Source organism: Salmo salar, chromosome ssa11 (assembly GCF_905237065.1).
Source record: "Salmo salar chromosome ssa11, Ssal_v3.1, whole genome shotgun sequence".
Taxonomy (NCBI): domain Eukaryota; kingdom Metazoa; phylum Chordata; class Actinopteri; order Salmoniformes; family Salmonidae; genus Salmo; species Salmo salar.
The window spans coordinates 61,895,745-61,967,833 of record NC_059452.1 but is presented as its reverse complement, the minus strand read 5'-3'; the positions used below and the strand labels follow the sequence as shown (position 1 = coordinate 61,967,833).

Here is a 72,089-nt window from a genome sequence, read left to right as displayed (position 1 = left end):
CATCGCTATGAACGCTTGGCCGCCACAAGCCAGTGAATTCATTTCATACATTTATTTTATTTCTATTATAATTTTTTTTTATTCCGAACTGGTCCCCCGTGGGAATTGAACCCACAACCCTGGCGTTGCAAACACCATGCTCTACCAACTGAGCCACACAGGACCACTTAAGTAGTACATTCAAGTATTTTTACTTAAATACTTTACACTACTGAGTGTTGGCCTATGTCACAATCGTCATGTACAGCCTATTTGATCTAGGGACAGCCAACACAGCAGTTGTTTGATGCATGGCAATTTAAAGTAGTTCTAATTATGCACTGTTGTTCAGCTCTCTTATGTTTGAATTCGACAAAAGGCAGATTAAGAATCATATGTGCTAGTTTATTTTTGGTTAATAAGCCTTTAAAAATAATGCATAACCAAACAACCACTGAGACTGGTGGTCATTAAGCAGCACTCTCGCAGACAGTCAAAATGTTCTGTAGTTATTACACGCCTCGGCAGGTGTTGTGATGTACGGCCTTGGCACTGGCTTTAGTTGGGCCACAAGAAGGAGCATCTATATAAACAACCACGTTTTAAATTAACACCCCAAAATGTTAATGTAATCTCCTGTCCTAGTTAGGAAATGCACATTTAAATTCCACCTCTGAAGAATGACTAAGGCTAATTATACATATTCATGAATTGGGAGTGGGAATTTCCACGTGGAGCTGATAAACATCAACAAATATGGTCAGAGTAGCTAGCACGCTAACCTTATCTAGCCAGCTAGCTATCTTGCTAACCTTATCTAGCTAGCTAATCTTATCTGTTGTCGTTTTTTTGTTTTTTATTAGACCCTATTCAAAATATCAGCCAGCTGGCTCTATGGCTGATTCTGGAGCTGAAGTATTGATTCAGGGAAGGCTTCGCAACCGATGGAAACCACTGGCCTATGTTTGACTTCGCCATCTATTGTTATCTCCAAAGTTTTGGCATCCTCCAGAAATTGCGGCCACGAATCCGCCATAGAAATGCTTAAAAAGAATAAGATGAAGCTCTGGTAATATGGATAACTGAAAGATGGCTGATGTGGGTCTTTCCATGATACCGGTACGATTTGAGAGTCCCTCTTACCTTTTTAAGTATATTTTAAGTATTGGGTCACCTAAATCTAATTTTAAAAACGGTTTTATATATATTGAAATGTCCTCTGTAATAAAGTGTAAGAATCATTACATTAATTTCATCTTTAATATCAGAAAATATATTTTATCTGACACAAAGCATTTTGTCATGTCATCTGTGGCCTTCACTGAATTTGTATTTAGGATATGACTAATAAAATTAGCTGATAATCGATTGATTTTGGCATTGATGTAAACATGTATTTGTGCTCTTTTGTTCAGAATGTATTTTTTGCAAATAAATACATGATTATTGATTAAAATCATAATATTTAGTTGCGTACCTCAGTCTACCCTCAACCACATTGTGCCAACCAATCTCCCCCCCATAAAAATAGTGAACTTATCCTTATGTGACATCATCAACTGGAAAGTGACATCATACAAGTCTTCTGAACTATATGGTGCAAAGACAAGGAAGTTATCACATTCTTTTATATCTATATTTCATAGATTTTTATTTTTAGGTTGGCTTCGTCGAGCTTAACAACTCAACTCTGTTACATGAAATAAAGATAGAAAACTATTACTTTCTTTCCTATTGCAAAGATATATGCAATTTCTTAATTTCATGCAGCAGTGGCCATTTTCAGCCAAATAACTCAACCCGGTCTCACACAACCCCGTTACATGGTATGATCATGACAGGGGTGTGAGACTGTAAAAGGGTTGAGTTTGTCACTTTGTTTGTGAAGTTAATAATTAATTTGAATATATTGGATATTGTTTGTCTTCATTCTTATAACCACATGCATAAGTTGACTGTAATGTTGTCCATGTTAAAGATCGGCTTTAGGCAAAAAAGCAAAAATAACAGCTTTAAACTGTATAACTGATCAATGCACCATCATACCAGGTAATTTAATGAAAAAAAATGGATGAATAAGATACTTAGCTACAGAAGTGCCATTTCTTACTGATCTCTACAGCTTCCGTCCAAAACCAAATCCAGTGAAATGACATCAACACATACTGGAGGAGTTACTGGCTAGCTACAGTTGCCAGCTTAGCTAATGAACTAGCTATGTTGGACACGGCACGCATGATCAGAATGACACATCGATGAACCACCAAAGGCACACCCCATTTCGGGTTTGAAAATTGAGAAAGAGGTGGAGTTGGACCGTTTTTTTGTGCTCAAAGTCGACCTTTAAGAATTTATACAGTAGTCTATAGGCCATGTGTATAGGCCTATTAGAGTGAAGTCACTGAAGAGAGCATTCTATTCTTGTCAATCAAATTTCTGCTTAGATCTAAATTAAATTGCCCTGAAAATCTTTATATATGTGGATATGCCATCTGATATATGGTGATGTCAGTTGCATGTGCTCAACACAGAAGTAACTCAACTGCAAGTGCTTCAACTCAGAGCATTTCAGTTTCAACAAGAAGGTGCCAACTGTTGCACCCATAGCCAGCCAGTGGGGCGGATGGTAGCCCTGTGGTTAATTAAGAGTGTTGGGCCAGTAATCGAAAGGCCGCTGGTTCAAATACCCAAGCCGATTAGGTGAAAAATCTGTCGATGTGGCCTTGAGCAAGGCACTTAACCCCAATTGCTCCTGTAAGTCACTCTGGATAAGAGCTTCTGCTAAACAATGTAAATATAAGGAAATCCATTGGTGAAGTCCAGGGCTGCTTGGGCAGTGGTATAGGCTCAGATACAATGAAGACCTACGTGGAGTGTATAAAACTTTTGGAAAACCTCTCTTAGATTACATTAGTTGCACCCCTTTTTGCCCTCAAAACAGCCTCAATTCATCAGGGCATGGACTCTACAAGGTGTCAAAAGTGTTCCACAGGGATGCTGTCCCATGTTGACTCCAACATAGCCGTGGGAGGTAGGGGTGCTAAGGGTGCTGTAGCAACCCCTGAAAAATCAGGAATAAAAAAAACAAATAAGAAAAAAATAAAAGCATTTTTTGTGTCCACACACACAAACAAACACACCCCAAAGCCTCAGCCTGCCAATAGGAAGTGTATCTAGCGGGAACCCAACCTGTTATTTTTCAACAGGCAGGGCCAGGTCTCTGGCCAAGGGCCAAGTCTTTCCATACATCCAGCTGTGAGGAGTGTAGAGGATGGTCGCAATGACAGTTCTGTAGTAACAGTGATTCTGGGAGCTTACATACCCCTGAAAAAGTTCAGGGGGTATTATGATTCTGATGACCTGTTCAATGTTATTGTCTGCTAAGTTTTTGTTTGTTACATTTTTTACTGTAGTTGGGTTAATACAACTCAGTTTAATTCAAATGTATATAAATTGTCCTCATTACATGGTTATATCTATGAAATACAATGTTTATAGAACATCTTGGAGTGAATGAGAATAAACAAAAAACAATTTATAAGGAAGCCGTATTTGTCCCTTCAACAGCGTTACCATCTTCTTCCCCGTTATCCTAGTCTCAACCATGTTACATGGCAATTTTTGTGATAAAATGTTGTACATTTTATGAAATATGAATTTTATGTTTGCTGAACTCAGTCTGAAATATTTAGAGCAATCATGAGAATATTGATTTGTTGAAATTCTGAAGTGAAACCATACTTTTTAACAAAAACAATGAGGCTGCTGAGACACAGTGTCACGCTTGTCGTTGGAAATGAAGGACCAAAACGCAGCAGGTATGTGTATGCTCATCTTGCTTTTTAATAAATACAAAATGAACACCAAAATAACAAAGAACGAACGATCGACAAAAAACAGTCTGGTAAGGCACAAGGCTAAACACAGAATAATCACCCACAAATAACAAACACACCCTAATATATGGGACTCTCAATCAAAGGCAGATAGAGAACACCTGCCTTCAACTGAGAGTCCCAACCCCAATTAACCAAACATAGAAACAGACATACTAGACTAAACATAGAATACATGGAAACCAAACAGTGCCCAAAAACCCCGGAATACTAAATCAAATGCCCCTTCAACAAACACACCACCCCGAACCACATAAAACGAATACCCTCTGCCACGTCCTGACCAAACTACAATACTAATTAACCTTTATACTGGCCAGGACGTGAAACACAGTGCCAATTTCAGGCTTTAATATAGCAAAAGTGTGAGACTTTATATAAATGTTATATTTGCAATTATTGAATTAGTTTGAGGGCCATTAGATTAATAGGGAAATGTTGATTTTATTACAAGTATATTTTATAATCATATTCAGACAAATTCTATGTTGTCTATAACAGGGTTGAAGACAAATGGGAAGACGGGGGAAGCAGGTTTGCAAAATGCTATCATATCATGCAATTATACCAAATATAAAATGGTATAACTCAACCCGGTCTCACACAACCCCGTTACATGGTATGATCATGACAGGGGTGTGAGACTGTAAAAGGGTTGAGTTTGTTGTTGAGTTTGTTGAGGGTTGAGTCCTATATCTCTGACCAAAATACAGACAACCTAAAAAATAAATGAAAATTGACAAATTATCAAATGGATTATGAAAATTTTCTGGTAGAAAAAAACTAAAGTGGAGGTGCAAAAACGTAAGCTTGCACCCCCTATTTTCATTTTCTCAATGGCTCAGGTAGCCAAGTGGACACAAGGCTGTTTAACTTCACAGTTGTTTCTGATTTGTAAACAATGCCATGCTGGTGGGTGGTAACATAAAAATAAAACCCAGACCTGAAATTAAATGTAGACTGAAAATGATTAGTATGTCAAATCATAGTAAAAGACACCTCATTCACACAGATTTGCACACTCCAAATATATCATACTAAAACAAGGATATATTGACTTAAATCATTGTAAAACATCATGGGTAAGCTCTGGCCATCGTCTTGCAGCTCTAAAAACTGGATTTCTACTGGTGTTGGCGTATAAACGCACGACAGGGTTACACATCGGACCTGCTATTCATTCCAGCTGAACACCACATGGTGCTAAAAGGTAGGCCTTTAACCCGTTATAGTGAGGTCCCTTCCCATACCTACCTGCCTACCTTGCCATAGATTCTATGTTTTCATTGTTAAATGATGCTGATATCGCTGTTTTGATTGTTGAGTGAAACTAGAGTTTACCACACGCAGGTAATTGTCTCTTTCCAGATGTTGTTCCTGATGTTGAGTGAGCCACACTGTGCATAACACCACTCACAAGAAAGAGAACAGCAACCTCACTGTTGGCCTCCCAATTAAATTTTCTTCATCACCATCTCACTCACTTCTATTGAAGCAGTTCTCTGTTGGCATGTGAAACAACAAACTCAGTTTTTTTGCACCGGTAAATTAATAATATAGATATAATAACATACAAAATGTGACATTATAGCCTATTCATTGCTATAAGTACCTCAAATAAACATCCCATAAGAAAAACATTGCTTTTGGATAAGACTGTTTGCTAATAACTAAAATGTGAATGTAATAACTGTAACATGCATGTCGGCTAGGGCTAGGCTACTGAAAGGTTTTCCGTCCAGTAGGCCTAATGCCTGAGTCAGAGCAGTCATAAAACAAATTGGCCTTAAGCTTCTATCATAGTCTAAAACGTGTACACATATGCACAGCAGTGTTCTAGAATAATGGACCATTGGCTTTAATACTTTTCGAATTCTTAGCCTGTCAACACATTCAAATGAATAGAGGACATCATTTGAGTCAATTGGAGGTGTACCTGTGGATGTATTTCAAGGACTACCTTCAAACTCAGTGCCTCTTTGCATGACATCATGGGGAAATCAAAAGAAATCAGCCAAGACCTCAGAAAAACAAATGTAGACCTCCACAAGTCTGGTTCATCCTTAGGAGCAATTTCCAAACACCTGAAGGTACCACGTTCATCTGTACAAACAATAGTATGCAAGTATAAACACCATGGGACCACGCAGCCGTCATACCGCTCAGGAAGGAGACGCGTTCTGTCTCCTAGAGACGAACGTACTTTGGTGCAAAAAGTGCAAATGAATCCCAGAACAACAGCAAAGGACCTTGTGAAGATGCTGGGGGAAACAGGTACAAAAGTATCTATATCCACAGTAAAAACGAGTCCTATATCGACATAACCTCAAAGGCTGCTCAGCAAGGAAGAAGCCACTGCTCCAAAATCGCCATAAAAAAGGCAGACTACGGTTTACAACTGCACATGGGGACAAAGATCATACTTTTTGGAGAAATGTCCTCTGGTCTGATGAAACAAAAATATAACTCACCATCCATTATGTTCGGGGGAAAAAGGGGGAGGCTTGCAAGCCGAAGAACACCATCCCAACCGTGAAACACGGGAGTGGCAGCATCATGTTGTGGGGGTGCTTTGCTACAGGAGGGACTGATGCACTTCACAAAATAGATGGCATCATGAGGGAGGAAAATGTTGTGGATATATTGAAGCAACATCTCAAGACATCAGGCAGGAAGTTAAAGCTTGGTCGCAAATGGGTCTTCCAAATGGACAATGACCGCAAGCATACTTCCAAAGTTGTGGCAAAATGGCTTAAGGATAACAAAGTCAAGGTATTGGAGTGGCCATCACAAAGCCCTGACCTCAATCCTATAGAACATTTGTGGGAAGAACTGAAAACGCATGTGCGAGCAAGGAGGCCTACAAACCTGACTCAGTTACACCAGCTCTGTCAGGAGGAATGGGCCAAAACTCACCCAAATTATTGTGGCAAGCTTGTGGAAGGCTACCCGAAACGTTTGACCCAACTATTTAAAGGCAATGCTACCAAATACTAATTGAGTGTATGTAAACTTCTGACCCACTGAGAATGTGATGAAAGAAATAAAAGCTGAAATAAATCATTCTCTACTATTATTCTAACATTTCACATTCTTAAAATAGAGTGGTGATCCTAACTGACCTAAGACAGGGAATTTTTACTAGGATTATATGTCAGGAATTGTGAAAAACTGAGTTTTAATGCATTTGGCTAAGGTGTATGTAAACTTCCGACTTCAACTGTATATCAGGCCAGTGTTTAAATACTAAATTGTAATTATTTCGCCACTATGGCCTATTTATTGCCTTACCTCCCTAATCTTACTTCATTTGCACACACTGTATATAGACCTTTCTATTGTGTTATTGACTGTACGTTTGTTTATTCCATGTGTAACTCTGTGCTGTTTGTGTTGCACTGCTTTGCTTTGCTTTGCTTTATCTTGGCCAGGTCGCAGTTGTAAATGAGAACTTGTTCTCAACTGGCCTACCTGGTTAAATAAAGGTGAAATAAATAAAAAAAACTTCTGTTAGATATTTGGGGGAGGACTCTCTGTTGTTCCATGTAGCTAATCTGTTCTTCAATGCCTTTGTATGGGCTAATAGCGGTAAGGCCAAAAATAATTGTTCATCAAATAATTTTTTTCATATTTTTGGGGATACCTCAAGGGGTCTTTCTAAAATTCGAAATCAAATAGCTAAATAGTCCTTGGTATGATCTTCTTATAACAATTCCATATAGCTTACTAGAACCTCCCCGGCTTAGACAGAGCTTTGACTGTTATGGGTTAAAGAGGGATTTCTCCTCTGCCACGGTACATTGTCATTAGTATATAACAACATTACGTCTGTCATAAACATCAACATTATCCAAACCACAAGCTACAGTAGACCGAGCGTATATTCATGTCACTGGTAGAATTGGGAAGTTTTGACTTCCTGTATACTTGTCTGCTCATAGTGAACCACAAAGTCCAGCATTCATAGTGAATGCAGATACCGCACTGCTAGGTAGATGGGGCGTGCCCACAAATTTGGTTGATGGCATTGTTTACTTCAAAGAACCAACGGACAGTAATCTCAGAACTTCACTAGGTACATTTTTTGGTTAAATGTTTGTTGTTTCACTAATGTTTGTTTTGTCTGGCAGTGCTGATTACAAACAAGCGCAAACATGTGTAATCTTTCCCCAGTTCTACCTACCAGAGACTTACCCCGATGCTGCCAGTGGTTTGCGGCAATCAACAAGTATGCTTACGGTGAACAAAGATTATCAGAGGGATTTTCAGGCTGAATGAATCCATTTAGATGACAGCTGAGAAGTGATGCGATACTATAGTTTTCTCCCTTCACAACAAAACAGAAGATTCTTGATTTGAGGTAATGTAACATTAGCTGGACTAGGTAAATTAGCTAGCTAACGTTTCAGTCCTGTATTGAACTCTGAAAGCCATCAGCGAAATCATATAGCTAGCTATCTTTTGGATACACACTGTCAATCAATTTCACCTATGCCATGGTAGTCACTGCTAGACTGGTTGCTACTTTCAGCAGAGTAAACATGTTTATTTGTTCTATCTTCGACTAAGGTCAGCTCACGTAAGCCAGCTAATGTTAGCAAATAAGAGCAACTCAATCTGGTAGCCATCTATTCCACCTTTGTCTGGAAAACACTCTGTTACTAAAAATCGAATCGTCGATATAGATAACTCACTCTCGGTGTGTTGGTATAATAATGATGAATATGTATAAATTGTCTATGGTTGGTTAGTTGGTTCTCAGCTGGCTAGCAATCTTGCTGCCAATTTAATTACGCTAACTAGCTAACAGCAAGCAGGCAATATGAAATGTCCATGCTAGGTGTGCTAAACTAGTCAGTCTAGAGTTCAATACAATTAGTGGGATGGTTAAACTGTGTATTGTTGTGTGTTTTTGTTTTTGTTGTAGGTGGTACATGATTCCACCAGCATGTATTTCCAACTCCTATCTTTGGCAAAACTATTTACAAGTTGATGGCTAAGATAGCACAACTTACAGTAAGCATGGCATCAACATGTATTGGATAGTGATTGTATGGATCTCTGTTTGTGTTATGAGATTACAGTTGGTTAGATGTAGACTGAGGACCACAGAGTACCTTCCAGACCATGTAATCAATTTAGTCTACCCCTTTTCTCTTTGTAAAACTCAGGCTATCTTGAGTCCAAAGCGGCGGGATTTTGGGAACACGAGCATGAGGGAGGAGACAAACCTTACGGTTATGGAACACAACAAGTTTGTGGGACAAAATGAGCAAGGGCCACTGAAAGGTATAAAATCAAGACTACAACAGTAATGACACAACCACCTCATTCTTCTCTCTGCAGATTCTCAAAACACAATACAAAGAGACATCTACAAACTCCCTTGCTACAATTAACAAGAATGATCTGCCAAAGTCAATGGGCTGGGGGAGGTTTATAGATAGGGGCTTGAGATGAGGTAGGGGGTTTTGGTTGTGCTCAGAGACAGAAAATGTATTGCTGTGTATGAGAACGATCATTGAAAAGGTGCCATTTCTCCTCAGCTCCCATACACAACAATACCTACTGTATAAGAACTGCCCTTTTCACACCTTCTGTAGCCCTCCAGTCCATTCACTTTGTTGACTGATCTTGTCACACCCTAATCTGTTTCACCTGTCTTAGTTTGGCTCCACCCACCACCAGGTATCTCCCCTCATTATCACGTGTATTTATACCTGTGTTCTCTGTGTCTGTTGCCAGTTTGTTTTGTTTGTCAAGCCTACCAGTGTTTTTCCCTTTGCTCCTGTCTTTTCTACAGTTCCTGTTTTCTAGTTTTCCCGGTTTTGACCATTCTGCCTGCTGTCCTGTACTTTGTCCCACCACACTGGATTATTGACCTCTGCCTGACCTGACCCTGAGACTGCCTGCTGTTCTGTACCTTTTGGACTCTGATCTGGATTACTGACCTCTGCCTGCCATGAACCTGTTGTTTTGCCTTCCCCTGTTCTAGTAATAAACTTTTGTTACTTCAACCTAAAATGTGATAGTACGAACTGGCCCTGACTGACCCAGCACTCAGACCAGCTCCACAATGCTGGGTCCCTGCAAGGAGCTACCAGTGGACAACACAAGGAGTTACTGCAATGTCTTATGGAGGGACTCTATACCCTGGCAGAATGACATGACCAGGCCTTCGAGACTTTGCTGGAGCAATACCGCAGATTCCCTACTGGGCAGCGGGTCACAACCATAATCTCCCAGCCTACCCCAGTGTCCTGAGAACCCCGCCTACCTCCTCTGGAGTGCTACGCTGGAGATTACGGAACTTGCTAGGCTTTTCTCTCCTAGTGCTCCCTCATTTTCGAGCTGCAGCCTTCTTCGTTCCCCTCGAACCGCTCGAGTATAGTGTACATCATAACGCTGATGTCCGGGAGGGCACTCGTCTGGGCTATGGCGGTGTGGGAGCAACAGTCTGCCTCAGCCTAGAGGAGTTTGTGGCAGAAGTTCAGAAGGTGTTTGATTCTCCATTGTCCGGGAGCAAGGCTGCTCGTAAGCTGCTCCAGCTACGTCAAGACTCCCGTAGTGTGGCAGACTACACGGTGGATTTTCGCACGTTGGCGGCTGAGAGTGCCTGGAACCCAGAAGTATTGTTCGATGTGTTCCTTCACGGATTATCGGAGGTGGTGAAAAATGAGCTTGCAGCCCGGGAGCTGCCTATGGACCTTGACTCCCTCATAGCCTTGACCATCCGGATTGATGGGCGGCATCGAGAACGTAGGAGAGAGAGAGAGAATCTGTGCCCCATCGCCCTCGTTAACCCTCGATTCCCACCTCGCCTCCGAAGAATCCTGGAGACCCCCGTGAGCTGTAGCATTCCCAGTCGAAACCCGGGGGGGGCAGATAACCGGATGTTTGTGCCTGACGATGTCTGCTCCTCGGTCCTGGAGTGGGAACATTCCTCCAGGCTCCCATCCACCCAGGCTCCCATCGGACCCTGACCTTTTTGCAACAACGTTTTTGGTGGCCTACCATGGCCATGGTCCTAGACGTCTCCGCCTCTGTCACCGTTCTGTGCACAGAACAAGACTCCTCAGCAAGCTCCGGCTGGTCTTCTTCAACCACTGCCTGTCCCTCAGCGTCCCTGGTCTCAGATATCCCTGGACTTTGTCACGGGTCTTCCCCTTTCTGATGGCAACACCGCAATCCTGACAGTAGTGGACCGGTTTTCCAAATTCGCCCACTTCTTTCCTCTCCCCAAGCTACCCTCTACCAAAGAGATGGCCCAGCTCATGGTGCAGCACATCTTCCGGATCCATGGACTGCCGGTGGACATGGTCTCAGACCGGCTCTGGGAGGCATTCTGCACGCTCATTGGGACGTCGGCCAGCCTGTCCTCCGGGTTCCACCCCCAATCCAATGGCCAGTCAGAGCAAGCAAACTAAGACCTGGAAATAACTCTTCGCTGCCTGGTCTCCTACAACCCCACCACCTGGAACCAGCAACAAGTGTGGGTTGAATATGCCCGCAACACCCTTCCTTGCTCTGCCACGGGTCTCTCGCCCTTTGAGAATTCCCTGGGGTATCAGCCCCTGCTCTTCCCTGAGCAAGAGGTCGACATACCTTCGGCCCAGATGTTTGTCCGCCGCTGTCGTCGTACCTGGAAGAGAACCCGGTCAGCCCTTCTCAAGACCACCTCCAAGTATTGATGACAAGCGGACCTCCCCCGGACCCCGGCATCGTCTCGGGTAGAAGGTATGGCTGTCCACCCGATAGCTGCCCTTCCGGGTAGAGTCCCGCAAACTTTCCCTCTGGTTTATCGGCTCTTTCCCCATCGCCAGTGTCATTAGCCCCTATGCTGTTCGTCTTCTGTTGCCCCGTACCCTCCATATACATCTCACTTTTCATGTGTCTAAAATCCAACCGATGTCTCAAAGCCCTTTGTCTCCTTTTGTTACTTTGACACTGTCTGCATCTGGGTCTTCCCTAAAATGTGATAGATCTTTCCTCTCAAAAGCAGCTCATAATGTCCCTCATTGTCCCTAAACAATACACTAGTTTGTCTCTAAACTTTTAGGTCCCAATCGGTGGACATCTTTACACACAAAGGCGTGTTGCCCTACATCTACCCCAAAAACTGTAAAATGGTAACACCACAACCATGTCTTTCCAGGAGATGTGCATTACCAGCAAATATTCTGCAAGAGGTCCAAACAGTTGATGGTTAAGGTCTACACCACTTCAGGCAATCTTATCCAGCTGGCAAATGTGTCTGCCTTTATGGATTGACAGAAAATATTTATATAAGCGGTATAGGGCTCTGTAGCATCAAACAGTCATGCAGATATATCCAAAGGATGTTTAACCTGTTAGGGACAGAAGTTCCGCTAGCGGAACGCTCACCAATATCCAATGGTATAGAGTGGCGCGAATCACAAATACCTCAAAAATGCAAAAACTTCAATTTTTTAAACATATGACTATTTTACACAATTTTAAAGACAAGACTATCCTTTATCTAACCACATTGTCCGATTTCAAAAAGGCTTTACAACGAAAGCAAAACATTAGATTATGTCAGGAGAGTACCCAGCCAGAAATAATCACACACCGATTTTTCAAGCTAGCATGAATGTCACAAAAACCAAAACCACAGCTAAATGCAGCACTAACCTTTGATGATCTTCATCAGATGACACTCCTAGGACATTATGTTATACAATACAAGCATGTTTTGTTCAATCAAGTTCATATTTATATCAAAAACCAGCTTTTTACATTAGCATGTGACGTTCAGAACTAGCATACCCACCGAAACTTCTGGTGAATTTACTAAATTACTCACGATAAACGTTCACAAAAAACATAAGTTATTTTAAGAATTATAGATACAGAACTCCGTTATGCAATCGCGGTGTCCGATTTTAAAATAGCTTTTCGGTGAAAGCACATTTTGCAATATTCTGAGTAAATAGCCCGGCCACCACGGCTAGCTATTTTGACACCCACCAAGTTTGGCACTCACCAAACTCAGATTTACTATAAGAAAAATGTCATTACCTTTGCTGTTCTTCGTCAGAATGCACTCCCAGGACTTCTACTTCAACACCCAATGTTGTTTTGGTTCCAAATAATCCATAGTTATATCCAAATAGCTCTGTTTTGTTCGTGTGTTCAAGACACTATCCGAAGGGTAAAGAAGGGTGATGCGCCCGGCGCGTTTCGTGACAAATGAAATTCAAAATATTCCATTACCGTACTTCGAAGCATGTCAAACGCTGTTTAAAGTCAATTTTTATGGGATTTTTCTCGTAAAATAGCGATAATATTCAGACCTGGAGACGTCCTTTCTGTTCAAAGAATCAAAATCTAAAATGGACTCTTCACGTGCATGCGCGCACCCGTCTCATTGTTCTCAGATCGACCACTATCCAAATGCATTACTGTTTTTCAGCCAGTAACTGCAGAGTCATCATTCAACGTTCTGGCGCCTTCTGAGAGCCTATGGGAGCCTTAGAAAGTGTCACGTTACAGCAGAGATCCTTTGTTTTGGATAGAGATGACAAAGAAGGCCAAGAAATGGTCAGACAGGGTACTTCCTGTACAGAATCTTCTCAGGTTTTGACCTGCCATTTGAGTTCTGTTATACTCACAGACACCATTTAAACAGTTTTAGAAACTTTGGAGTGTTTTCTATCCAAAGCTACTAATTATATGCATATTCTAGTTTCTGGGCAGGAGTAATAACCAGATTAAGTCGGGTATGTTTTTTATCCGGCCGTGAAAATACTGCCCCCTATCCATAACAAGTTAATAATCTTCATCAGAAGGCACTTCCAGGAATCCCAGGTACACAATAAATGTTGTTTTGTTCGATAAAGTTCATAATTTATGTCCAAATAACTCCATGTTGTTTGCGCGTTCAGTAAGCTACTCAAAATGTAGGACGCGCGAGGAAAATGTCACGACAAAAAGTCAAAAAGAAGTTCTATTTACGTTCGTTCAAACATGTCAAACGTTGTATAGCATCAATCTTTAGGGCCATTTTAACTTCAAACTTCAATAATATTCCAACTGGACCATTGCTATGTCTTGAAAAACGTTTTGGAACACAGGTCCCTTCTCACATGAACGCGCGCAATGAACGGATGTGATTTTCTGAGTCACCTACTTCCCAGCCTTCTAGTTCGGTCTGTGTTTACCGAAAAAGCCTCAAACAACTTTCTAAAGACTGTTGACATCTAGTGTCCCTAATGAACCCTAACTCACTGTGTGTCAGAAAGGCAAGGACTTGAACAAACTACAGGAACCAGATTTTCATTTCCTGGTTGTATTTTTCTCAGGTTTTTGCCTGCCATATGAGTTCTGTTATACTCACAGACATCATTCAAACAGTTTTGGAAACTTCAGAGTGTTTTCTATCCAAAGTATTAGGCTGTTTACTCTAGGCATGCTTTTCATCCAAAAGTGAAAATACTGCCCCCTAGCCCAGACAGGTTAAAGTGTTGAATTATTGTTTCTCCTCACTGCTAGCTAGTAAACTTAACTAGCTAGCTTGCTGGATAGCCAATCATTGTTATTTACATCTGTTTGGAATCCTATCTTGTCTTGCTTATATTTTGTGATTTTGAAACGCATCCACAGTCATAATCATAACTATTGTCAACCCTCGTCAATTATGTTATATAGCTAGCTAGTAAAACTATTTACAGTTGCTATTATTGCACATGTTTGCTAAAAAGTTACAAATGGGAGGTCCAGCTCATAGTAACAAGTTAGCAGGCGCCTGGCTAACTAGCTAGCCAATGCTAGTCATATGCAAACTTTTTTATAATTTGTATAGTAACCATATCTACAACTAAAAAGTGAAAAGGTTTACAATCGTGATACAATAGATCTCCGATTGTAAAATCTCTTCTATTTTTGTCATAGACATGGCAACCAGTAACTAGCAACCTACCTAGCTGTCTTAGTTAGCAAACATAAAATGTATTTGATTTCCCACCCACTGTAACACAGTAGTATGTTAGCCAGCAATACACAATATGTGACCCCCAACAGCTGGATTCGGTAATATGAAGAAAAGGTTGAAATGCTGTTTTTTACATTGGACAAAAGTCAAGACAGAGCTAGAAAATGGTCTATCATACACTGCAGTTGAGGAACAACGGGAAAGTAAATCTGCTTTTTAAGTTGATAAACGTAACCACACTTGAGAAACTGGCCCTTGAATGTTTTGGTACACCTACTGGAGAACTCTTCTTTGTCTACACCTATTCAGCATCATTCACACCCTCATAAGCCTTAGCCCTACCCATCAGTTTAAGGATTCACATGCCATGTGCTAAATAACCAAAGATTTCAAGACTAAATGTGGGATAAGTAGTAGCCTACAATAAGGAAAAAACTCCAGGTAAAAATACACTTTATCGAGTCCTTGCACTATATCCTAATCTGATTTTGGTACAGGTCATGTTGATCACATTACCATTTCTGGTAAACACACACTATATAAAATCTATGTTTATTTTTCACATGCACAGGACACAGAAGGTGTAAACGGTACAGTGAAATGGTTACTTGCATAGTAGCAAAAGTTTTCCCAGATACACTTGTATAAATTGACGGGTCATGTGAAATACATTTTATAACCACCCCCCAGCCACATGTAGCTAAGTGGATGGATCACTATTGTCTAGACATGTACACATCTTCATGAAATACAATAGATGGCCGTAATCACCCCTGGTTAACTTGATGGGTCATGTAATCATCTGGTGAAGTGGAGTCTTTTGATTAGACATGTAGCTAGCTAGCTATCTAAACAATGAACTGGCATAATCCCAACTCATACTAATACCAATACAAACATTGTCATAGCTGTAGTATGAAGCTGCAGGTAGATAAAGCTAACAAAACTAGGTTCAATGTTATCTAGGTAACATTAGGCTATAACTAGCAACGCAAATGGATTCTGATTCGAATAATATTTATACATAGATCATACACGTAAAGTTAGTCAGTTAGCCAGCAAGCTGACGCTCGCTAGCTAGCTATCAGTACGCTTTAACTTGCAATGAAAATGACTTTGACAAAATTAGAAACATGTAATATCTGAAACTGTGGCTAGACTCTTACCCATGTACATGGATGAATGCTTCACGGCAGACTGGAACCATTTCAGTTAGTTTTGTTTGTAGCTACAGTACATCTTGTTAGGCCAGCATTGTGTCAAGTCTTTCCGGTTCACACTGACCGTGGCATGTGCAGAATGTATCCCATCACAACTTTGTCCAACTGATCTGTCGATAGCGCCTGCTGAATTCAATGCATCCCCTTACAAAAATGTACCATGGCAGTAAAATGAAAAAAATACCATGGTACTATCATAGGGTGTATCATTTGGCATGCGAATCCCAGACCTCCTGGGCAATTATGTGTGAAAGATCTCACTGACCTAGAAATGCCATGGACATGATGAAAACAAGACCAGATTACCCTAGGGCGAAATTCCCCTTTAAGGATTAATTAATTGCTTTTTCAACATTGCTCAGTGGTGGTGATTGTGGACAATTTAAAACAGCCACAAATAAGCCAAAGTTCCTTAAACAGACATCTAACTCTTTGATTACACCGACAGCGTCATTAGTAAGCCGCATTATCTGGATATGTATGCAACAAATGTTCAACATTCACCTTCTGCTAACATTTCTGTCAAGACATTTACACATACATTTGATAAATCCAATTGATTCACCACACCGAATACACAGCAACTGCCTCTGCAAAGCAATGCTGCAAGGCAAACACAACGTTTCATTGGAAATGAATGTAATTCTGGTGTACCAAAATGCAATGAACACACCGACAGTGTAGTTGTGCAAAATAGTGTACAGCATCATCTGGATATGTATGCAACAACAGTTCAACATTCACCTTCTGCTACCATTTCTGTCAAGCCGTCTACACATACAGTTTGCATATGTTCGATAAATCCAATGTATGCACCACACCGAATGCACTGCAACTGCCTCTGCAAAGCAATGCTGCAAGGCAAACGCAGAGTTTAATTGGAAATGAATGTAATTCTGATGTACCAAAATGTAAAGACACTGTCGGTGTGTTCGAAGCATTCTGTCAAACGCCACACACCCCCTTGATGTACAATGGCTGCTGGGGCTGAACCTCGAACGCGTCATAGGAGGAGTGATTTCAATTTGTGTTCCCTGTTGGCTTTGAACTAAGGAGTAGCTCCGCCTTCATATCACAAAGCAGTGTATAGCCATGAACAAGAATCACATTCTATTAACAGAGCTCGACTGTCTGACATGAGAAATACTTCATTCAACATATTTAGCCTAATGGTTCACATGCCTATTTGAAATCCATGAAGTCGGCCAACACAGTATAAAGTAAGGAAACAGATTTAGCCTAGCCTACTTCTGGACTAGTCTGCATGATCTCCAAACGGAATACTAAACAACTGTTTGAAGTTGTTACATGTTGAGAACGGCAACAGCCGATCATTGCAGCAGTCCACGAATTGGTTGAATTCGCTTACGCCTCGTGTTGTGACACGCGCCACCATCGTGATCATTTCTTCGCCTTGACTTCACATAAACTACCACGACGGAAAGGTGAGCACCGGATGACATTTATCCACTTTTTTTTTTTTTTACACCATAGTCCAATATCGTTCAAAGTTGCAGCCTGTGGTTCAGACGACTGTTAGACATGTACATAGTAATGCATTTAAGGCTATAATTAGAACATGTTGGTCCCCTTTTCTAGCCTGTCTGACATGTTCGGACAGATTCTTGAGCGTAAGTTATTCGTCCATGATTCTACATTTCCCTCTTTCCGGTGGTGAAAGTGGAGAACATGACTCACTTTTACCACTCATCATAACACACATCTCATAACGGTTCGTCCATGCTGTTCTTGGGTGGGTGGGTGTCATTACTGCATCACAGCTGCAAGAGAGCACTTGTACAATGTGAAGTTGTGCTCCGTAATGATAATTAAAAAGGAGATCCTTTTTAATGAAGCAGGGATGGGTGTAGTTATGGCCCTTGAGCGCATTATTAAACGAGAAGGCTATATTGCTAATCTGCCTTGGTGGCAAGCGGGCCTGACCACTGCTCACTGTAGGCCTGCTATTGGTACTATTTATAGTGGCTGTTAATGGTACAGTCATGCTTTTAATTACAAACGACTTCCCCTCGCTTGTGTGAGCGGATTATTTGTTCATTTAAGTTGAAGGGTTGGGTTTTGACAGGTTTTCATTAGTGTAGGTGCACCTAAGGCAGAGGGAGCAATACGTCTCTACAAAGTGACTGGTCAAATGTGAAATTTGAACTCAGCCACTGATATATGGGACTTGTTGATGCACATGAATTGAATTTAAACAAGATAAGGCAAATATGCCTTAGCCTACAAAATGCCTGGTGGTCTTATAAAACAGTTAGTACTCACCATATGTTGAGAAAATAAGGTTATATAGGCCTATACTACCTAGGTAGGTGCTTCTCCAAAGACGCTTTGCAATATAAGAAGATTCAATGTTTGGGAGATGAGCATCAAATTGAACATGGATAACATGACAGCTCCCCACTTCTAAGGAAACCCGTCAATATATACTGAACAAAAATATAAATGCAACGATTTTGCTGAGTTACAGTTCATAAGGAAATCAGTCAATTTAAATAAATTAGGCCCTAATCTATGGATTTCACATGACTGGGTGTAACCGATGTGAAATGGCTAGTTAGTTAGCGGTGGTGCGCGCTAATAGCGTTTCAATCGGTGACGTCACTCGCTCTGAGACCTGAAGTAGGGTTTCCCCTTGCGTTGCAAGGGCCGTGGCTTTTGTGGCGCGATGGGTAACGCGCCACAAAAGGGGTGTCAGTTATTGTGTGCAAGGGTCCCTGGTTCGAGCCCAGGTTGGGGCGAAGAGAGGGACGGAATCTACACTGTTACATGGGCAGGGGCGCAGCCATGCCCCAGCCAATCAGAATGGCTTTATTACAGACAGAAATACTCCTCAGTTTCATCAGCTGTCCTGGTGGCTGGTCTCAGACAATCCCGCAGGTGAAGAAGCTGGATGTTGAGGTCCTGGGCTGGCGTGGTATGTACTGGATGCACTGCCAATTTCTCTAAAATTATATTGGAGGTGTTTTATGGTAGAGAAATTAACATTAAATTATCTGGCAATAGCTCTGGTGGATGTTCCTGCAGTCAGTATGCCAATTGCATGCTCCCTCAACTTAAGACATCATTGTGTTGTGACAAAACTGTACATTTTAGTGACCTTTTATTGTACAAGGTGCACCTGTGTCATGATCATGCTGTTTAATCAGCTTCTTGATATGACACACATGTCAGGTGGATGGGTTTTCTTAGCAAAGGAGAAATTCTCATTAACAGGGATGTAAACATATTTGTTCACAACATTTAGAGAAATAAGCTTTTTGTGCATATGGAACATTGCTGGGATCTTTTATTTCAGCTCATGAAACATGGGACCAACACTTTACACTTTACATGTTGCATTTATATTTTTGTTCAGTATATTTCTCCCCAAGTGAATAATTCAATGAAGAAGAGCCAAATGCAATTGTGTATCGGCAAGTGAACTATTATTTGCTCTGTCAACCTGAAACCAGATGCAATCCTTCAGTCTGTACTCAGACAGCCACGGTATTGTGTTCCTCCTCATTAGCCTCTGTTTTTAATCAGTCTATTACTAGAGCGGAACAGCGCTGTCTCTTCTCCTCACTAACCTTTTGTTTTGCTTGATAATTAATTTATCATGAAACACTGCAACGGAGACCAAGGTTATTACAAATCAGAGCCCACAGACGCTTATTTCTCGATAATGACTCCAGTTTATCAGAGGAAAGAGTGTAAGTAGCCTAGTCAAGGACAGAGTGCCAGGCAGACTCAAACTTTAATCTTAACAAATATAACTCTGTCACCCCCCCCCCCCTAAACTTTGTCCTTTAGTGTGTGCCACTCTTTCCTCTGTCTGGTACGCTTGCGTAGACTTTCCTAAACCCATTTTCTCTTTTTTGTATTTAGAAATCCAAGATGCTCCTTTACCTGGAGAAATGCCCTACCTTGTTTTTAGCGATAGGCTCTGGTTACAGATTGGCATTACGAAGTTCTGCAAAGTTCTGCTGGGAGGTGATAAGAAGGAACACTAAGTCCTTGTGCCCTCCAAACTAGGTGGGTGTCTAGTGTGTTCAGTGGGGAGATGAGCTTGTCTAAGTCCTGTTTAGGCTAATGTACAGTTGAAGTCGGAAGTTTACATTCACCTTAGCCAATTACATTAAAACTCAGTTTTTTCACAATTCCTGACATTTAATCCTAGTCAAAATTCCTGGTATTAGGTCAGTTAGGATCACCACTCTATTTTAATAATGTGAAATGTCAGAATAATAGTAGAGAGAATGATTTCATGTATTTCAGCTTCTATTTCTTTCAAGTTTACATACACTGAATTAGTATTTGGTAGCATTGCCTTTAAATTGTTTATCTTGGGTCAAACGTTTCGGGTAGCCTTCCACAAGCTTCCCACAATAAGTAGGGTGAATTTTGGCCCATTCCACCTGACAGAGCTGGTGTAACTGAGTCAGGAGGTAGGCCTCCTTGCTCGCACACGCTTTTTCAGTTCTGCCCACAAATTTTCTACAGGATTGAGGTCAGGGCTTTGTGATGGCCATTCCAATACCTTGACTTTGTTGTCCTTAAGCCATTTTGCCACAACTTTGGAAGTATGCTTGGGGTAATTGTCCATTTGGAAGACCCATTTGCGACCAAGCTTTAACTTCCTGACTGATGTCTTGAGATGTTGCTTCAATATATCCACATAATTATCCTCCCTTATGAAGCCATCTATTTTGTGAAGTGCTCCAGTCCCTCCTGCAGCAAAGCACGCCCACAACATGATGCTGCCACCCTCGTGCTTCACGGTTGGGATGGTGTTCTTTGGCTTGCAAGCCTCCCCCTTTTTCCTTCAAACAGAACAATGGTCATTATGGCCAAACAGTTCTATTTTTACATAATGGATGGTGAGTTATATTTTTGTTTCATCAGACCAGAGGACATTTCTCCAAAAGTTACAATCTTTGTCCCCATGTGCAGTTGTAAACCATAGTCTTCCTAACTGAGCGGCCTTTCAGGTTATGTCGATATAGGACTTGTTTTACTGTGGATATAGATACTTTTGTACCGGTTTCCTCCAGGATCTTCACAAGGTCCTTTGCTGCTGTTCTGAGATTGATTTGCACCTTTCGATCCAAAGTACGTTCATCTCTAGGAGACAGAACGCGTCTCCTTCCTGAGCGGTTTGATGACTGCGTGGTCCCATGGTGTTTATACTTGCATACCATTGTTTGTACAGATGAACGTGGTACCTTCAAGCTTTTGGAAATTGCTCCTAAGGATGAACCAGACTTGTGGAGGTCAACAATTATTTTTCTGAGGTCTTATAAAGAGGCACTGAGTTTGAAGGTAGGCCTTGCAATACATCCACAGGTACACATCCAATTGACTCAAATGATGTGAATTAGCCTATCAGAAGCTTCTAAAGCTATGACATCATTTTCTGGAAAGCTGTTTAAAGGCACAGTCAACTCAGTGAATGTAAACTTCTGACCCACTGGAATTGTGATACAGTGAAATAATCAGTCTGTAAACAATTGTTGTAAAAATTACTTGTCATGCAAAGTAGATGTCCTAACTGACTTTCCAAAACTATAGTTTGTTAACAAGAGATTTGTGGAGTGGTTGAAAAACGAGTTTAATGACTCCAACCTAAGTGTATGTAAACTTGCGACTTGAACTGTAATTGTTGGGGCTTGCTCTGCATTGAAATATCTCCACCTCTGAAGATGATAACATCCCTCAGGCTCAGTCTCAGATTTTGCCTTGTGCTGCAAAAGATGATTAAATGTTTATTTGCATTCAAGAGATTAGTTTTCTTTTTTGCGAGGTTATTTTGGCTCTTAGTGTACGGTGGACATTTCTGCAGGTGTGTGTCTCAGTTTGTGTGATTGCGTTTGCTGTTCAAATACATTCGCTGTGCTGTCGCAACTTGTTGCAGGTACGGCAAGGAATGCTAAAATGTTTTTATTTGCAGTGCTGCAGACTAACGTTTTCCTGTACTAACCTTTTTCATTTGATGGCACCAGCCCCTTTTCAGGTGTTTGCTCTCAAGCTATTTTCTAGTTAATGAGATGGTTTTTACGAAAGACATTGTCCATCTATCAGAAGACAGTTCTCATTTGCATCGCGAACGGCTACAGTGGTAGACATGAGTGCATCGCACACACACCGATGAGACGGGCTGTCCCGTGTCGCTGCTTCTTCTGAAAGTTGCAGGAAATACGAATCACTGATCTGTGATAATGGCGCCGGAGGGGATGGCCGCTGTTTTACGGTCTCCTAACCAACTGTGCTATTGTGTTTTTTTTCAAATTGTTTGTTACTTATTTTGTACATAATGTTGCTGCTATCGTCTCTTATGACCGAAAAGAGATTCTGGATATCAGAATAGCGATTAATCAGCTCGAACTGGACAAAGATATTTTTTCTTTAATGAGTCTGACGCGAAGGATATACTACTATTCCGAGACCAGGCACAAATCCCAGTCATTCGCATGAAGAAAAGACAGAAATATAGGGGGCTGAGATCGGGGTGCCTTGTGAGAATTTGTCAGCGAGTGGGTAACCCGCCTTTACCATCTGTTCTATTGGCCAAAGGCACAGTCAACTCAGGAACTTGAATATGCACATTATTAGTAGATTTGGATAGAAAACACACTGAAGTTTCTAAAACTGTTTGAATGATGTCATATTATGTCATATAGCAGGCAAAAACCTGAGAAAAATCCAACCAGGAAGTGGGAAATCTGGAGCTTGTAGTCTTTTCAAGTCATTGTCTATCTAACACACAGTGACTTAGGGTTCATTTTGCACTTCCTTAGGCTTCCACTAGATGTCAACAGTCTTTAGAACCTAGTTTCAGGATTTTGCAGTGAACAGAGAGCGAACAAGAAGGCCGGGAAGTTGGTGACTCAGAAAATGACATGAGTTTTGTGGTGCGCATTCACGTGATGAGGTAGCTGTGTTCCAAAACATTTTTCAAGACATTGGAATCGTCCGGTTGGAATATTATTGAAGTTTTATGTTAAAAAGGACCTAAAGATTGATGCTATACAACATTTGACATGTTTCAACAAACGTAAATAGAACTTTTATTTGACTTTTCATTGTGAAATTTTGGGCGCACTTCCTATATTTGGAGTAGCTTACTGAACGCGCAAACAACAAGGAGGTATTTGGACATAAATTATGGACTTTATCGAACAAAACAACATTTATTGTGGACCTGGGATTCCTGGAAGTGCCTTCTGATGAAGATCATCAAAGGTAAGTGAATATTTATAATGCTATTTATGATTTTAGATGACTCCAAAATGGCGGGTATCTGTATTGCCTGGTGTATGTTTCTGAGCGCCGTACTCAGATTATTGCAAAGTGTGCTTTCCCCGTGAAGCTTTTTTGAAATCTGTCACAGCGGTTGCATAAAGGAGATGGTTATCTATAATTCTTTGAATAACAGTTTAATATTTTATCAACGTTTATGATGAGAATTTTTGTAAATTGTTGTGCTGGTTCACCTGCAGTATTGGAGGCAAAATATTTTCTGAACATCACGTGCCAATGTAAAATGCTGTTTTTGGATATAAATATGAACTTTATCGAACAAAACATACATGTATTGTCTAACATTGAGTCTTAGGAGTGTCATCTGATGAAGATCGTCAAAGGTTAGTGCTTAATTTTAGCTGAAGTTCTGGTATTTGTGACCCCTCTCCTGCTTGGAAAATGGCTATGTGGTTTTTCTTGTGTTGTACCTGTCCTAACACAATCTAACTTTATGCTTTCGCCGTAAAGCCTTTTTGAAATCGGACAATGTGGTTACATTAGGGAAAAGTGTACCTTTTTAAAATGGTGTAAAATAGTCGAATGTTTGAGAACTTTGAATTATGACATTTTGTTGTTTTGAATTTGGCGCTCTGATTTTTCACTGGCTGTTGAATAGTGTGAACTGTGGGTGGGACGGTAGTGTCCCACCTACACGAGAGGTTAACCTGTTTACGATAGGGGGCAGTATATTTACGGCCGGATAAAAAACGTACCCGATTTAATCTGGTTATTACTCCTGCCCAGAAACTAGAATATGCATATAATTGTTTGATTTGGATAGATAACACCCTAAAGTTTCTAAAACTGTTTGAATGGTGTCTGTGAGTATAACAGAACTCATATGGCAGGCCAAAACCTGAGAAGATTCTATACAGGAAGTGCCCTCTCTGACCATTTCTTGGCCTTCTACAGCCTCTTTATCGAAAACAGAGGATCTCTGCTGTAACGTGACATTTTCTAAGGCTCCCATAGGCTCTCAGAAGGCGCCAGAACGAGGAATGATGACTCTGCAGTCCCTGGGTGAAAAACAGTAGGGGATTTGGATAGTGGTCGATCTGAGAACAATGAGACTGGGCGCGCGTGCACATGAAGACACCATTTTCTTCTTTCAGTCTTTGAACGAAAACAACGTCTCCCGGTCAGAATATTATCGCTATTTTACGAGAAAAATCGCATAAAAATTAATTTTAAACAGCGTTTGACATGCTTAGAATTACAGTAATGGAATATTTTGAGTGAGTGCCAAACTTGGTGGGTGTCAAAATAGCTAGCCTGTGATGGCCGGCTAAAATAGCTTTCACCGAAAAGCTATTTTAAAATCGGACACCGCGATTGCATAAAGGAGTTCTGTATCTATAATTCTTAAATTAATTTATGTTTTTTGTGAACGTTTATTGTGAGTAATTTAGTAAATTCACCGGAAGTTTTCGGTGGGTATGCTAGTTCTGAACGTCACATGCTAATGTAAAAAGCTGGTTTTTGATATAAATATGAACTTGATTGAACAAAACATGCATGTATTGTATAACATAATGTCCTAGGAGTCTCATCTGATGAAGATCATCAAAGGTTAGTGCTGCATTTAGCTGTGGTTTTGGTTTTTGTGACATTATATGCTAGCTTGAAAAATGGGTGTGGGATTATTTCTGGCTGAGTACTCTACTGACATAATCTAATGTTTTGCTTTCGTTGTAAAGCCTTTTTGAAATCGGACAATGTGGTTAGATAATGGAGAGTCTTGTCTTTTAAAATGGTGTAAAATAGTCATATGTTTGAAAAATTGAAGTTGTTGTATTTTTGAGGAATTTGTAATTCGCGCCACGCCCTATCATTGGATATTGGCGAGGCGTTCCGCTAGCGGAACATCTAGATGCAAGAGGTTAACCCAGAAGACAGCTAAATGCAGCACTAACCTTTGATGATCTTCATCAGATGACACACCTAGGACATTATGTTATACAATACATGCATGTTTTGTTCAATCAAGTTCATATTTATATCAAAAAACAGCTTTTTACATTAGCATGTGATGTTCAGAACTAGCATACCCCCCACAAACTTCCGGGGAATTTGCTAACAATTTACTAAATTACTCACGATAAACGTTCACAAAAAGCATAACAATTATTTTAAGAATTATAGATACAGAACTCCTCTATGCACTCGATGTCCGATTTTAAAATAGCTTTTTGGTGAAAGCACATTTTGCAATATTCTAAGTACATAGCCCAGCCATCACGGACTAGCTATTTAGACACCCGGCAAGTTTAGCACTCACCAATATCAGATTTACTATTACAAAAGTTTGATTACCTTTTGTTGTCTTCGTCAGAATGCACTCCCAGGACTGCTACTTCAATAACAAATGTTGGTTTGGTCCAAAATAATCCATCGTTATATCCGAATAGCGGCGTTTTGTTCGTGCGTCCCAGACACTATCCGAAATGGTAAATCAGGGTCGCGCGCATGGCGCAATTCGTGACAAAAAAAATCTAAATATTCCATTACCGTACTTCGAAGCATGTCAACCGCTGTTTAAAATCAATTTTTATGCCATTTTTCTCGTAAAAAAGCGATAATATTCCGACCGGGAATGTCCATTTAGCTAAACAGAGGAAAGAAAACAAAGCTTTCGGTCGACGCGGGCACGCGCCTGAGTCTCACAGTACTGTAACCAGCCACTACCCAAACGCGCTACTTTGTTTCAGCCAGAGCCTGCAAAGCCATGATTCAGCGGTTTGCCGCCTTCTGAGAGCCTATGGCAGCCGTAGGAAGTGTCACGGGACAGCTAAGATCCTCACTCTTCAATAAACAGAGACAAGAAGAACGACACCTTGTCAGACAGGCCACTTCCTGCATGAAATCTTCTCAGGTTTCTGCCTGCCATATGAGTTCTGTTATACTCACAGACACCATTCAAACAGTTTTAGAAACTTTAGGGTGTTTTCTATCCAAAGCCAATAATTATATGCATATTCCAGTTACTGGGCAGGAGTAGTAACCAGATTAAATCGGGTATGTTTTTTTTATCCAGCCGTGAAAATACTGCCCCCTAGCCATAACAGGTTAACAAGCGCATTTGCGAAAAAAGCACTGTCGTTGCACCATTGTACATAAACATCAATGCCTTTCTTTAAAAGCAATACACAAGTATATATTTTTAAACCTGCATATTTAGTTAATATTGCCTGCTGACATGAAATTGTGTCACATCTCAAGCGTTCATTGCACGCAGTGTCAGGGTATATGCAACAGTTTGGGCCGCCTGGCTCGTGCGAACTAATTTGCCAGAATTTTACATAATTATGACATAACATTGAAGGTTGTGCAATGTAACAGTAATATTTAGACTTAGGGATGCCACCCGTTAGATAAAACACGGAACGGTTCCGTATTTCACTGAAAGAAAAAAACGTTTTGTTTTTGAGATGATAGTTTCCGGATTCGACAATATTAATGACCTAAGGCTCGTAATTATAATAAACACACAGAAATAAGTCTATGATTTGATTGAGCGGTGGTAGGCACCAGCAGGCTCGTAAGCATTCATTCAAACAGAACTTTCGTGCGTTTTGCCAGCAGCTCTTCATTGCGCTGTTTATGACTTCAAGCCTATCAACTCCCAAAATTAGGCTGGTGTAACCGATGTGAAATGGCTAGCTAGTTAGCGGGTGCGCGCTAATAGCGTTTCAAACGTCACTCGCTCTGAGACTTGGAGTAGTTGTTCCCCTTGCTCTGCGTGGGTAATGCTGCTTTGAGGGTGGCTGTTGTCGATGTGTTCCTGGTTTGAGCCCAGGTAGGAGCGAGGAGAGGGACGGAAGCTATACTGTTACACTGGCAATACTAAAGTGCCTATAAGAACATCCAATCGTCAAAGGCATATGAAATACAAATCGTATAGAGAGAAATAGCCCTATAATTCCTATAATAACTACAACCTAAAACATCTTACCTGGGAATATTGAAGACTCATGTTAAAAGGAACCACCAGCTTTCATATGTTCCCATGTTCTGAGCAAGGCACTTAAACGTTAGCTTTCTTACATGGCACATATTGCACTTTTACTTTCTTCTCCAACACTTTGTTTTTGCATTATTTAAACCAAATTGAACATGTTTCATTATTTATTTGAGGCTAAATTGATTGTATTGATGTATTATATTAAGTTAAAATAAGTGTTAATTCAGTATTGTTGTAATTGTCATTATTATAAATAAATAAAAATTGGCCGCTTTAATCGGTATCGGCTTTTTTTGGTCCCCGATAATCGGTATAGGCGTTGAAAAATCATAATCGGTCGACCTCTAACAGAGGGTAGTGCATATGGCCCCAGTACGTCACTGGGGCCAAGCTTCCTGCCATCCAGGACCTATATACTAGGCGGTGTCAGAGGAAGGCTCAAAAAATTGTCAAAGACTCCAGTCACCCAAGTCATAGACTGTTCTCTCTGCTACCGCACTGCAAACGGTACCAGAGTGCCAAGTCTAGGTCTAAATGGCTCCTTAACAGCTTCTACCCACAAGCCATAAGACTGCTGAACAATTAATGAAATGGCCACCCAGACTATTTACACCCCCCACCCTTTTTTTTTTACACTGCTGCTACTCGCTGTTTATTATCTATGTATAGTTACTTTACCCCTACCTACATGTAGAAATTACCTCGACTTACCTATACCCCCGCACATTGACTTGGTACCGGTACCCCCTGTATATAGCACCGTTATTTTTTTCTTCTTAAATATTTTCTTAAATATTTCTTGAACTGCATTGTTGGTTAAGGGCTTATAAGTAAGCATTTCACGGTAAGGTAACCTTTTGTTTTCGGCGCCTGTGACACAATTTTACTTGATGTATTCTGTTCATGTCTTCATTATAAACTTGGGCAAATTTAATTAATTTTCTATTGATTTCAATACATTTAATTGACTTCCTACCTAGTTCAATATGACCCAATGAGGCCTAGTGCACTCGCAAAACCTTATTGATATGTCAATACACTATGAAACTGCGGAAGAGAGGACACTATCATTACAGGAATAATGCACTTTACTGTTTGACCAAATCATGGTTTTATCCGCCTAAAAATATGTGATGTTTTGATTGGAGGTGGCCAGGAGGCTTGGACAGCTCGCACCATCAATTGCATTGAGGGCATACTTATTTCACTGTACAGCCTTACCTATTGATTGTGGATCAATGACATGGGGTATCAGTCTACTCAGTGACACCCAGAGAACATTAGCATCGTAGCTCTTATTGCGGGACTCTGAAACAACTGTGAATTGAGTCACATTGATTGTCAACCTATGTGTATTGAACACTATTCTCGAGGAAAAACAATACTGTATGGATGTTTACGAGTCTGATAACTGAGGAGGACGTTGGGGAAAAAATGTATTGGGTATTGAGTAGACTGATAGCCCATTTCATTGATCCTCAATCCTTAGGTAAAGCTGTACAGTGCAATATGAATGTCAATACACACAATAAGCTCTTCACAGTTGTGTTCTGTGGGTGTCACCGTAGACTGAAACCCCATTTTATTGATTCACATTCCAACCTTGTTTAACATGATCTAGTCGAAATACGGCATGATTCCACCAATTGTAACCTTCTGCATCACTTTCAAATAGGTACTTTTATTTTGAAGGCAAACCGCAAATTCTACTATTGTGGCTGGCTTCACACACAACCCGGTCCGGTCGAGCCTCACTAGCTGTCTGCTTATAACGTTAGCTTTGGGCAACAGGGTTAAGTAGGTGGCTAGCTATTTATTTTCATGAACTGAAGTTCAATTTCAATAGGTGAACAACAAGTGGCTACCTAGCTAAAACTTACTCACAAGGATTCCTAAATCATTGCTAAGAATAACGAAAATGCAGTTTCTACTGGTTATTGTTTTCAGTCTGGTTGTATTGGTGCTAGCTAGGTACAACAGAAGTTGCGGTCGGTAATAAAGCATTTGTTCAACATGGTAGTGTAAACGCATAGTTCGTGGCCGGTGTTTGCAGACTTATTTTGTACAGCTTTGACAGTGCTACTGATAGTGGTGGCGCTTAGCTTGCACGTGCAAATTCAGAACACACACGGTTCTATAATATAACTTATTTTACATGTCAAATTAAAAGCTTATTTAACGTGTAAAATGGTGTAATTGGACTCGTCAAATAGTGGTATTTGACCTACATTTTCTTTGACACGCAAAGACCCAAACAGCGTTCCATAGTATGTTGTGACGCTATTATTGTGTAACTCCGATAGGGCAACGTGTACCGGTGCTCGACCAGTCGGCGAAAGCCAACATCACCCACGTCAGAAAATGGTTGATTGTCAAGGACAATGAATCCCATTATCTTGGCGTTTTTAATGGGTTTCACCATTTCAGTTGTCTCTCTGAAATGTTCTTGCTCTTTCAAATGACTGCTCGAACCACACAGCAGACATGGTGGGCTAGGTTAGGAATGCTGTGTTGCATCATTACGTCAAGTACCTACGTTATATACAGTTGAAGTTAGAAGTTTACGTACACTTAGGTTGGCGTCTTTAAAACTATAGTTTTGGCAAGTCTGTTAGGATGTCTACTTTGTGCATGACACAAGTAATTTTTCCAACAATTGTTTAGATATTTTATTTCACTTAACTCACTGTATCACAATTCCGGTGGGTCAGAAGTTTACATACACTAAGTTGACTGTGCCTTTCAACAGCTTGGAAAATTCCAGAAAATGATGTCATGGCTTTAAAAGCTTCTCATAGGCTAATTGACATAATTTGAGTCAGTTGGAGGTGTACCTGTGGATGTATTTCAAGGCCTACCTTCAAACTCAGTGCCCCTTTGCTTGACATCATGGGAAAATTAAAAAAAATGTAGACCTCCACAAGTCTGGTTCATCCTTGGGAGCAATTTCCAAATGCCTGAAGGTACCACGTTCATCTGTAGAAAAAATAGTACGCAAGTATAAACACCATGGGACCACACAGCCGTCATACCGCTTAGGAAGGAGACGTGTTCTGTCTCCTAGAGATGAACGTACTTTGGTGCGAAAAATGCAAATCAATCCCAGAACAACATCAAAGGACCTTGTGAAGATGCTGGAGGAAATGGGTTCCAAGTATCTATATCCACAGTAAAACGAGACCTATATCGACATAACCTGAAAGGCCGCTCAGCAAGGAAGAAGCCAATGCTCCAAAACCGCCATAAAAAAGCCAGACTACGGTTTGCAACTGCACATGGGGACAAAGATTGTACTTTTTGGAGAAATGTCCTCTGGTCTGATGAAACAAAAATAGAACTGTTTGGCGATATTGACCATCGTTATATTTGGAGGAAAAAGGGGGAGGCTTGCAAGCCGAAGAACACCATCTCAACCGCGAAGCTCGGGGGTGGCAGCATTATGTTGTGGGGGTGCTTTGCTGCAGGAGAGACTGGTGCACTTCACAAAATAGATGGCATCATGAGGTAGTAAAATTATGTGGATATATTGAAGCAACATCTCAAGACATCAGTCAGGAAGCTAAAGCTTGGTCGCAAATGGTTCTTTCAAATGGACAATGACCCCAAGCATACTTCCAAAGTTGTGTCAAAATTGCTTAAGGACAACAAAGTCAAGGTGTTGGAGTGGCCATCACAATGCCCTGAGCTCAGTCCTATAGAACATTTGTGGGCAGAACTGAAAAAGCGTGTGCGAGCATGGAGGCCTACAAACCTGACTCAGTTACACCAGCTCTGTCAGGAGGAATGGGCCAAAATTCACCCAACTTATTGTGGGGAGCTTGTGGAAGGCTACTTGAAACGTTTGACCCAAGTTAAACAATTTAAAGGCAATGCTACCAAAGACTAATTGAGTGTATGTAAACTTCTGACCCACTGGGAATGTGATGGAAAATAAAAGTTGAAATAAATAATTCTCTACTATTATTCTGACATTTCACATTCTTAAAATAGTGGTGATCCTACCTGACCTAAGACAGGGAATTCTTACTAGGATTAAATGTCAGGAATTGTGAAAAACTGAGTTTAAATGTATTTGGCTAAGGTGTATGTAAACTGCCGACTTCAACTCTATACACTACTGTTCAAAAGTTTGGGGTCAGTTAAATGTTCTTGTTTTTTAAAGAAAAGCACATTATTTGTCCATTTTAAAATAAAATTGATCAGAAATACAGGGTAGACATTGTTAATGTTGTAAATTACTTTCTTCTGAAACTCGTCAGTCTATTCTTTTTCTGAGACATGATGCCTATTCCATGCGAGAAATTGCCAAGAAACTGAAGATCTCGTACAACGCTGCGTACTACTCCCTTCACAGAACAGCGCAAACTGTCTCTGACCAGAACAGAAAGAGGAGTGGGAGGTGTCTAGAAGTGCATTAGTGTCTAGTTTGAGGAACAGACGCCTCAAGTTCTCAACTGGTAGCTTCATAACATAGTACCTGCAAAACACCAGTCTCAACGTCAACAGTGAACAGGCGACACCGGGATGCTGGCCTTCTACGCAGAGTTGCCAAGAAATAGCCATATCTCAGACTGGCCAATAAAAATGTAATATTAAGATGGGCAAAAGAACACAGACACTGGACAGAGGAATTTTTACTATTTTCTACATTGTAACCCTAGTGAAAACCTTTTTGAAAAACCAACCCCTTTGTCGACTGTAGTCTACACAGCTCCACTCTGCAATGCAACCCAACAAACACCCAACAACATTCAGTAATCAGCACTCTGCAACATCAAAGACTTCTCCTCTGGGACTTATTTTGAAGTGTCAATGAAGAGGTTTGTGTGGAGGTTGTCGTGGGACAACTGCTTTCTAGGATGCCAGTCAATTCAAAGGCGCATGTTTTTTCAGGGAACTCCCCCCCCCATATTCCTTAAATAAATAGGGCTAAGCTCTTTGCCAGGGAGACCCTGAGCCAACCGATTGGTTACGGTGCCAAGACTCACATTTGGGAATCAGAGGCCTCTCCTGTCTTTGAGGCTTCTCTCTCCTAGCCACACACGTTCCAGGTGTGTGTAATGTATGGCAAGGATTTATTTAGGAAGACCCTGATAACAGGGATGATTGAGAAGCAGCTCTTGTGAACGCTCCCAAGGAAGCTACATTTTTTGAATGTTCTGGTGGTTTATGGAATAGAGTCTCCTTCACATGGTAGAAGCATCAACCAAATACTCATAGTTGAAGTAAAGATTCACGATGGGTTTATGTTAGTGGTCGTATTATTGCCTTGACTATTAATGACAGGTGTGTTGTAGGCTTTATTTCGCGGGTCCTTAAACGTCTGTCCATATTAAGCTCAATTGTGGTGCAGAATAGACACTTCTCCATTCACCCACCCTTGTTTTTACCAATCTTATATCGCCCCCTCCCTTCTCTCCAGGCCAGCCATGGTGAACAGCCGGGTGGAGACATCAGCCGTGGCAGTGACATGCGGCGGCTCGTCAGGCAGGTCCTGCGCGGGCTGCGGCAGGCGCATCGCCGACCGCTTCCTGCTCTTCTCCATGGAGCGCTACTGGCACACACGCTGCCTCAAGTGCTCCTGCTGCCACGCCCAGCTGGGTGAGATCGGCACCACCTGCTACAGCAAAGGGGGCATGATCCTCTGCAAGAACGACTACATCAGGTGAGCATCAGGGGATGCAGCATTCAAATCAGAAAGGACTGGGGTGGGGATTGGATGCAACACGGTAATAGCTTCACCTCTGGTAGGCCAGGTGTAGTGTCTGCCTCCATTTTGGTCATGCAGTTAAAGGAAAGAGATTTGATTACAATCAACCCTACCTTGGTGACATAGATATGGGGAAAGCGGAATTACGTGGGGGAAATTATTTGACTATGTTATACAGCAGTCTGCAATGACTTTAGTTTGTAGGTTGACGGTCTCAGATGTTTTAGCTAACATCAACCATTTTTGACATGGACAATGAAAATGGAAATTAAAAGTTAATAGTGAAAGTTCCACAGAAATCCACTTTCCACAACTGATCACGTGTGATGAGTCTTAATGTTTGTCCAAACAAGCACAGACAGCTCTGAAACAGGTGGAAGAATGGAGTAATTTGTCTGCGCACACATAAAGGCACCAGGTGTTCGTGTGTGAATGCAAACTGGTATGGCAGGATAAGAGCGACAGGAGGGTGTTACGGAAGGGGTATAGGCACACACCAGGGTTGTGTGTGGGGCCGGGGGAGCAATGTATTTTTAACAGCAACTCTCTAACCTTTCAAGACATAACCAACTGTCTCACTACTTTTTAGACGTTTGATGACAAAACCTTAAGGAGTTGCGTAAGGTGAGAGGAAACCGGGAATAGACATTAGCCAATTCCATCACCACTGCATTGCTCCTACTCGATTTGACTTAATTTCTTGCCAAATCGTGTGTGTGTGTGTGTGTGTTGCCTGGTACACTGAAACGTATGTACTTTTTCAATACTACATGAGACGGTTTGTACTTCTATCAAATGTGTCTCACGTTTGGAAATCAGCTAAATCTATTGAACTAATTAGAATAGTACATTTCCTGAAGAAAATGTGGTGTGCATGCTAGCTTGTGAAGGATCCATTGATTGATAGGATAGCCTGAACATGTGAAAGTTGTTTTGATGCAAATTTATATAGGCTTAATTGGCCAAGGATTATTTTAAATAGCTACCATTATATTACTGTGGTTCTAATTCAAATCAATTCCAATTGTATTAGTCACATGTGCAGAATACAACAGGTACAACATTTCACCTTACAGTGAAATGCTTACTTACGAGCCCCTAACCGACAGTGCAGTTTAAAAAAATACGGATAAGAATAAGACATTTAAAGTAACAAGTAATTAAAGGGGAGCAGTAAAAAATAACAATATATACAGGGGGTGCCGATACAGAGTCAATGTGCGGGGGCACCAGTTAGTTGAGGTGGTACGTACATGTAGGTCGGGTGAATTAAAGTGACTATGCATAGATGACAATAGAGAGTGGCAGTGGTGAAGGGAGGGGCAATGTGAATAATCTGGGTAGCCATTTGACTGGATGTTCAGGAGTCTTATGGCTTGGGGGTAGAAGCTGTTTAGAAGTCTCTTGGACCTAGACTTGGTGCTCTGGTACCGCTTGCCGTGTGGTAGCTGAGAGAACAGTCTGACTAGGGTGGCTGGAGTCTTTGACAATTTTCAGGGCCTTCCTCTGTCACCGCCTTGTATAGAGGTCCTGGATGGCAGGAATCTTGGCCCCAGTGATGTACTGGGCCATTCGCATTACCCTCTGTAGTGCCTTGCAGTCGGAGGCCGAGCAGTTGCCATACCAGGCAGTGATGCAACCAGTCAGGATGCTCTCAATGGTGCAGCTGTAGAACCTTTTGAGGATCTGAGGACCCATGCCAAAACTTTTCAGTCTTCTGAGGGGGAATAGGTTTTGTCGTGCCCTCTTCACGACTGTCTTGGTGTGCTTGGACCATGTTAGTTTGTTGGTGATGTGGTCACCAAGGAACTTGAAGCTCTCAACCTTCTCCACTGCAGCCCTATCGATGAGAATGGGGGCGTGCTCGGTCCTTTCCTGTAGTCCACAATCATCTCCTTTGTCTTGATCACTTTGAGGGAGAGGTTGTTGTCCTGGCACCACAGAGCCAGGTCTTTGACCTACTCCCTATAGGCTGTCTCTTTGTTGTCGGTGATCAGGCCTCCCACTGTTGTCATCTTCAAATTTATTGATTGTGTTGGAGTCGTGCCTGGCCATGCAGTCATGAGTGAACAGGGAGTACAGGAGGGGGCTGAGCACGCACCCTTGAGGGGTCAGGGATCAGCGTGGCGGATGTGTTACCTACCCTTACCACCTGGGGGTGGCCCGTCAGGAAGTCCAGTATCCAGTTGCAGAGGGAGGTGTTTAGTCCCAGGGTCATTTGCTTATTGATGAGCTTTGAGGGCGCTATGGTGTTGAACGCTGAGCTGTAGTCAATGAATAGCATTCTCACGTAGGTGTTCCTTTTGTCCAGGTGGGAAAGGGCAGTGTGGAGTGCAATAGAGACTTGAGGTTGACCGATTAATCGGAATGGCCGATTAATCGGATCATAACAATCGGTATTTTTGGCCACCTATTTGCCTTTTTTTTTTTTTTTTACCTTTATTTAACTAGGCAAGTCAGTTAAAGAACACATTCCTATTTTCAATGACGGCCTAGGAACGGTGGGTTAACTGCCTTGTTCAGGGGCAGAACGACAGATTTTTACCTTGTCAGCTTGGGGATGCAACCTTACGTTAACTAGCCCAACGCTCTAACCACCTGCTTTACGTTGCCAAGGTAAGTTGCTAGCTAGCATTAAACTTATCTTATAAAAAAACAATCAATCAATCATAAACACTAGTTAACTACACATGGTTGATGATATTACTAGTTTATCTAGCCTGTCCTGCTTTGCATATAATCGATGTGGTGCGCATTCGCGAAAAAGGACTGTCTTTGCTCTGACGTGTACCTAACCATAAACATCAATGTCTTTCTTAAAATCAATACACAAGTATATATTTTTAAACCTGCATATTTAGTTAATATTGCCTGCTAACATGAATTTCTTTTAACTAGGGAAAATGTGTCACTTCTCTTGCAAACAGAGTCAGGGTATATGCAGCAGTTTGGGCCGCCTGGCTTGTTGCGAACTGTGAAGACTATTTCTTCCTAACAAAGACATCAGACTTCACCAAATGGGGATGATTTAACAAAAGCGCATTTGCGAAAAAAAAGCACAATCGTTGCACGACTGTACCTAACCATAAACATCAATGCCTTTCTTAAAATCAATACACAGAAGTATATATTTTTAAACCTGCATATTTAGCTAAAGGAAATCCAGGTTAGCAGGCAATATTAACCAGGTGAAATTGTGTTAGTTCTCTTGCGTTCGTTGCACGCAGAATCAGGGTATACAGAACCTGGCTCGTTGCGAACTAATTTGCCAGAATTTTACGGAACTATGAAATAACATTGTAGGTTGTGCGATGTAACAGGAATATTTAGACTTATGGATGCCACCCGTTAGATAAATACGGAACGGTTCCGTATGTCACTGAAAGAATAATGTTTTCGAGATGATAGTTTCTGGATTTGACCATATTAATGACCATAATATAATGTCAGTTTATTATATTATAGTTAAGTCTATGATTTGATATTTGATAGAGCAGTCTGACTGAGCGGTGGTAGGCAGCAGCAGGCTCGTAATAGTCAAAGGTATATGGTTTAGAGAGAAATAGTCGACGCGTCATAATTCCTGTAATAACTTGCGGCTGAACTTGAAAGGGGTTCCTTCGTTATTTTACCGTTCATGTCTTCCATAGACAATGTCTTGATCTACTTCAAATAAGGTCTGTGTTTTGTGCTTAAACCGCCTCGGTGTTTTGATACCCTTGTAAATCTCACTAGGTAACGTTTGTCAACATATTTTCATAAATCCACTCGACAAAAAAAAATGATCTTCGCTTATATTGATCAGAGTGATATCCTATGGATATCTACACAGTTATAAAATTGGCAAGGTGGTGTAAGCCTAAACCAAACACAGACCTTATTTTAAGTTAATCTAAAAATATCCTATGGAATAAATGAAGGAACCGCTTTTCAGATTTTGCTAGAGGGTGTCATGGGAATTATGACTCGCACTTTGGTAGTCAATTCTTACCATGCCCATTATTAAAATAGGATTTCCTGCAAATAGAAATTACAGTTTTTGTTTTCATCATTCATCACAGGTAACTTAAACTCTATTTTTATTATTCAAACAGTTGAGAGTATTTGTCACCTAAGCAGACTCTTCAGTATCGTTGTCACTTCAGAGCTATGTATGTATGTATATATGTATGTATGTATGTATGTATGTATGTACACTGCTCAAAAAATAAAGGGAACACTTAAACAACACAATGTAACTCCAAGTCAATCACACTTCTGTGAAATCAAACTGTCCACTTAGGAAGCAAAACTGATTGACAATAAATTTCACATGCTGTTGTGGAAATGGAATAGACAACAGGTGGAAATTATAGGCAATTAGCAAGACACCCCCAATAAAGGAGTGGTTCTGCAGGTGGGGACCACAAACCACTTCTCAGTTCCTATGCTTCCTGGATGATGTTTTGGTCACTTTTGAATGCTGGCGGTGCTTTCACTCTAGTGGTAGCATGAGACGGAGTCTACAACCCACACAAGTGGCTCAGGTAGTGCAGCTCATCCAGGATGGCATATCAATGCGAGCTATGGCAAGAAGGTTTGCTGTGTCTGTCAGCGTAGTGTCCAGAGCATGGAGGCGCTACCAGGAGACAGGCCAGTACATCAGGAGACGTGGAGGAGGCCGTAGGAGGGCAACAACCCAGCAGCAGGACCGCTACCTCCGCCTTTGTGCAAGGAGGAGCAGGAGAAGCACTGCCAGAGCCATGCAAAATGACCTCCAGCAGGCCACAAATGTGCATGTGTCTGCTCAAACGGTCAGAAACAGACTCCATGAGGGTGGTATGAGGGCCCGACGTCCACAGGTGGGGGTTGTGCTTACAGCCCAACACCGTGCAGGACGTTTGGCATTTGCAAGAGAACACCAAGATTGGCAAATTCGCCACTGCCGCCCTGTGGTCTTCACAGATGAAAGCAGGTTCACACTGAGCACGTGACAGACGTGACAGAGTCTGGAGACGCCGTGGAGAACGTTCTGCTGCCTGCAACATCCTCCAGTCATGGTGTGGGGTGGCATTTCTTTGGGGGGCCGCACAGCCCTCCATGTGCTCGCCAGAGGTAGCCTGACTGCCATTAGGTACCGAGATGAGATCCTCAGACCCCTTGTGAGACCATATGCTGGTGCGGTTGGCCCTGGGTTCCTCCTAATGCAAGACAATGCTAGACCTCATGTGGCTGGAGTGTGTCAGCACTTCCTGCGAGAGGAAGGCATTGATGCTATGGACTGGCCCGCCCGTTCCCCAGACCTGAATCCAATTGAGCACATCTGGGACATCATGTCTCGCTCCATCCACCAACGCCACGTTACACCACAGACTGTCCAGGAGTTGGCGGATGCTTTAGTCCAGGTCTGGGAGGAGATCCCTCAGGTGACCATCCGCCACCTCATCAGGAGCATGCCCAGGCGTTGTAGGAAGGTCATACAGGCACATGGAGGCCACACACACTACTGAGCCTCATTTTGACTTGTTTTAAGGACATTACATCAAAGTTGGATCAGCCTGTAGTGTGGTTTTCCACTTTAATTTTGAGTGTGACTCCAAATCCAGACCTCCATGGGTTGATAAATTGGATTTCCATTGATTATTTTTGTGATTTTGTTGTCAGCACATTCAACTATGTAAAGAAAAAAGTATTTAATAAGATTATTTATTTCATTCAGATCTAGGATGTGTTGATTAAGTGTTCCCTTTATTTTTTTGAGCAGTATATATATAACAATCGGCCGATTTAATTGGTATCGGTTTTTGGTCCTCCAATAATCGGTATCGGCGTTGAAAAATCATAATCGGTCGACCTCTAATAAGACTGCATCATCTGTGGATCTGTTGGGGCGGTATGCAAATTGGAGTGGATCTAGGGTTTCTGGGATGAGGGTGTTGATGTGAGCCATGACCAGCCTTTCAAATCACTTCATGGCTGCAGACGTGAGTGCAACGGGTCGGTAGTGATTTAGGCAGGTTACCTTAGTGTTCTTGGGCACATGCACTATGGTGGTCTGCTTAAAACATGTTGGTATTACAGACTCGGACAGGGAGCGGTTGAAAATGTCAGTGAAGACACTTGCTAGTTGGTCAGCACATGCTTTGAGTACACGTCCTGGTAATCCATCTGGCCCTGCGGCCTTCTGAATGTTGACCTGTCTAAAGGTCTTACTCACATCGGCTGCGGAGAGCGAGATCACACAGTCTTCTGGTACAGCTGGTGATCTCATGCATGTTTCAGTGTTATTTGCCTTGAAGCGAGCATAGAAGTAGTTTAGCTCATCTGGTAGGCTCGTGTCATTGGGCAGCTCTCGGGCTATGCTTCCCTTTGTAGTCTGTAATGGTTTGCAAGCCCTGCCACATCCGACGAGTGTCAGAGCTGGTGTAGTACGATTCGATCTTAGTCCTGTATTAACGTTTTCCTTTTTGATGGTTCGTCAGAGGGCATAGCGGGATTTCTTATAAGCTTCTGTGTTAGAGTCCTGCTCCTTGAAAGCGGCAGCTCTAGCCTTTAGCTCAGTGTGGATGCTGCCTGTAATCCATGGTTTCCATGGGGTATGTACGTACGGTCAGTGTGGGGACGAAGTCATCGACGCACTTATTGATAAAGCCAGTGACGACAGCTACTAGGAGCGCCGCCTCTGGGTGAGCGTTTTTCTAGTTTGGTTATGGTGGAATACAGCTCATTCATTGCCATCTTGGTGCCAGCCTCAGTCTGTGGTGGTATGTCAACAGCTACAAAGAATATAGATTAACTCTCTGTAGGTAGTGTGGTCTACAGCTTATCATGAGAAACTCTACCTCAGGAGAGCAATGGCTCGAGACTTCCTTAGATATCGTGCACCAGCTGTTTACAAAAATGCATAGACCGCCGCCCCTTGTCTTAGCAGACGCCGCTGTTCTATCCTGCCGGTACATCTTATAACCAGCCAGCTGTATGTTGATATTGTCGTCGTTCAGCCACGACTTTGTGAAGCATAAGATGTTACAGTTTTTAATGTCCCGTTGCTAGTTTAATCTTCCCAATAGCTCGTCCATTTTATTGTCCAAAGATTGCATGTTTTTGCGAGCAGAATTGAGGGGAGTGGGGGTTTATTCGATCGCCTCCTACTCCTCAGAAGGCAGCCTGCCCTCCGGTCTCTCTTTCGCCACCTCCTCTTCACGCAGATCACTGGGGTCGGGGCCTGTTCCCGAGGGAGCCGTATATCGTGAAAGAAGAAAAAGGATTCTGCTAGTCCATGGTGAGTAATCGCAGTCCTGATGTCTAGAAGTTATTTTCGGTCATAAGAGACGGTAGCGGCAACATTATGTACAAAAATAGTAAAAAATAAGTTACAAACAACGCAGGAAAAATGAACAAAAAAACACAATCGGATGGGGGCACGTAAAGCGCCTGCCTTCTGCTCCGGCGCCATCTTATTAATTTAATTACTAATTGAAACCCATGTTAAGTTAGGCAAATGTTTAAATGGTTCTAATCAAAAATGTATGTAAAATATGAATGCAATCTAAGTTGCGTCAGTCTCAACGTCGGTTTGGTGTTGATACTGTAGCTTAAATGGTGGAGGAGATGCATGCCCAAATTTCCAAATGCTCCCCAGTCTATGGGACTTGTATTGCCATTGAAATGGATTGGGAGCTCATTTTAAATTGTTTTGTAGTATAAATAATATCAAATATTTTCTCAAGCAGTTGGGGAAGTCTGCATATATTTAAGTTGGTTTAGTGTTAATACTGTCACTTTAGTTGATTAAGCGCTAGAGCTAACCAAAGAAATAAAATAATAATGAGTGAGTAAGTAAGAAAGCGAGAGTTGGGCATTGCTTTGCGTGCACACCTAATTAGTTAATTTGCCCAAGTTTATCATGAGACATAAACGGAATGCATCAGTGATTCGTATTCCCTCAAACCTTCTGAAGAGGCAACAGCACAGAAATGCCCGTCTGTGTGCGCGTGGCACGTGTATGTCTACCAACTTGTGTAGCCGTTAGCAATGCTAATGATAGGCTAAGCATCTTTAGACATTTCATTTACATTTTAGTCATTTAGCAGACGCTCTTATCCAGAGCGACTTACAGTAGTGAATGCATACAATTTCATACTTTTTTTTTTATTTAATTTTTTCTGTAGATGGAAGGCTTTCACAAATGCCTTCTCAATTAAAAGTTAGGCTACTTTGTAGTTATGCCTACCTGGCAGAATTTGCATCAATCCAGTGGCCATTTTGTTTTGCAAACTCCATCACATGTGGTTTAACTGTTGTTGTGGACTTAGAACATCCAATATTTTTTTTATACAAACCATTTCATTTTGATAATGAAAAATCAGTTCTTTTCAATAAATTTATTTTTGCCGTGGTATCATTTTGGTATTGAGTATCATGATACTAAACCTGGTATTGGTATCGAAGTCAAAATTCTGGTGTGTGTGTGTGTGTGTGTGTGTGTGTGTGTGTGTGTGTGTGTGTGTGTGTCAGAGAGGCTGGCTGATCTAACACAGAGAAGGGATTGTGTGGGTGCCTGCGTTGGCACTGCCCAGGCTCTAGCGCTCTCCAGGGCAAACATTGGGGGAGATCCGGAGCAGTCTGAAAACCCACGGCCCAAAAGCGCCCGCACGGAGGGAGGCCTCCTGGATAGTGCACGGGGCACTTTGTACATTTGTCCAGGTAGTTCAGAGAATTTAAAGCCACTCCCAGTAGAATTAATAAAGCGCTTACACTTCACTACTACACTGAACAAAAATATAAACGCAACATATAAAGTGTTGGTCCCATTTTTCATGAGCTGAAATAAAATGTCCCAGACATTTTCCATACGCACAAAAGTGTAATTTGTGCACAAATATGTTGACATTCCTATCAGTGAGCATTTCTTCTTTGCCAAGATAATCCATCCACCTGACAGGTGTGGCATATCAAGAAGCTGATTAAACAGCATGATCATTACACAGGTGCATCTTGTGCTGGGGACAATAGAAGGCAACTTTAAAATGTGCAGTTTTGTCACACAACATAATGCCACATGCCACAGATGTCTCAAGTTTTGAGGGAGCATGCAATTGGCATACTGACTGCAGGAATCTCCACCAGAGCTGTTGCCAAAGAATGGAATGTTCATTTCTCTAACATGAGCCACCTCAACGTCATTTTAGAGAATTTAGCACTACGTCCAATCAACCTCACAACCGCAGATCATGTGTAACCACGCCAGCCTAAGACCTCAACATCCAGCTTCTTCACCTGCGGGATCGTCTGAGACCAGCCACCCGGACAGCTGATTAAACTGAGGAGTATTTCTGTCTGTAATAAAGCCTTTCTGATTGGCTGGGCCTGGAGCCGCAGTGGGTGGATCCAGGGCCACCCATGGCTGCGCCCCTGCCCATTCATGTGAAATCCATAGATTAGGGCCTTATTTAAATTGACTGATTTCCTTATATGAACTGTAACTTAGTTAACCTGTTAGGGCTAGGGGGCAGTATTGACACGGCTGGATAAAAAACGTACCCGATTTAATCTGGTTACTACTCCTGCCCAGTAACTAGAATATGCATATAATTATTGGCTTTGGATAGAAAACACCCTAAAGTTTCTAAAACTGTTTGAATGGTGTCTGTGAGTATAACAGAACTCATATGGCAGGCAAAAACCTGAGAAGATTTCATGCAGGAAGTGGCCTGTCTGACAAGGTGTCGTTCTTCTTGTCTCTGTTTATTGAAGAGTGAGGATCTTAGCTATAACGTGACACTTCCTACGGCTGCCATAGGCTCTCAGAAGGCGGCAAAACGCTGAATCGTGGCTTTGCAGGCTCTGGCTGAAAAAAAGTAGCGCGTTTGGGTAGTGGCTGGTTACAGTACTGTGAGACTCAGGCTCGTGCCCGCGTCGACCGAAAGCTTTCTCTTCCTTTGTCTGTTTACCTAAAAGGATATTCCCGGTCGGAATATTATCGCTTTTTTACGAGAAAAATTGCATAAAAATGGATTTTAAACAGCGGTTGACATGCTTCGAAGTACGGTAATGGAATATTTAGATTTTTTTGTCACGAATTGCGCCATGCGCACGACCCTTATTTACCATTTCGGATAGTGTCTGGAACGCACGAACAAAACGCCGCTATTCGGATATAACGATGGATTATTTTGGACCAAACCAACATTTGTTATTGAAGTAGCAGTCCTGGGAGTGCATTCTGACGAAGACAACAAAAGGTAATCAAACTTTTGTAATAGTAAATCTGATATTGGTGAGTGCTAAACTTGCCGGGTGTCTAAATAGCTAGCCCGTGATGGCTGGGCTATGTACTTAGAATATTGCAAAATGTGCTTTCACCAAAAAGCTATTTTAAAATCGGACATATCGAGTGCATAGAGGAGTTCTGTATCTATAATTCTTAAAATAATTGTTATGCTTTTTGTGAACGTTTATCGTGAGTAATTTAGTAAATTGTTAGTGAATTCGCCGGAAGTTTGTGGGGGGTATGCTAGTTCTGAACGTCACATGCTAATGTAAAAAGCTGGTTTTTGATATAAATATGAACTTCATTGAACAAAACATGCATGTATTGTATAACATAATGTCCTAGGGTTGTCATCTGATGAAGATCATCAAAGGTTAGTGCTGCATTTAGCTGTCTTCTGGGTTTTTGTGACATTATATGCTAGCTTGAAAAATGGGTGTCTGATTATTTCTGGCTTGGTACTCTGCTGACATTATCTAATGTTTTGCTTTCGTTGTAAAGCCTTTTTGAAATCGGACAGTGTGGTTAGATTAACGAGAGTCTTGTCTTTAAATAGCTGTAAAATAGTCATATGTTTGAGAAATTGAAGTAATAGGATTTTTAAGGTATTTGAAAATCGCGCCACTGGATTAGACTGGCTGTTGCGTAGGTGGGACGAATTCGTCCCGCCTAGCCCAGAGAGGTTAAATTGTTGCATGTTTTATTTATTTTTGTTCAGTATATGTGATCTACAAAATATGTATGGTTGCGAAATGTAATGTACAACGTATTGCTTCAATTTCACCTTGACGCCGGTGCCAATAACTCCTCATTGCAACCATCACAGAATGAGTGGGAATTGCATAAGTGTTTTTGCCCCCAAAATACCTATGTTAATTAGCCATATGGATCGACACCATTTAATATAAAAAGTATCTGGTTTTTCTGCACTGTTGCTTAACGATCGTCAAACGTAGTGCACACTCGTGGACAGGACCTTGTGTCCATGCACGCTCAAGGTCCATCCTCACAGACATTTGTAACGCATACCGGTATGCAATTCACAGCATATCAAATATGTATAATACAGTTGGTGGGCCAAGTGACCCGGTGCCAATGAGGTCCGATAAAGGGAGAGGGAGCTTTAATTAGGGAGAACAGGGTTCTTCTCGGGCACTTGCTTATTCATTTACTGTTTGGATTAAGATCAATAGGGCAAGGGAGAGAGTATAGAGGGAGAGGTATAGCAGCCAAAACCGGTACGGTAAGTATCACAAGGAAGAGGGTGTAATGAGAGCAGGAAAGAGGCTTCCTATTAAGACTGAATGGTTTAACTGTTTACATGCTAGGGGCACTGAGAGATGGTCTGATTGGCTTTGGGTGTCTGTACTAAATATGGTGTGAAGGTTTCTTGTAAGTTGCATGTAAACTCCGCCAAAAAAAAAGTCCTCTCACTGTCAACTGCATTTTATTTTTTTAAATCAAAAGTAACAGTCAGTATCTGGTGTGGCCACCAGCTGCATTAAGTACTGCAGTGCATCTCCTCCTCATGGACTGCACCAGATTTGCCAGTTCATGCTGTGAGATGTTACCCCACTTCAACCAGGGCACCTGCAAGTTCCCGGATATTAGTGGGGGGAATGGCCCTAGCCCTCACCCTCCGATCCAACAGGTCCCAGACATGCTCAATGGGATTGAGATCTGGGCTCTTCGCTGGCCATGGCAGGACACTGACATTCCTGTCTTGCAGGAAATCACGCACAGAACGAGCAGTATGGCTGGTGGCATTGTCATGCTGGAGGGTCATGTCAGGATGAGCCTGCAGGAATGGTACCACATGAGGGAGGAGGATGTCTTCCCTGTAACGCACAGCGTTGAGATTGCCTGCAATGACAAGCGCAGTCCAATGATGCTGTGACACACCGCCTCAGACCATGACGGACCCTCCACCTCCAAATCGATCCCGCTCTAGAGTACAGGCCTCGGTGTAACGCTCATTCCTTCGACGATAAACGCGAGTTCGACCATCACCCCTGGTGAGACAAAACTGCGACTCGTCAGTGAAGAGCACTTTTTGTCAGTCATGTCTGGTCCAGCGACGGTGGGTTTGTGCCCATAGGTGACGTTGTTGCCAGTGATGTTTGGTGAGGACCTGCCTTACAACAGGCCTACAAGCCCTCAGTCCAGCCTCTCGCAGCCTATTGGGGACAGTCTGAGCACTGATGGAGGGATTGTGCGTTCCTGGTGTAACTCGGGCAGGTGTTGTTGCTATCCTGTGCCTGTCCCGCAGGTGTGATATTCGGATGTACCGATCCTGTGCAAGTGTTGTTACACGTGCTCTGCCACTGCGAGGACGATGAGTTGTCCGTCCTGTCTCCCTGTAGCACTGTCTTAGGCGTCTCACAGTACGGTCATGGCAATTTATTGCCCTGGCCACATCTGCAGTCCTCATGCGTCCTTGCAGCATGCCTAAGGCACGTTCACCCAAATGAGCTGGGACCCTGGGCATCTTTCTTTTGGTGTTTTTCAGAGTCAGTAGAAAGGCCTCTTTAGTGTAATAAGTTTTCATAACTGACCTTTAAACCTCTCTGGGGTATGTGGGACACACTATTCAACAGCCAGTGAAATAGCAGGGCGGCAAATTCAAAACAACAAAATCTCATAATTCAAATTTCTCAAACCATACAACTATTATATCCCATTTTAAAGATACATAAACCCCATTTTACATTGGCGTGTAATGGTCAAATGTTTTGCCTCCCAAAACTTCCGGTGTATGAGCACATCAATTCACAGAAATACTCAAACGTTGATAAAATGTTCAACAGTTATTTAAAGAATTATAGATACACTTCTCCTTAACCTCTCTTGGGTAGGGGGCAGTATTTTCACGGCTGGATGAAAAACGTACCCAAATTAAACTGCCAACTACTCGGGCCCAGAAACTAGAATATGCATATTATTAGTAGATTTGGATAGAAAACACCATAACGTTTCTAAAACTGTTTGAATGGTGTCTGTGAGTATAACCAAACTCATATGGCAGGCAAAAACCTGAGAAGATTCCTTACAGGAAGTGCCCTCTCTGACCCTTTCTTGGCCTTCTACTCTCTCTTTATTGAAAACTGAGGATCTCTGCTGTAACGTGACACTTTGTAAGGCTCTCAGAAGGCGCCAGAATGTTGAATGATGACTTTGCAGCCCATGGCTGAAAAACAGTAGCGCATTTGGTAAGTGGTCGATCTGAGAACAATGAGACGGGGGCCCGCGTGCACGAGACGACTCCATTTTCAACTTTGAGTGTTTGAACGAAAACAGGGTTTCCCGGTCGGAATATTATCGCTTTTTTACGATAAAAATCGCATAAAAATTGATTTTAAACAGCGTTTGCCATGCTTCGAAGTACGTTAATGGAATATTTAGAATTGTTTTGTCACGATACGCGTCCGCGCGTCACCGTTTGGATAGTGTCTTGAACGCAAGAACAAAACAAAGGATATTTGAACATAACTATGGATTATTTTGAACCAAAACAACATGTGTGGATGAAGTAGAAGTCCTGGGAGTGCATTCTGATGAAGAACAGCAAAGGTAATCCAATTTTTGTTATAGTAAATCTGAGTTTGGTGAGTGCCAAACTTGGTGGGTGTCAAAATAGCTAGCCCGTGATGGCGTTTCGGCTTTTCGGCAAAAGCACATTTCGCAATATTCTGAGTAGATGGCTCGCCATCACGGGTCGACCACTTCTCAGATCGACCACTATCCAAATGCGCTACTGTTTTTCAGCCATGGGCTGCAAAGTCATCATTCAACATTCTGGCGCCTTCTGAGAGCCTTACAAAGTGTCACGTTACAGCAGAGATCCTTTGTTTTCAATAAAGAGAGTGTAGAAGGCCAAGAAATGGTCAGAGAGGGCACTTCCTGTACAGAATCTTATCAGGTTTTTGCCTGCCATATGAGTTCTGTTATACTCAGACACCATTCAAACAGTTTTAGAAACTTTAGGGTGTTTTCTATCCAAATCATTTTCTATCCAAATTATATGCATATTCTAGTGTCTGGGCAGTAGTAATAACCAGATTAAATTGGGTACGTTTTTTTTATCCGGCCGTGCAAATACTGCCCCCTATCCCCAACAGGTTAACAGGAGCAAGGCAATATGTAGTTCAGCTAAAATAGTCCTATAGCGGATCACATTGTTTTCTGACACTTCACACCAAACAGACATTATCACTTGCACCTACAAAAGATATTCACAGACTCGTGAAGAAAAATCCTTAATCCGGGTTCTTCACCAGTATCAGCTGAAACATATTTCTGGGCTCTCCCAGTAGCCTGCCATGGACTTCATCTACAGCTCTACCCCCACCTGGAATCTGTATTCGCCGGCTGAGCACCACAAGACCTGAGTCACGTCGCAGCACCAGCACTATTCCATGCTGCATCCCTCCCATTCAGTCCTTCTGGACTCCTACTTAATTCATGACTTCAACCACTGCTCTGAGAATTATTTTTCATTAATTGCTTGAGTTGGTTCTAGTTAGGATCCGGAAAGGGTAAGCTGAACAGAATCAGCTGTTGAAGGCCGAGAGTGGTACTGAACCACAGCATCATTGTCATTGACCAAGTCACCTCATGTCCCCAATCTGTTGAAGGGTAAGTGGTTGCAGTTGTCTGACACAGTTTGTTTGGGTTGACCCGCAGGCTGTTCGGGCACAGCGGGGCATGCAGCGCCTGTGGCCAGTCCATCCCTGCCAGTGAGATGGTGATGCGGGCACAGGGCAATGTGTACCACCTCAAGGTAAGACTAACATCAGCCTGAAAGTAAAGCCCGACGCCAACAGAATCTGCAAAAGCTAAATATTTAAGGGCCCTTAGACAGCAATTTGGCCCATGCTTCTGTTGCTCATTCTTAAACTGTTTCATTAAACAACTCCTTCCTCCGTTTTTCCTTTGTCCCTCCCTCTGCAGTGTTTCACCTGTGCCACCTGTAGGAACCGGCTGGTGCCGGGCGACCGCTTCCACTACGTTAACGGCACCATCTTCTGTGAGCACGACAGGCCAGGGGGCGCTCTTCTCCGCAGTCACCTGACCCCACTGCAGGGGAACGGCATGATGCCTGACCAGAAGGTATGGGGATGTGCTCCGGACCATATTTTGATAGAACTACACAGCTTGTGGTTGATTGTCCCTTATGTGTTAAGAATCCATGTGGTTTAATGAATGAATTTGCTGTTTTAGTAATAGTTTTTGAAGGTGGTGTTGAACTGTGGTTGTCTTACTATCTTTGTTCTTGCGATCTTTGCGTAATCAATGCTTATCATTAATCACCTCGTTCTCCTGATCTCAGGTGTGCTGAAGGATGGATGACAAAGCAACGTGTGCCTTTTCCCCCACCTCCTGCTCTTCCTCCTCCATCTTTAAGTTTGGCCTACACCACCCATCCCTTCGTTCAGATATTCCAAAATCCATACTCCGGATACTGCTGCCAGTGTCCAGTGGCTTTCTTAACAACACGTCATTCCCAACAAAATTATATTTCTTCTGTGAATCATGTTCTCAGCCTTCAAGGGGAAGATGCTGAGGAGGGAAAGACTTGTTCAGGATGATTTATACTGTCAAGCCAGTGTCCATTTCTGGTAAGGCCAATGGTGACTGATTTGTAATGCCCTGAGTGGAGGACTATGGCATTTCCAGTGATGGACCATTCACTTTCCTTAGCCAGCACATAACACTACAGGGAGAGCGAAGACACGGACTAATACGGAAACACGTGTGAACTGGTTCTGGTCAGGGGCTGCTTCAACCAAGCTACAGTATACTGACTCTTGAAACAGGAAGAGCACATTCAAACAAGACAGGCCACACGAATTCACAGATGCACCACTTTCTGAGCTCAGACTCTCTAGACCCTTTCATGTGTTGCGAGAAACAGGAAATACTGTGGTTGCAGTGCTATGCTGCCGTAGCTATGGTTCACTCGACTGGTGAGTTGGGCCAAACAAGTAAAGATCAAATACACCTGCCTGGATGTCTCATTTACATAAAAAAAAAATACTTTCTGTGTACAAAATTTAAGAAAGTCTGTAGAATATTCATCAAATCATACCTTTTAGTCCCATGATTCTTTTGTACTACAAGTGGTTGCCTTTTTGTAGATTTTCTTTGATATTTAGTTTTGTTTTCAGTTGAAAATGGCTTCTGGGGTTAGGAAATTTACTAATGTTTATGGGAACATAGAAATTATGCATTTTGTAATTGTCATTTTAAAATGTTTTTTATTCCAGTGACAATTGTAATTCCAACATGACTTCGCAGCAGTGCTCCATATGTCCTAAATGTATTCTCATATATGTGTGGTGGTGGAAGAGGAGAAGGTCCAAGTTGAACTGGTCCACATTTAACCTGGGTCATGTTGAGTAGGGCTCACTGTAGCAGTTTTTGAAAAGAAAAATAAGTTTTTCTTATTGGAGAAGTTCAGGTAGTCCCTACCTGGTTCAGGCTGTTTTCTTCCGTTTGGTACCTAATGAACACGATCCAGGTTGAGGGAATAGGGGAGCGGCATGGGGATGGAGAGAAGTAATAACTGTAGATATTTTTTCTAGTGCTAAAATTGTATTGTGTGCTCTATGGTTGAATTTTGTCATTGTGTGGCCATTATTTCAAGCAGAGGCCCATTTCAAATGCTGTAAAACATTTCAAAATAACTATACTCATATTATCGCGAGTCACCTGTGTCACGTCTAACGAGTGAGTGATTCGATAATATTTACGTGCCGCAGGATGAGGGAGAGTGGCGTGCATGTGTGTAGCGAGGTATGACATATCCCTTTCACACCGAAACGTAGCTTCGGTAATGCTCCAGGGCTTGGACAAACATGGCTGATTTCAAAGGCTTGATCGGAGCCATTACAGAAGATATCGAAGTGGTATGCGTTAAAGGCCCGGGCTTTTGCTGCAGTCCTGGGCCGGAGTCTAATCTGGTGTGCCGGCCTAATTAAAAAGGGAGGGACCCCTTTCCTGTGGGTGCTTAGAGGAGCAGTCCAGCTGTTGACTTTACAGCACTGCAAAAATGCAACAACAAACGGAAAAAATAAGCTAACCTTTTCCTTCACCGTTCTACTAAACTCCATAATTGTATAACTGTTCTGTTTTCTTTACAATGTCTGAATGACATTTTCACTTATTTGCTGAGTTCTGAAGTTGGTAGTTGGAGTAGAGGGCCCTATACTCATAGTACTGAATGGCATTTTGCAATCGTTTTTTGGCACGCAAACCCTCCTCAGATCTTATTTAATTAGCTAATTAAATTCCATCTTTTTGTAGGTATCTTTGGCCTAGAAATCACAAGGTGTTCTCTGCCAGTTGGCTTTCATGATCCTCTTTTACTTATTGTTGTTCCGTGACTTTTCTGCGGCGAGAAATGAAAACCAAACTTGCAACAGGCCTACAAAGAGGATGGAGAACAAAAATCAATGAAGTATCTAGCTGTGACTTTTAAAAATAATATGCCATGAGAAAACTCTTACCATAAGTGGTGTGCCTCAGCTGTTACTCTTTTAGGGTTAGCCAATTAGGTTGACACTCAAACTAACAATGAGCTTTTTAATGGCTGGATTTCTAACCATTTCTATTGTAATCATTTCAAATCATTCTGCATCATTAACACATTCCTCAGGTTCTTCAGACCTATAATCCAAACCTGAGTTTCAAATCTTCCAAAAAAGTTTTTGGTCAAGATATTTTTGGCATTCCTCAGTTTTTCTAATTGGACTCCCATACTTCCATAGACAAGTGGGGTTCAATCAGAATAAACCTGATCTGAAAGAACTACACAGGAGAAAGCAATATCTCTTCAACCAAACCTACTGAAGCAAACATTTTACATATTTTCTAGCACCTGTTATCGCATTGCAGTTACCTAACAAGTCCTTAACATCAGTGTGGATGTTTGAAGGAGAACTGCATACTGATAACATCCACACAAACAGTCCTAACCAATGTGACACGCAATGTTCAATTTGTATACCTAATTACGATTTTATTCAATAGCTTTACTAATAGTCATCTCATCAAAACATATTGAAAAACTCCTCAGGCAATCCCTTTAACTGTTCAGTCAAGTTTATAAGACAGACACTGAACATGATCAAGAAACTATTTATTATAGGTAACTCATTCACAGGAAATTCCATAATTAAACATTGTTTACTGATTTGCAAGTCTTTGACTCAAAATATCTGCCACAGATAAAATATCTGCCACAGATAATGAATCGCAATCTTCAGTGAAGACTGGTTTTATTTGTAGCTCAACAGTCCACACCCTTCTGCAGGGTGGCAGCTTGACATTCCCAGCCCTTGTGCTGATATGGTATCAATTATTTATCCCATGTCTGTGATTTTTGGAAATACATCAGACAAATTCATTAATGTATGCACATGACCCTAATTGCAATTATCTCCATATCTTGATAAGTAAAAGAGGGGAGGGAATCTTCCAACCCCTTCTGTGGTGCAAGTTACACTTTGCATTCAAACCAATCAAGCCTCATCTGCATACCACAAATTAGCGCCACATATTCAAAAACCAATTAGCGTGTCTCTCAAATAGCTTCTCTGCCGCACGGCTTTGCTTTTTCAACTGAGCTGGCACAGGAAAAGTTCTCAGGTGCACAGTTTCATGATGTGCTTTTTTTTTCTCCCCTCAATTCACTAGTTAATCAAATTAACACATGCAAATTGGTGTAATTGCATTGTTTCATCACCTCATGTTGTGTGAAGGAGGGAAAAAAATGTTCTCCTGATGCTGGAGAGAGAAAGACAGACGTGCCGTAGACCTGCCCCTCACAGCAGGGGCTGGGCGAGAGAGGTGATGCCACCACCAGCGTATGAGGCCTGCAGGCTCACTATCAGACACAGAGTACTGTTGCTGGTTGTCAATTGTCTTCCTCGAGTCCTCACGTCGACTCTCCTCGTCACTTTCTTAAACTACATTGGAAAATAAGGTCCCAGGGGTGGCTTCTCCAATGTATTTTGAGAAGGAGGCGAGACCTAATACCTGAGAAAGCTGACCCTTCCAAAGTGCTTGACATCCATTCCTAACAAATCCTATCTGCAGATTGTAACACAATCCCTACAGTACATACACATGGCATCCCTTGAATTTATCTGGGAATTGGTTTTCTAAGACCAGTATAAGACTTCCACTAAATGCCCCTGCCTTCACATGGCACTCTGGGAAATGAGGCCATATGTCAACGTCCTCTTAATTAGGAATAGTGTCCTTGGAATTATCAAAAGCTATTCAGAGGTAGACCACAGTCACTTCTTTATCAAGCCATAACCAAATATCTGCTCCTGGCATCTTTTATCTACATGACTGAGCTCATGCAATCTCATTGACAGTGTCTATGCCTTTCCTATCTGAACACGCAGACAGTCAAGGCTATGTATTGTCTTAGCTAAACAATATCATGGGGTAAAAACAATGTATTTAACATTCTCTCATCCTGTTTCCAGCAGACACAACAACCATGGACGCAATGCTAGCTAACTCACAGAGCGAGCTAGCATCGTTAACTTCCCTGACTAGTTGTAGCAGTAGTTTTCAAGCCATCATTTCTCCCATCCTGCAAATAAAATTGAGGCGAGGAGTAACTACAGTGCCTAGTGAATGTCTACACACCACTTGCACAGTTAACATTTTGCAGCCTTAAAAATCTAAAAAGGATTACATTACCTTTTTTTCCTACTTATCTACACAACCTGTTTGACATTTTCAATGAAATGAACAGGTCTTTCCACCCCACTTGGTGTAAGCACCCTTGGCAGCGATTACATCTGTGAATTGTTTTCATGCTCATCAAACCATTCAGTGACCACTTGTGCCCTGTGGATGAGGGAATTGTCATCCTATGGCGGCATAGCCACCATGGTAGCCAAAATAATGGCCTGCCCAGCATTTGTATACCCTAACTATGATGGGATGTTAAAAGCTTAATTAACTCAGGAACCACACCTGTATACTTTGTATCTCTCATTTACTCAAGTGTTTCAATTATTTTGGCAGTTTACCTGTATGTTGCCCTAAAAGATGTGCAGAGTTGATAGAATCTTATTCTAAATTATTCACAGCTGTAAAAGGCTGCCAAAGGTGCTTCCTGCATGTATAAACTCTGGGGTGTGAAGACCCACGCAAATCAAGACATCTTTGTTTTAGATTTTTAATTAAGAAAAAAAGTATATTTTTTTATACATTTGAAAATGTGAAGCAGGTTGTGTAGATAAGTAGGACAAAAATATTATCCTTCTGAATTGCTTTTTAAGGCAGCAAAAATGTGTTAACTCGCTTGCTAGTCTCAGTAGAAAACACACCTTTTCAAGAGATAATCAACTGTGAAAACAAAGTCATTGGGATGTTGTAGGCGGCCTAGTATGAAACAAGTTTTACAAGGCCTTAACAGTGCTCTTTCTTTCATGAAATCTGTACCAAAAAAAAACATTTGCAATGTGCCTATCCAAAAAGTGCCAGGTCACTTGTAAAAAGTTTGACTATTCTCCAGGTTTCTGGAGAAATGGCTTGATTTGAGGCTAGCAGAGGACTGCATCACAGAGCAGCACCACTCATTATCATGGGAGTGTTGAGTGCGTTACACCATGCCCATTTCAAGTCTCTTTATGAACTCTGAAATATGAAGTTATTTCAGAATATTTAGGAAGCTAGATGGTTAAATCATTCATCCTACTTTATGACATATCCCCTTGCAAGATGCTGGAGTCGTGACGTTTACTCTCTGTTTGGACCAATGCGAGACAAAGCATGGGTCATGTTCAGTAGGGCACACTGTGGGGAAAAAACTTTTCACAATGGAAAACAATCTTATGTTCTTATTGGACAAGTTCAGTAGTAACAGTCTCCCCCCCACTCAATCCTGGTAAAGAGAGGGTATTTCTCTAAAATGTGCACACAGTTCTTTACATCCCTGTTAGTGAGCATTTCTCCTTTGCCAAGATAATCCATCCATCTGACAGGTGTGGTGGCATATCAAGAAAATGATTGAACAACCGGATCATTACACAGGTGCACCTTGTGCTGGGGACAATAAGGCCACAAAAAAATGCAGTTTTGTCACACAACACAATGCCACAGATGTCTCATGTTATGAGAGAGAGTGCAGTTGGCATGCTGACTGCAGAAAGGTCCACCAGAGCTGTTAACATTCAATTATCTGCTCTGGTTATCTACCATAAGCCGCTACCAACGTCATTTTAGATCATTTGCATTATGTCCAACCGGCCTCACAACCGCAGACAGACCACGTGTATGACGTTGTGTGGGCGAGCGGTTTGCTGATGTCAACGTTGTGAACAGAGTGCCCCAGGGTGGTGGTGGGGTTATGGTATGGGCAGGCATAAACTACGGACACAATTGCATTTTATAGATGGCAATTTGAATGCACGGAGAACGTGACAAGGTCCTGAAGCCCATTGTCGTGCCATTCATCCTCTGCCATCACCTCATGTTTCAGCATGATAACGCACGGCCCCATATCGCAAGGATCTGTACACAATTCCTGGAAGCTGAAAATGTCCCAGTTCCTCCTTGGCCTGCATACTCACCAGACATGTCACCCATTGAGCACGTTTGAGATGCTCTGGATTGATGTGTATGATAGCGTGTTCCTGTTCTCCCCCTAAGATCCAGGAACTTTGCACAGCCATTGAAGAGGACTGGGACAACATTCCACAGGCCACAACAACATGATCAACTCTATGTGAAGGAGATGCTGCATGATGCAAATTGGTGGTCACACCAGATACCTGCTGGTTTTCTGATCCACACCCTCAAAAAAGAAAAACTATATTTTTTTAAGGTATATGTGACCAACAGATGCATATGTGTTCAAATCAAATGTATTTTTCACATACACATGGTTAGTGTAAAGGAATGAATACGAATATATACATAAAAATATATAAATGAGTGATGGCCGAACGGCATAGGCAAGATGCAGTAGATGGTATAGAGTACAGTATATACATATGAGATGAGCAATGTAGGGTATGAGAACATTATATAAAGTGGCATTGTTTAAAGTGGCTAGTGATACATTTAATTACATCAGATGGCAAGATGCAGTAGATGGTATAGCGTACAGTATATACATAAGAGATGAGTAATGTAGGGTAAAGTAAACATTACGCAGAAGTAGGGTAAGTAAACATTATATAATATAAAGTGGCTAGTGATGAATTGATTACATCAATTTTTCCATTATTAAAGTGGGTGGAGTTGAGTCAGTATGTTGGTAGCAGCCACTCAATGTTAGTGATGGCTGTTTAACAGTCTGATGGCCTTGAGATAGAAGCTGTTTTTCAGTCTCTCGGTCCCTGCTTTGATGCACCTGTACTGACCTCGCCTTCTGGATGATAGCGTGGTGAACAGGCAGTGGCTCGGGTGGTTGTTGTCCTTGATGATCTTTTTGGCCTTCCTGTAACATTGGGTGGTGTAGGTGTCCTGGAGGGCAGGTAGTTTGCACCCGGTGCTGCGTTGTGCAGACCTCACTAAATCAAAATCAAATCAAATTTATTTATATAGCCCTTCGTACATCAGCTGATATCTCAAAGTGCTGTACAGAAACCCAGCCTAAAACCCCAAACAGCAAGCAATGCGTGTGAAAGAAGCACGGTGGCTAGGAAAAACTGCCTAGGAAAAACTCCCTAGAAAGGCCAAAAACCTAGGAAGAAACCTAGAGAGGAACCAGGCTATGAGGGGTGGCCAGTCCTCTTCTGGCTGTGCAGGGTGGATATTATAACAGAACATGGTCAAGATGTTAAAATGTTCATAAATGACCAGCATGGTCAAATAATAATAATAATCATAGTAGTTGTCGAGGGTGCAACAAGCACGTCCGGTGAACAGGTCAGGGTTCCATAGCCGCAGGCAGAACAGTTGAAACTGGAGCAGCAGCACGGCCAGGTGGACTGGGGACAGCAAGGAGTCATCATGCCAGGTAGTCCTGAGGCATGGTCCTAGGGCTCAGGTCCTCCGAGAGAAAGAAAGATAGAGAGAATTCGAGAGAGCATATTTAAATTCACACAGGACACCGGATAAGACAAGAGAAATACTCCAGATGTAACAGACTGACCCTAGCCCCCCGACACATAAACTACTGCAGCATAAATACTGGAGGCTGAGACAGGAGGGATCAGAAGACACTGTGGCCCCATCCGATGATACCCCCGGACAGGGCCAAACAGGCAGGATATAACCCCACCCACTTTGCCAAAGCACAGCCCCCACACCACTAGAGGGACGTCTCCAACCACCAACTTACCGTCCTAAGACAAGGCCGAGTATAGCCCACAACGATATCCGCCATGGCACAACCCAAGGGGGGGGGGGCGCCAACCCAGACAGGAGGACCACGTCAGTGACTCAACCCACTCAAGTGACGCACCCCTCCCATGGATGGCATGGAAGAACACCAGTAAGCCAGTGACTCAGCCCCTGTAATAGGGTTAGAGGCAGAGAATCCCAGTGGAAAGAGGGGAACCGGCAAGGCAGAGACAGCAAGGGCGGTTCGTTGCTCCAGCCTTTCCGTTCACCTTCACACTCCTGGGCCAGACTATACTTAATCATAGGACCTACTGAAGAGATAAGTCTTCAGTAGAGACTTAAAGGTTGAGACTGAGTCTGCGTCTCTCACATTGGTAGGCAGACCATTCCATAAAAATGGAGCTCTATAGGAGAAAGCCCTACCTCCAGCCGTTTGCTTAGAAATTCTAGGGACAATTAGGAGGCCTGCGTCTTGTGACTGTAGCGTACGTGTAGGTATGTACGGCAGGACCAAATCGGAAAGATAGGTAGGAGCAAGCCCATGTAATGCTTTGTAGGTTAGCAGTAAAACCTTGAAATCAGCCCTTGCATTAACAGGAAGCCAGTGTAGGGAGGCTAGCGCTGGAGTAATATGATCAAATGTTTTGGTTCTAGTCAGGATTCTAGCAGCCGTATTTAGCACTAACTGAAGTTTGTTTAGTGCTTTATCCGGGTAGCCGGAAAGTAGAGCATTGCAGTAGTCCAGCCTAGAAGTAACAAAAGCATGGATTAATTTTTCTGCGTCATATTTGGACAGAAAGTTTCTGATTTTTGCAATGTTACGTAGATGGAAAAAAGCTGTCCTTGAAACAGTCTTGATATGTTCTTCAAAAGAGAGATCAGGGTCCAGAGTAACGCCGAGGTCCTTCACAGTTTTATTTGAGACGACTGTACAACCATCCAGATTAATTGTCAGATTCAGCAGAAGATCCCTTTGTTTCTTGGGACCTAGAACAAGCATCTCTGTTTTGTCCGAGTTTAAAAGTAGAAAGTTTGCAGCCATCCACTTCTTTATGTCTGAAACACAGGCTTCTAGCGAGGGCAATTTTGGAGCTTCACCATGTTTCATTGAAATGTACAGCTGTGTGTCGTCCGCATAGCAGTGAAATTTAACATTATGTTTTCGAATGACATCCCCAAGAGGTAAAATATATAGTGAAAACAATAGTGGTCCTAAAACGGAACCTTGAGGAACACCGAAATGTACAATTGATTTGTCAGAGGACAAACCATTCACAGAGACAAACTGATATCTTTCCGACAGATAAGATCTAAACCAGGCCAGAATTTGTCCATGTAGACCAATTTGGGTTTCCAATCTCTCCAAAAGAATGTGGTGATCGATGGTATCAAAAGCGGCACTAAGATCTAGGAGCACGAGGACAGATGCAGAGCCTCGGTCTGACGTCATTAAAAGGTCATTTACCACCTTCACAAGTGCAGTCTCAGTGCTATGATGGGGTCTAAAACCAGACTGAAGCGTTTCGTATACATTGTTTGTCTTCAGGAAGGCAGTGAGTTGCTGTGCAACAGCTTTTTCTAAAATTTTTGAGAGGAATGGAAGATTCGATATAGGCCGATAGTTTTTATAATTTCTGGGTCAAGATTCGGCTTTTTCAAGAGAGGCTTTATTACTGCCACTTTTAGTGAGCTTGGTACACATCCGGTGGATAGAGAGCCGTTTATTATGTTCAACATAGGAGGGCCAAGCACAGGAAGCAGCTCTTTCAGTAGTTTAGTTGGAATAGGGTCCAGTATGCAGCTTGAGGGTTTGGAGGCCATGATTATTTTCATCATTGTGTCAAGAGATATAGTACTAAAACACTTTAGTATCTCCCTTGATCCTAGGTCCTGGCAGAGTTGTGTAGACTCAGGACAATGGAGCTTTGGAGGAATACCCAGATTTAAAGAGGAGTCCGTAATTTGCTTTCTAATGATCATGATCTTTTCCTCAAAGAAGTTCATACATTTATTACTGCTGAAGTGAAAGCCATCCTCCATTTGCGAAGGCTGCTTTTTAGTTAGCTTTGCGACAGTATCAAAAAGAAATTTCGGATTGTTCTTATTTTCCTCAATTAAGTTGGAAAAATAGGATGATCGAGCAGCAGTGAGGGCTCTTCGATACTGCACGGTACTGTCTTTCCAAGCTAGTCGGAAGACTTCCAGTTTGGTGTGGCGCCATTTCCGTTCCAATTTTCTGGAAGCTTGCTTCAGAGCTCGTGTATTTTCTGTATACCAGGGAGCTAGTTTCTTATGAGAGATGTTTTTAATTTTTAGGGGTGCAACTGCATCTAGGGTATTGCGCAAGGTTAAATTGAGTTCCTCGGTTAGGTGGTTAACTGATTTTTGTCCTCTGACGTCCTTGGGTAGGCAGAGGGAGTCTGGAAGGGCATCAAGGAATCTTTGGGTTGTCTGAGAATTTATAGCACGACTTTTAATGCTCCTTGGTTGGGGTCTGAGCAGATTATTTGTTGCGATTGCAAACGCAATAAAATGGTGGTCCGATAATCCAGGATTATGAGGAAAACATTAAGATCCACAACATTTATTCCATGGGACAAAACTAGGTCCAGAGTATGACTGTGGCAGTGAGTAGGTCCAGAGACATGTTGGACAAACCCACTGAGTCGATGATGGCTCCAAAAGCCTTTTGGAGTGGGTCTGTGGACTTTTCCATGTGAATGTTAAAGTCACCAAAAATTAGAATATTTTCTGCTATGACTACAAGATCCGATAGGAATTCAGGGAACTCAGTGAGGAACACTGCATATGGCCCAGGAGGCCTGTAAACAGTAGCTATAAAAAGTGAGTGAGTAGGCTGCATAGATTTCATGACTAGAAGCTCAAAAGACGAAAACATCATTGTTTTTTTTTTGTAAATTGAAATTTGCTATCGTAAATGTTAGCAACACCTCCGCCTTTGCCGGATGCACGGGGGTATGGTCACTAGTGTAACCAGGGGTGAGGCCTCATTTAACACAGTAAATTCATCAGGCTTAAGCCATGTTTCAGTCAGGCCAATCACATCAAGATTATGATCGGTGATTAGTTCATTGACTATAACTGCCTTGGAAGTGAGGGATCTAACATTAAGTAACCCAATTTTGAAATGTGAGGTATCACAATCTCTTTCAATAATGGCAGGAATGGAGGAGGTCTTTATACTAGTGAGATTGCTAAAGCGAACACCGCCATTTTTAATTTTGCCCAACCTAGATCGAGGCACAGACACGGTCTCAATGGGGAAAGCTGAGCTGACTACGCTGACTGTGCTAGTGGCAGACTCCACTAAGCTGGCAGGCTGGCTAACAGCCTGCTGCCTGGCCTGCACCCTATTTCATTGTGGAGCTTGAGGAGTTAGAGCCCTGTCTATGTTCGTAGATAAGATGAGAGCACCCCTCCAGCTAGGATGGAGTCCGTCACTCCTCAACAGGCCAGGCTTGGTCCTGTTTGTGGGTGAGTCCCAGAAAGAGGGCCAATTATCTACAAATGTTATCTTTTGGCAGGGGCAGAAAACAGTTTTCAACCAGCGATTGAGTTGTGAGACTCTGCTGTAGAGCTCATCACTCCCCCTAACTGGGAGGGGGCCAGAGACAATTACTCGATGCCGACACATCTTTCTAGCTGATTTACACGCTGAAGCTATGTTGCGCTTGGTGACCTCTGACTGTTTCATCCTAACATCGTTGGTGCCGACGTGGATAACAATATCTCTATACTCTCTACACTCGCCAGTTTTAGCTTTAGCCAGCACCGTCTTTAGATTAGCCTTAACGTCGGTAGCCCTGCCCCCTGGTAAACAGTGTATGATCGCTGGATGATTAGTTTTAAGTCTAATACTGCGGGTAATGGAGTCGCCAATGACTAGGGTTTTCAATTTGTCAGAGCTAATGATGGGAGGCTTCGGCGTCTCAGACCCCACAACGGGAGGAGTAGAGACCAGAGAAATCTCGGCCTCCGACTCCGACTCGCTTAATGGGGAGAACCGGTTGAAAGTTTCTGTCCGCTGAATAAGCGACACCGGTTGAGCATTCCTACAGCGTTTCCCTCCAGAAGCCATGAGAAAGTTGTCCGGCTGCGGGGACCGTGCGAGGGGGTTTATACTAACGTTACTATCTGTACTTACTGGTGGCACAGACGCTGTCTCATCCTTTCCTACACTGAAATTGCCCTTGCCTAACGATTGCGTCTGAAGCTGGGCTTGCAGCACAGCTATCCTTGCCGTAAGGCGATCGTTCTCCTGTATATTATAAGTACAACGATCAACGACTGCAATTAGAAGGCATCATGTTAATGTTACTTAGCTTCGGCTGTTTGAAGTCCTGACGAACCATGTCCAGATAAAACCTCCGGGGTGAAAAAGTTGAATGAAAAAAGTTGAGAGAAAAAGTAAAAATATACGGTAATGAAAAAGTAAAAACCGTCAGGTAGCAAAGTAAGATCGGCAACAAAACGCACAGCAGCGTAAACAAGTCTGAACTTGTTAGCGGAACTTTCCCTCTCGTCGTGTCCTCTAAAAGCCCATTATTCGTCACTACCCTCTGGAGAGCCTTCCGGTTATGAGCGGAGCAGCTGCTGTACCAGGCGGAGATACAGCCCGACAGGATGCTCTCGATTGTGCATCTGTAAAAGTTTGTGAGTGTTTTTGGTGACAAGCCAAATTTCTTCAGCCTCCTGAGGTTGAAGAGGCGCTTCTGCGCCTTCTTCACCACGCTGTCTGTGTGGGTGGACCATTTCAGTTTGTCCGTGATGTGTACGCCGAGGAACTTAAAACTCTCCACCCTCTCCACTACTGTCCCGTCAATGTAGATAGGGGGCTGCTCCCTCTGCTGTTTCCTGAAGTCCACGATCATCTCCTTTGTTTTGTTGACATTGAGTGTGAGGTTATTTTCCTGACACCACACTCCGAGGGCCCTCACCTCCTCCCTGTAGGCCGTCTCATCGTTGCTGGTAATCAAGCCTACCACTGTAGTGTCGTCTGCCAACTTGATGACTGAGTTGGAGGCGTGCATGGCCACACAGTCATGGGTGAACAGGGAGTACAGTAGAGGGCTGAGAACGCACCCTTGTGGGGACCCAGTGTTGAGGATCAGCGGGGTGGAGATGTTGTTACCTACCCTCACCACCTGGGGACGGCCCGTCAGGAAGTCCAGGACCCAGTTGCACAGGGCGGGGTCGAGACCCAGGGTCTCGAGCTTAATGACGAGTTTGGAGGGTACTATGGTGTTAAATGCGGAGCTGTAATCGATGAACAGCATTCTTACATAGGTATTCTTCTTGTCCAGATGGGTTAGGGCAGTGTGCAGTGTGATGGCGATTGCGTCATCTGTGGACCTATTGTGGCGGTAAGCAAATTGGACTGGATCTAGGGTGTCAGGTAGGGTGGAGGTGATATGGTCCTTGACTAGTCTCTCAAAGCACTTCATGATGACGGAAGTGAGTGCTACAGGGCGGTAGTCATTTAGCTCAGTTACCTTAGCTTTCTTGGGAACAGGAACAATGGTGGCCCTCTTGAAGCATGAGGGGACAGCAGACTGGGATAAGGATTGATTGAATATGTCTGTAAACACACCAGCCAGCTGGTCTGTGCATGCTCTGAGGACGCGGCCGGGGATGCCGTCTGGGCCTGCAGCCTTGCGAGGGTTAACACGTTTTAATGTTTTACTCACGTTGGCTACAGTGAAGGAGAGCCTGCAGGTTTTGGTAGCGGGCCGTGTCAGTGGCACTGTATTGTCCTCAAAGCGAGCAAAAAAGTAGTTTAGTCTGTCTGGGAGCAAGGCATCGTGATCCGTGACGGGGCTGGTTTTTCTTTGTAGTCCGTGATTGACTGTAGACCCTGCCACATACCTCTCGTGTCTGAGCCGTTGAATTGTGACTCCACTTTGTCTCTGTACTGATGCTTAGCTTGTTTGATTGCCTTGCGGACGGAATAGCTACACTGTTTGTATTCTGTCATGTTTCTGGTCACCTTGCCCTGATTAAAAGCAGTGGTTCACGTATTCAGTTTCGCGTGAATGCTGCCATCAATCCACGGTTTCTGGTTGGGGCATGTTTTAATAGACGCTGTGGGTACAACATCACCGATGCACTTGTTAATGAACTCGCACACCGAATCAGCGTATTCGTCAATGTTGTTGTTCGCCACAATGCAGAACATATCCCAGTCCACATGATCGAAGCAATCTTGAAGCGTGGAATCCGATTGGTCGGACCAGCGTTGAACAGACCTGAGGGTGGGAGCTTCCCGTTTTAGTTTCTGTCTATAGGCTGGAAGCAACAAAATGGAGTCGTGGTCAGCTTTTCCGAAGGGAGGGCGGGGGAGGGCTTTATATGCGTCACGGAAGTTAGAATAACAGTGGTCTAGGGTTTTGCTACCCCTGGTAGCACAATCGATATGCTGATGGAATTTGGGGAGCCTTGTTTTCAGATTAGCCTTGTTAAAATCCCCGGCTACAATAAATGCAGCCTCAGGATATGTGGTTTCCAGTTTACATAGAGTCCAATGAAGTTCTTTCAGGGCCGTCGATGTGTCTGCTTGGGGGGATATACACGACTGTGATTATGATCGAAGAGAATTCTCTTGGTAGATAATGCGGTCGGCATTTGATAGTGAGGAATTCTAAGTCAGGTGAACAAAAGGACTTGAGTTCCTGTATAATGTTATGATCACACCATGTCTCGTTAATCATAAGGCATACACCCCTGCCCTTCTTCTTACCAGAGAGAGGCTTGTTTCTGTCGGCACGATGCGTGAAGAAACCAGGTGGCTGTACTGACTCAGATAGCGTGTCTCGAGTGAGCCATGTTTCCGTGAAACAAAGAACGTTACAGTCTCGAATGTCTCTCTGGAATGCTACCCTTGCTCGGATTTCATCTACCTTGTTGTCAAGAGACTGGACATTGGCGAGTAGTATGCTCGGGAGCGGTGCGCGATGTGCCCGTCTACGGAGCCTGACCAGAAGACCACTCCGTCTGCCCCTTCTTCTACGGTGTTGTTGTTTTGGGTCGCCGGCTGGGATCCGATCCATTGTCCTGGGTGGTTGGCGAAACGGAGGATCCGCTTCGGGAAAGTCATATTTCTGGTCGTAATGTTGGTGAGTTGACATTGCTCTTATATCCAATAGTTCCTCCCGACTGTATGTAATAAAACCTAAGATTACCTGGGGTAACAATGTAAGAAATAACACATAAAAAAACAAAATACTGCATAGTTTCCTAGGAACGCGAAGCGAGGCGGCCATCTCTGTCGGCACCGGAAGTAGAACCAGTCATATGAAATCCATAGATTACGGCCTAATGAATTTATTTAAATTGACTGATTTCATTATATGAACTGTAACTTAGTAAAATCTTTGAAATTGTTGCATGTTGCGTTTATATTTTTGTTCACTATCGATAAAGTGGAACAGTGACAAGGACTGTCTGAGAGAGGACAGTTGTTAGGTGTTGTTGGCAACAGAATGGGATGAATCAGCCCTCATTAACGTGAGTCATTAGCCTAGCCAGAGGAGAGACTGATCTTGTATTGTAGCTTAATGTTGATTATGGCAGCCCCCCGCACCGCTCCGATTCAGAGGGGTTGTGTTAAATGCGGAAGACACATTTCAGTTGAATGCATTGCACTGACTATGTATCCCCCTTTCCCTAACGAATGCAGCTAGCCTAGCGGGTCCTCAGTCATCAGGCAGCAAGACAGGGTAGCGCTAAGCTAATAACATCGGCGAAGGATCAATAAAGAGTATCATGTCAGCACTGTTTTGGGTCAGTGATAAGGACAAATCTTATGGGGCCCACTGCCTTTCGATTTGTAGATGGTGGGCTAAAACTTCCATATAATAATGGGACCTCTTGGCTAAAGGGGCTTTGTTTGCACTCTATAGATATGACCAAAGTTATTAAGTGTCCATTTCCATATGTGAATGCGCTGCGGCAATAAGATGTGCCAGCTATCGGCGGCCGAGATTCCACCGTCAACTTTATGGATAGGGGGTGGGTGTGGTTGGGATAGGTTTAGAGGGAGTATGGGTTAGCAATTCCATCCAATCCGAGCGCTTTCAATAATTAAACTGATCAACTTCATTAGCTAAATGAAGTTGATTTGACCACAGAACATGGCCATATGGCGCAACGAAACAAAAGAGGAGGAACTAATTAAAAGTACAATAATAACGATTTTAATGAACTGGTTCCCCAGACATCAGCACATGGGGCTGTGGAGTCATAATTAAGTGCTGTAGTGCTGGCAACATTCTTTCCCCCATTTTAATAACGGCAAGGGTTCCAACCATCTAATTAAATCTGTAAATGAATTAGCAACATTGTGGTTCCCCGCTTGATTTTTATACCCCACCTCCCACACCGTTTACTATTACCAAATAACTCCATATACACACACACACTCGTTCTCTCGCTTTCACTCTTTTTCTCTCTCTCTCTCTCACACACACATGCACACACACACATACACTTTTCCATCCAAACACATTTGCTGTTAATGAAATGTAATCATTATTGATACACTTTCAGAGGGCTTTAGCAGTTACTAATGCATCCTAAAAATGCTAGGATGCAAGACTGCACACTCACTGGAGAGTATGATAAATGGTTCGGGGGTACGGATGTGTCTATTGAGAATCAGTCTGTCCTCCCCTTGGAATTCCTACGTTGTTTTAGGAGAGCAAAGACCTTTCTTTATCACTAGCTAATGCTATCACCTTTTTTCTACAGGTGCATCTCAATAGTGGGTTCCTCTCGTCTCCTTTCCTTCATCTGCATGGGTATGGAAAACGAGACAGGCGGAAGCATCATTCCTTGTAGACATTCAGCAAATTGCTCTCCCTATCCTGTGACCTCAAATGAGGTACACATGAAGGAGAAAAGATAAGGAGAGGTAGCCACTGTGGAATATTTGGACATACTCACACCATTTAGACCTGACGTGTCGTTTCTGACACTTGTCTCTTCTCTCTAATCTCCCCCCGGGGAACCAACCTTCTGCTCTCTATCCTCCCTTTCCATCTCAATCTGGGGATCTGGGAAACTAATTAACAAAAAAATCACATGGACTGACAAGGGAGTCATTTGCATATTAAATTAATTGGATCTTCACTTGGGTCTCTGTATACTGGTGACATTGCAAAATAGAAGGCGTGGAAAAAAATGGGTTTGAGTATCGACATTTCTCTGTTGGTCGTGTCAGGCTAGTCAATATGGCAATGTTTTTCTTCTGCGTACTTGTCGTAGGAATAGGTTAGGTACATTAAAACAACAAACATTTCCTTCCTGGTTTCTTTTATTTCAGGACCACTGATTAATTAGAAAACTGAAGAGATTTCCACCGTAGATGCTAACGTGTTAGGATTGACCTGCAATTACAGCAGAGCCAGTTGCCTATTGGAGCCATGCTGGGGTTTCAGTGCCTGATCTGAGTCTGGCAGTGTTATTCCTCTAGTGCAAGAAATTGATGGATGTCCATCCCATCCATCCATCCTTCCCAGAAACAATCACAGAAGTAATGGGAATAATATGTAACCTGAAAATGTGCTGTTATTGGCAGAGAGGTTTGGAATTCACTTTGTTATTGGTCTATTAACTTATACATTCTCACCAGGCAAGCAAAAATTCCACCCTTGCAAAACCTGCTGATTAGAAGGTCCTATGTAGATTGTCTTTTCAACCAGCAACTGTTGGGAAATAACACTGATAAAGAAAACACTTTCAGTGTAAATATGATACAAAACAGAGAGGGAAAAATGTTTTGACTGCACTGGGCCTTTAAAGCAAGACCTTTTACAGCCAGTCCAACAAAGTTCAAGTCTCACTCTCGTTTCTCAGTTAGCCACCGTATCATCATCATCATCATCATTGCCAAAAGGACACCCACCCACGTTGAAGGGCTAGCATGTGTTGGCACAGCAGATGCCGTTACCACAGCACACACTACCACGCTGACCTCAGGTCAGTGCCCCCTCCTGCTGCGATGAGAGTCTAACAGTCTAATGCAGTGGTTCCCAAACAGTGGGTCGGGGCTCACGTGGGTTGTTGAAAAAAAAAAAAAAAAACATTTTTGGGATGGAAAAATGCTTTCAGTGTGAAATTAAACGACTTAAACCAAATAGAAAGTATATAGAAATGATAATGGACCTAAATATGTTTTAATAATAGCTTATAATCTTTGAAATCGTATAATCAACAAAATAAAAACTAGAAAATCAGGCCTCAATTGATTTTATGTTTGAGCATAATAACACAACATTAGCCATGTCAAAATGCATAGAATTGCAGGATGATATTTTAACTTATTCTTTGGTCTGTGTATGTTTTTTCACCTCTCAACCCTTATGGTGGGTCACGACACAAAAGGCACCTCAATTGGTGGGTCACGAAGAAAATATTTTGGGGGAACCCCTGTCTAACGGATGGGTGACCGCCCCACGCAGCAGATCCCAGGTCAGTTTCCAGAGGCCACAGTGACCCTTGGAGCTAATTAAGGCTAAAGATAAGGGCATTAATGAGCCAGGGGCCCTGATCAAAGGAGCGTGACAGCTGAGCCTGGGAGGGGGGTGAGGAAGAGAAGGGGGGACTGCTCTGTTTACACGAGTTACCCCCAGTAATTGGGAGGGATGGGGATAAGATACAGGCTGATCCTTTTGTCAAATGGGGGTGGGGGGGAGACAGCTGTCACACACACTGTTGTCGTTACTCGGAACATGTGTTGCCTCGACGGTTTGGCACTTGGAGGGTCCTGGGAAACATGTACCGGCTGGTGAATGACATTGGTCGGAACATGTAACCTTGGAGACCAAAGGTGGAATGTCTTGGCACTATCTAGCTTGAGTTTCTTACAACCATGACTGTCTACAGTAAATAAGAGCACAGAGAGGGTACAGTATATTGAGGGTAGTTTGATGGATGTAAAGTCCACATGCAAATACTTCCATTAAATAACTTCCTTTCCTTGTCTCCTCTCTTTCATAAACACTGACCGGCCAGCCACTTGAAATCACTAAGCAACATCTAATATCTTCCCACTGGGCACACCACATCATTTCAACATGGAAATATGAGTAATATGTGGTTGAGATGTTGATCAATGAGATTTCAACCTATTTTCACCCATTCAAAATAACAGAAGTTTGTTGAATTCCCAATGTGTTATCACTGCACTTTCAACCAAATAAAAGCACAACAAAGTTCAAGTGGGAATATAATGTCTGATTGTTTGTACTTATACATCAACTAAATGACTTGTCACTGTGCTTTTTCGAATAGCACAACCACATGACCTAGATTGAAGTTGAGATGACTTTAATAGTATAGTGCAAATGATCAATGCTGTTTTGAGATTCTGCACAAATTATTATAGCAATTGTGAAGATCTCCACAGACCTGCGACCTTTGCATGTGTAGCCCATGCTATTTTAGACATTTCCTAACCAGTGGCGATTTTAGCATAGAAATCTTGGTGGGGCAAAAAAAATAAAAAATGTGGGATGCATGCCAGCAAAGCCACTACATAACACAACACTAAACAATATATTAATTGCACTTTAACGGTGACAAACAGTGCCCACAAACTGTTAGGGCCTACATAAAGCTGTCCCAACAGCAGAGTCCCAACACCTTACCACTGCTACACCTGGCTTTCAGAGGAGCCTTGACTGGCAGAGAAACAGTTTATTCAGCCTCATTTACTGCCTTTAAAAAAAAACATAGCTGATATGGCTGACTTTGTTAAAACAAATGTGGTTTCTAATGACAATTGAGATGTACAAACTATGGCATAAGCGGACGACAGCGGATAAGAGGCAATCAGTCATTTCGATTAAGACATTAATGAGCGAGTGACGACGGACGTAGTCAATATAACTATTTGTTCAGCACTTTTGAAATCTACAGCGACAAAATTCAGAACATGGGCCATTCTTACAGTGTACTCCCTCTACAACAAGTCAGAACCGTAGGATAAATAAAGGGGGCATATAAACAGACAATGAAAGCTCTTACAATATTCGATGATTACATTTCTCTAAAACAGGTTATAGGCTACATGTACACCACCAAGTTAAACAGTAGGCACAATTAAGAGGTGAAAATAGACCAAATTATTAGGGTGAGGCACATTTTTTTATTTATTTTTTATTTCACCTTTATTTAACCAGGTAGGCAAGTTGAGAACAAGTTCTCATTTACAATTGCGACCTGCCCAAGATAAAGCAAGCAGTTTGACACATACAACAACACAGAGTTACACATGGAGTAAAACAAACATACAGTCAATAACATAGTAGAAAAATAAGTCTATATACAATGTGAGCAAATGAGGTGAGATAAGGGAGGTAAAGGCAAAAAAGGCCATGGTGGCAAAGTAAATACAATATAGCAAGTAAAACACTGGAATGGTAGATTTTCAGTGGAAGAAAGTGCAAAGTAGAAATAGAAATAATGGGGTGCAAAGGAGCAAAATAAATAAATAAATATAGTAGGGGAAGAGGTAGTTGTTTGGGCTAAATTATTGAAGGCCGTTTGGGTCTTTGCATGTCAAAAAAGATACACTTCATATAACACTATTTCACGTGTTAAATAAGGTTTTAATTTGACACGTCAAATAACACAATTCTATTATAGAATGTTGTGTGTGCTGAATTTGCACATGCAAGCCAAGCGCCACCACTACAATCAGCACTGTCAGAGCTGTACAAAAAAAGTTGTCAAACAAGCACACACTGGGCCACAAACCATGTGTTTACAATACCGCGTTGGTGAAAATAGACCAAATTATTATGAGGCACATGGGCTACTAACAGCTTACTACATACATACACTTAGTATTACTTTCTTAGCTACAGTATACATATCTCACTGGCATATTACATAATTTATGCAGCAGCATAGAAGACATTTTTGGACTCACCTTGTAAAGGTGGCACAGCAGTCCTTTGAGGGCAAATTTTGTCATCAAACTTTGTCATCAAAGTCTGGCATTCCCTGGATTTATGGTGGGAACTCGGGGGGTCGAAAAACACACAGCCACTCCATTGAATAGCAGGCTAACGTTAGTGGTTGCTTTGCAACTCTTGCAGTTAGCCATTGATTCCTTCCAAACAACTCATTGTTGAATTTGCAAATTCCAAATTGTTGTGTAATCTTTATATCCAATGGCCGATGAGCACCGATACGTTTAATCTATAATTTCTCTTCATATGACAAGGATTAAAAAGGAAAATGGAGACCATGTGTATATGCAGCTTTATTAACTGAATGATATACAGTTGAAGTCTGAAGTTTACATACACTTAGGTTGAAATCATTAAAACTTGTTTTTCAACCACTCCACAAATTTCTTGTTAACAAACTACAGTTTTGGCAAGTTGGTTAGGACATCTACTTTGTGCATGACACAAGTAATTTTTCCAACAATTGTTTACAGACAGATTATTTCACTTATAACTAACTCACTGTATTACAATTCCAGTGGGTTCGAAGTTTACATACACTAAATTGACTGTGCCTTTAAACAGCTTGGAAAATTCCAGAAAATTATGTCATGGCCTTAGAAGCTTCTGATAGGCTAATTGACATAATTTGAGTCAATTGGAGCTGTACCTGTGGATGTATTTCAAAGCCTACCTTCCAAATGCCTGAAGGTACCACGTTCATCTGTACAAACAATAGTACGCAAGTATAAACACCATGGGACCACGCAGCGGTCATACTGCTCAGGAAGGTGACGCATTCTGTCTCCTAGAGATTAACGTAGTTTGGTGCGAAAAGTGCAAATCAATCCCATAACAACAGCAAATGACCTTGTGAAGATGCTGGAGGAAGCGGGTACAACAGTATCTAAGCCACTGCTCCAAAACCACCATAAAAAAAGCCAGACTACGGTTTGCAACTGCACATGGGGACAAAGATCATAATTTTTGGAGAAATGTCCTCTGATGAAACAAAAATAGAACTGTTTAGCCATAATGACCATTGTTATGTTTGGAGGAAAAAGGGGGACGCTTGCAAGCTAAAGAACACCATCCCAACTGTGAAGCACGGGGTGGCAGCATCATGTTGTGGGGGTGCTTTGCTGCAGGAGGGACTGGTACACTTCACAAAATAGATGGCATCATGAGGTATGAAAATTATGTGGATATATTGAAGCAACATCTCAAGACATCCGTCAGGAAGTTAAAGCTTGGGTCTTCCAAATGGACAATGACCCCAAGAGTACTTCCAAAGTTGTGGCAACATGGCTTAAGGACAACAAAGTCAAGGTATTGGAGTGGCCATCACAAAGCCCAGACCTCAATCCTATAGAACATTTGTGGGCAGAACTGAAAAAGCGTGTGCAAGCATGGATGCCTACAAATGTGACTCAGATACACCAGCTCTGTCAGGAGAAATGGGCCAAAATTCACCCAACTTATTGTGGGAAGTTTGTGGAATGCTACCCGAAACATTTGACCGAAGTTAAACAATTTAAAAGGCAATGCTACCAAATACTAATTGACTGTATGTGAACTTCTGACCCACTGGGAATGTGATCAAATAAATAAAAGCTGAAATAAATAATTCTCTCTAATATTATTCTGACATTTCACATTCTTAAAATAAAGTGGTGATCCTAATTGATCTAAGATAGGGAATTTTAACTAGGATTAAATGTCAGGAAATGTGAAAAACTGAGTTTAAATGTACACTGCTCAAAAAATAAAGGGAACACTAAAATAACACATCCTAGATCTGAAGGAATGAAATAATCTTATTAAATACTTTTTTCTTTACATAGTTGAATGTGCTGACAACAGAATCACACAAAAATAATCAATGGAAATCCAATTTATCAACCCATGGAGGTCTGGATTTGGAGTCACACTCAAAATTAAAGTGGAAAACCACACTACAGGCTGATCCAACTTTAATGTAATGTCCTTATTAAAACAAGTCAAAATGAGGCTCAGTAGTGTGTGTGGCCTCCACGTGCCTGTATGACCTCCCTACAACGCCTGGGCATGCTCCTGATGAGGTGGCGGATGGTCTCCTCCCAGACCTGGACTAAAGCATCCGCCAACTCCTGGACAGTCTGTGGTGCAACGTGGCGTTGGTGGATGGAGCGAGACATGATGTCCCAGATGTGCTCAATTGGATTCAGGTCTGGGGAACGGGCGGGCCAGTCCATAGCATCAATGCCGTCCTCTTGCAGGAACTGCTGACACACTCCAGCCACATGAGGTCTAGCTTTGTCTTGCATTAGGAGGAACCCAGGGCCAACAGCACCAGCATATGGTCTCACAAGGGGTCTGAGGATCTCATCTCGGTACCTAATAGCAGTCAGGCTACCTCTGGCGAGCACATGGAGGGCTCTGCGGCCCCCCAAAGAAATGCCACCCCACACCATGACTGACCCACCGCCAAACCGGTCATGCTGGAGGATGTTGCAGGCAGCAGAACGTTCTCCACGGCATC

The 72,089-nt window shown here is 42.3% G+C and overlaps 1 protein-coding gene across 2 annotated transcripts; it reads left to right on the top strand.

The window, feature by feature from the left end:
• Positions 1 to 17,120: 17,120 nt before the first annotated feature.
• LOC106562882 (LIM domain transcription factor LMO4.1) lies at positions 17,121 to 51,471 on the top strand. Of its 2 annotated transcripts, XM_014127954.2 has the most exons (6): positions 17,121 to 17,494; positions 19,938 to 20,084; positions 32,735 to 32,977; positions 47,958 to 48,054; positions 48,225 to 48,383; positions 48,604 to 51,471. In XM_014127954.2, exons 3-6 carry the CDS (start codon positions 32,742 to 32,744, stop codon positions 48,610 to 48,612), a joined length of 501 nt encoding a protein of 166 aa, XP_013983429.1. In that variant the 5' UTR covers positions 17,121 to 17,494; positions 19,938 to 20,084; positions 32,735 to 32,741; the 3' UTR covers positions 48,613 to 51,471. The 2 variants fall into 2 exon arrangements, with proteins under 2 accessions (XP_013983429.1, XP_013983428.1); XM_014127953.2 differs by lacking the exon at positions 19,938 to 20,084 and having other exon boundaries at positions 17,123 to 17,494; positions 48,604 to 49,980.
• Positions 51,472 to 72,089: the final 20,618 nt, after the last annotated feature.

Coding starts and splice junctions, on each gene's coding strand:
- LOC106562882 (XM_014127954.2), top strand. CDS start 32,742: ATGGTGAACAGCCGGGTGGAGACATCAGCCGTGGCAGTGACATGCGGC. Junction 32,978..47,957: donor TGCAAGAACGACTACATCAG/GTGAGCATCAGG, acceptor GTTGACCCGCAG/GCTGTTCGGGCACAGCGGGG. Junction 48,055..48,224: donor GCAATGTGTACCACCTCAAG/GTAAGACTAACA, acceptor CTCCCTCTGCAG/TGTTTCACCTGTGCCACCTG.